The sequence below is a fragment of the Anthonomus grandis genome, chromosome 23 (assembly GCF_022605725.1).
Source record: "Anthonomus grandis grandis chromosome 23, icAntGran1.3, whole genome shotgun sequence".
NCBI lineage: Eukaryota > Metazoa > Arthropoda > Insecta > Coleoptera > Curculionidae > Anthonomus > Anthonomus grandis.
The window spans coordinates 1223276-1295364 of NC_065568.1; the positions used below are offsets into that span (position 1 = coordinate 1223276).

The 72089-nt window shown below is 30.4% G+C and overlaps 2 protein-coding genes and 3 long non-coding RNA genes across 8 annotated transcripts in view; 4 read left to right on the forward strand and 1 right to left on the reverse strand.

Moving 5' to 3' along the window:
- The first annotated feature begins 23099 nt into the window (after positions 1-23099).
- LOC126749268 (uncharacterized) lies at positions 23100-25293 on the forward strand. 2 transcript variants are annotated; one of them, XR_007664944.1, is made up of 4 exons: positions 23100-24181; positions 24342-24479; positions 24550-24683; positions 24740-25293. It is a non-coding gene; the product is annotated as an uncharacterized LOC126749268 (long non-coding RNA). The 2 variants fall into 2 exon arrangements; XR_007664943.1 differs by having other exon boundaries at positions 23115-24479.
- Positions 25294-29023: 3730 nt separating this feature from the next.
- On the forward strand, positions 29024-31754 carry LOC126749269 (uncharacterized). Its single transcript, XR_007664945.1, has 2 exons — positions 29024-31143; positions 31200-31754. It is a non-coding gene; the product is annotated as an uncharacterized LOC126749269 (long non-coding RNA).
- Positions 31755-42351: 10597 nt separating this feature from the next.
- Positions 42352-45463, forward strand: LOC126749278 (30S ribosomal protein S5-like). Its single transcript, XM_050458975.1, has 6 exons — positions 42352-42538; positions 42981-43014; positions 43123-43230; positions 44684-44730; positions 44849-44870; positions 45298-45463. The coding sequence occupies exons 1-6, from the start codon at positions 42479-42481 to the stop codon at positions 45444-45446; spliced, it is 420 nt and encodes a 139-aa protein (XP_050314932.1). The 5' UTR covers positions 42352-42478; the 3' UTR covers positions 45447-45463.
- Positions 45464-45923: 460 nt separating this feature from the next.
- On the reverse strand, positions 45924-57964 carry LOC126749270 (uncharacterized). 3 transcript variants are annotated; one of them, XM_050458967.1, is made up of 5 exons: positions 56216-57964; positions 51533-55835; positions 48016-48191; positions 47790-47892; positions 45924-46348 (listed from the first exon to the last, which is right to left on the reverse strand). In XM_050458967.1, exons 1-3 carry the CDS (start codon positions 57731-57733, stop codon positions 48022-48024), a joined length of 5991 nt encoding a protein of 1996 aa, XP_050314924.1. In that variant the 5' UTR covers positions 57734-57964; the 3' UTR covers positions 45924-46348; positions 47790-47892; positions 48016-48021. The 3 variants fall into 3 exon arrangements, with proteins under 3 accessions (XP_050314924.1, XP_050314925.1, XP_050314926.1); XM_050458968.1 differs by lacking the exon at positions 45924-46348 and adding an exon at positions 46873-47001; XM_050458969.1 differs by lacking the exons at positions 45924-46348; positions 47790-47892; positions 48016-48191 and having other exon boundaries at positions 52178-52351; positions 53128-55835.
- A 13734-nt stretch (positions 57965-71698) lies between these two features.
- Positions 71699-72089, forward strand: part of LOC126749279 (uncharacterized) — a 2780-nt gene continuing 2389 nt past the window's right edge. Inside the window, exon 1 of the long non-coding RNA XR_007664950.1 lies at positions 71699-72089. This exon is cut by the window's right edge and continues 1772 nt beyond it. This is a non-coding gene — a long non-coding RNA (uncharacterized LOC126749279).

Consider the following 72089-nt stretch of genomic DNA (forward strand, 5'->3'; position numbering starts at 1 on the left):
CTCTTTTGTCCAATCTTTTAAATGTCCAATTATTTATTTTATTAAATGCCTCTTGCCAATATTGTAGATGTTTGGACTCTTCACTTATAGCACAGCGAAGGTCTTTTCCTTCAGGAGCTCTATTTGTTCTGCCATTAAAGCTATCAAAAAGAGTGTCTACTTCTTTAACAAAGGTGGCAGTCGCAATTACTCTGCCCTCCAAAATTCCTAAAAAATAAAGAAACAATTGTTATTTTACTTGCTATAGGAATAATATACTAAATATTACCTGAACTGACAAGCGAATAAAGAAATGCTGCAACAGTGTGGCTAAATATTTGGGCTGCCACACAAACTTTCATTGCATAGCGCATCACTGGTTTAATATGGGTGGGCTTGATTTTATGCAGAGTTCTGAATATTATTGAGTTGTTAACATCAATTTCATATGCATTTTTAATATCACTAAACCTTGCTTCCATTACTGAAGCAGGTTCATTTCCAATTTTTACAGGCAACAACATATTATGTTGCCGAAATAAGAAATATGTACATTTTAATAAATGTGGTGGATCGTACATGGCATAAATTTGTCTGCCTTCATAAAAGAAAAATGGAGTTGCTATTGTAACTCCAAGATCTTTTAAACATTTGACATTGCTGACACCCATATCACAGATTGTGACCACAACATGCAGTCCAGCATACACTTTTGATGCATTTAATACATCAAAAATGCATTTTTGCAAATCAGAAGACTTGCACCCATTGTTGCTAAAGAAAAATGCAACAGGCTGTTTCCAATTCTGTGTTAAGCCTACAAGCATAAACACCAACGCTTTATTGGCAGGTTTTGCTTCAACAGAGCTTGTGGAAATATCACCAAAATCCTCGAATCCTACAATCCTATCTGTACCTTTGTCATATTGTACATTCTCTTGGATGTCTATTTCATCGAATAATAAACAACAACATCTGTCAATTCCAATAGGCAGTTTGTCTTTCAGTTGCCTAAAGATATGAGGATTGATACCTGCTTCAAATGTTACTTTTCCAAGCATGTTTAAAAGTGTTCTTTTATGGGGTAGGTATACAAATTTTCTTAGCAAACTGTAGCATCTTGGGCTTCTTTTAAATACACAAAGTGCTAAAATCTTGTCTTCCAAATTCCATCTTCTCCCTTTAGCACCTTTAACCTTGGAATTACGGATTTGGGACACCATGAAGTTTGCTGTCACTGATGACATATCTTTAAATATATTCTTAACAAGGCTACTTTCTGTAAGGTTTGAAAGTGCTTTCACGCAATGTAGCCTTTTCCTGCATAACTTTTTTAATTTTCTCAAGTGATCTTCTTTGCTATGAATGATTTTCACTAATTTAGCCTTCCTGGGAGTAGAATCTCCTTTTGAAAAATTTTCTATGTTTCGGAATAGTTTGCGGCCTGCAGGATTATTTACCTTGGTTGGCCTAGCATCTTTGCAGGTTTCATCTACATTTTCTGAAAAAAAAAATATAAAACATTGTCTCTGAACAATAAATCAACCATTATTATCAAATATTTTTCAGATTTTTAAATATAACTCAAATGTGAGAATCAAAAGTAAATTGGGTAAGAATTACCATTATAAAGCCTATTATATATGAGTAGCCTAGTATAAGTCAAAAGCAAGTCAGAATACTGATCTGTGAAAAATCACTTATTAAAGTAGTAAAATCATAGCACCCAAACCATGTTAATATATTACCAACATTAAGCTTTATTAATTCTCAGGCAAAACTCTAATATTTCTTTGTCACATTTTTTTAAAATTTAATTACTTTCAACTGTACAACCTTCTACATCACACTGCAAAACTGTGTTATATAAAAATTATCTACATGAATTCTTTAATATAGCTACCTGTACATGTCTGTTCTATCACCAAAACATGCTCTACATCAGGAGGTCTTACATGAGACTGAGAAGATGATGGCATATTTTCATAGCTAATTGGAATTGCATCCCTACAAAGCCTGTAGCTAATCAAATCCAAATATGATTTTCTCTCAAAGTGCTTACTACAGATTCTCTGATTTCTGAGGGTCTCTCCTGTAAACCTCATGCCCAATTTCTCTTGCCAAATCCTGGATCTAAAAACAATTATTATAGTATTGTTAGGTTACAAGAATTAAAAGGTATGTACAGTTGACCGCCAGCCTTCATACTTATGTCATCAATGACACCAAGCGTCAGCTTATGAAATTTGCTGGTGGCATCATTGTGATGTAAGTATGAAGGCTGGAAGAATCAACTATACATAATATGTAAATAAAATGAACTAAATAATAAAAATATCACTTATTTAGAAGAAAAAGCAAGAGAAAAGTAAGAATTATTTAAAAAAAATTTAATAACATTAAGTAGGTAATATCTCTTTTAAATAAAGAGTTAAATATGATGGATTTTAATACCCTCTGCTGAACCTAATTTTAGTTTTATTTCAGCTTTTTTGCTTCTTCTAATTATATTTTTATTGTTCTATTGTTGTCAAAAAAAAAACAAATAATTAAATGAAAATTACACTTTCAAGTTGCTATTTTTTATTATTACAGAAATTAATGTGCTTTATTAAATCCATAAATTCATATTATTGCTTAATATTTATAATATTGAAGGACACAGGAATAAAACCAAGAATGTCAATTTTTTTTTTAAATTAGTTACTTCTATTACCTACTTTTATGTTTCTTTTTATGATAACCTTACAGGTATAAGAGGGGGAATATAAGTATCCCTAATATATGTATTGAAAAAAAAAATATATGGAAATGAATAAATGTTTGTTGTTTATTTCATTAACAATGGGTTCTTTAAAAAAAAACAGTACCTATACTTAATTGGGTTTTATTATTTTAAACCCACTGGGTTTTGTCCACTACCAACCCTAATTTAGGACTGGTACTGGTAACCCCCACTGAGCAACTTAAGAAAAATTATTGAAATTTAAGGGAATTAAGTAATATTAAAAGAATCTTACCTATCCAGGTTGGCAGGAAAATAGTGCATTTTTGAGACTTCTTCCTCCCTTGGACCACATACAAGACAAGTTAACCCCATGTTTACAAGGATTATACCTAAAAATAGCACAACAAGAATACAACACTCTCACTTAATTTTAAGGGGTTACCTTTAATTGTTTATTATTAACCACAAAATGCTTAACTACTACAAACCAAAAAACAAGTCTCTTAACACAATAAACTCACAAAAAACTCTGACAAAAAAATAACGAAAATTCACAAAGAACTCACTTCAAAACACATAAACATAGAAAGACGCCATTTATTTTGATGTCCTTGGCAGTTGGCGGCGGTGTGCGGCATTGTCAGATCAAAAATTCATTACCACTCCTTCGCTTTTAATTGTACACAAAAGAAGAAGAAAGAAAATACTAAGTATTTGGTAATTATTTGAAAGTGCACACCTCTTGGCAACATTCATTTAATAATTAAACGTCGCTTGTGGCTCCATCTTCGTTTACCTTCTGTAAAGCTAAAAAAGGACGTCGGTATAGGAAAATGCAGTGGCGGCTCCTTCTTAGGGTCAATTGGTCAATGACCCCCCTTAAATAATCTCATAAAAATACCAATTTTATTATAAATATCTTTTATCTAAAACTTAATTGTGATTTATAAAATTCTCTAAGCAGTCTGCATTGGCAAAACAAATATATTATTAACGTCGCGCCTCGCGCGCATCACAAGCCCGTGGCTGGGCCGTATTTTAAATTGTCCCTATACAGTTCTTACGGCTTATGAAGAAATGCATGTAAAATAGAACAAAGAAGGCAAATTAGCATTTCGTGAGCGGGAGTGAGAGTCACCTACCTTTCAGTCCTATATCGCCAACGTAGTCGACGGCCCGACTGGATGAATGTTTTCAGTTTTGTTTTAGATAGTTACTGTTTGCCGCCCGCACGAAATAATTGCCTTAAAATCTGCTGGTTATGATGTTCCAGCAGATTTTAATTTAAATAATTATGACGGCTTGAGAAAAAGGAAAGTGGTTGACCAAAACCAAATATGAATTTAAAACAAACAACAAAGGATAGGGGTAAAGATATTCAAAAATATTTTAAAGAATCAATGTACAATTTGTGTGATTGGATTTGTGGCTGCAGTGTGAGAAATGCTACTAATTTTTTTGCTACCCGTGTTTACTGTCTTCGAATGACGCTGTATGGGCGAAAAACGGAGTAATTGACATTAAGCATTTAAAAGTGAAAATTACAAAGCTTGCTTCTTCCACTACTCATATAAATTCATCAATGAGTTACGCAAGTTTAGGACGTGTTAACACAGTCTAACAGTTGAAAACTATATACTTTGGTGTTGACATATGACAGAAACTTGATAGTGTATATCGTAAATCTGTGCATGACTTTAATGAATCGGTTTCTAAAAATAGGTATATTTTAAACAAACTAATCGGCTGTGTAAAATTTTGCGGAGTTTTCGAAATTGCATTGCGCGGTCATGACGAAAGTATCAGCTCCAATAATCCTGGAATTTTTCTGGGCCTTATCGATTTTGTTTCTGAACTGGATTTAATGTTTAAAGAACATATTGAAAAAAGTACAGTATTTAAAGGCACATCAAAAACAATTCAGAACGATATTTTAGAATCAATGTTAGCCATTGTACACTCATATAATTAAGGAGATTGGCCAGACAAATTTTGTGGCAATTCAAGTAGATGAGATCACAGACAGCTTCAATAAAACGCAGATGATTGTCATATTGCGATATGTATTAACTGATATTGTACATGAAAGATTTGAGAGAGCCACAGCACAACATTTAACTAATGTAATATTGGAAGAACTTCAATTATCAAAAATTAATCAAGCACCTGAAAAATTAATTGCCCAAAGTTACGATGGTGCATCAGTCATGAGCGGTAAACTGGGAGGAGTACAAACAAAAATTAAAGAAATATACCCAAATGCACACTTTATTCACTGCTATGCCCATCAACTTAATCTTATCCTGCAAAAAGCGGCGAGTCAACATAAACCGATAAAAATATTTTTTGTAAATTTATACGCATTTTCGGCCGATCTCCAAAACGTACGATGGTTCTGGGTAGAGTGGTTTCGATAACCTGTTTATACCCTTTTTCTTATATTTTTATTTAAAATATTTACTCTAATAAAAAGGCAAAGTTAATTTTCGGAAAACGATTTAAGCATTTAAAGTTATTTTTACCCGCTTAATAGGGTAAATATCTCGGTAAATATTATTGAGTTTTATCTAAGTCTGTATTTTTTATCTAAAATATAAATGCTAAAAGATCTTTCAAATACTTGAAAAATCAATAGTTTGATTTGTTTTTTTTTTCTATTAGAGTAAACTATACGTTTTCAAACCAAAATGACCCCCCTGAAGATTGACCCACGAGCCGCCACTGGGAAAATGCATGTGTTAAAGTGAGATAGAACAATCGGATAAATTTGTAGTCCTAGTTACGCGTCTCGATGGTTGTCTCTGATATAAGTTTATTTTTTAGCGTTTTTAGGTTAGTAATCAATAATTCACAGATTTATTAGAGGTGCAGTTGCTCTGGTGCACTGTGCAGTGACAAAGCAAGCAAGGAAAGGAAAAATTGAAAAAACTTTAGAAAAATTGGTCTCATTGCATCCTATAGTGTTCATAGTCCTATTCTACAAAATCAAAGGTAAGTTTTTATTTTCATTTAACTGCATTATAAACATAATAATTTTAAAATCCAATTATATGATAAAAATGGGGATAGGTGAAAGACATGATCCTATTTTTGGAAATTAAGATTAAATGTCTATGTGTTTATTCCTTTACATGAAGAAAATGAGTTTATATATTCACATATAACAAGAATGACAATTTCCTGACAAAATAGAAAAATTGTTTATTAACCTTGGGAGGAAACAAAATTCCCAAATTAAATATCTGAGATTTTTAACTTAAGTTAGTGATTTACTATTCTTGAAAATCCCCTTTATAGATAGAACTATTTATATATACAGAATGGATAATAACCAATATTATAAAAAAGTGACTCTAGAGGTGTTATGATTTTACAATTGAGGCTCTATTGAATGTAAATACTGAACAGTTTTTAGTTCTAAATTTTTATATATAGGATAGATTGGAATATTTTAAAAGATACAAGTTAAAAGTATATTAAAATGAGTATCCTGCCAGAGGTGTAGATTAATTTTCAAATAAGTAAAGAAAGAAAATATTCTGTATTGTATATGATTAAATGAAAAAAAGTATACATTGATAATTATCCTTTTATTTAAGTAGAGTTTTCAAAACTAGATGTATTATAATAGCAACAATTAGGTTGTACTTGCATCTAACTATGATAGTTATAGCAAATATTTGTCAACAAAAATCTTTACAATGAATTAATTTTCTAATATTGTAAAGAAATGATTAGAATTATGTAGAGATATATTTAGAATGATCACACAGTCACCACCATTGCAGTAATTTTTTTTTAAATTTTTGTTTAAGTTCTAAGTCAAAATTTTAATTTTATAGTCTTTAATGTAGTTTTGCACCTAAACAACTGAATGACTGTATATACAAATGAGAAGAATTAAGTTTACTCTTAAATTTACAATGCTGCTCAAAAAAATGTCTCAACACATTAAAAAATTTTATCATTTTTAAATGAGTATATAATAACTAAACACTATTTATTTTATAATTTTAAGTAATAAAACATAAAAATAAACAAAACTTGATAATTAAAATAACATTAAATAATGTATGATCATACATAAAAAATGTACTAGCAACTAATAGTACTAACTATATTCCCATATAAAATAATGATATTATTGCTGATGGTTAATATTACTAATGAAATATGGCTTCTAACTCATTATAATTTATGGAAAAGTTTTGCTCTAGTCTCCCAAGCAACTGATTAGCTTTTTCCAAAAAATATTAATAAACAACAAAAAATGACAACAAAATAACAAAAAAAATATTATTTATATATAAAATAAAGAGTCATGCTGATTAGGTATGTATAATTAAGCATTTAAGTTTAGCTAACATATCATAAAGTGTGTATCCATTAATAATATTCAATTTTTAATTGTAGTTAAAAACTTGAAATAAGTTCTCTTTGTTTGATTGACTAAATAAAGACTTTTTTTAAAAAATAATTATTTTTACTTTGAAACACATAAATTAAATATAATTCCTATATAAAAATTCACTTCAAAATTTCTTAAATTAATATATATGTATTTTAAAAAGTAATGCAATAAGTGTCTTTATTACTCATGTGTCTACTAATTTTATTTTTTATTGTTTTTGAATTAATACAAGTATAAATAGAAACCTCATATAAATTTTTAATAACAATCATAATATTTTTTTATCTTATTGTTAAAAAAAATATTATTACTAGGCAATACTATACTATAACATCAGCTCATACTGTGGTGCACAACATGACTGCAAGGACTGTGAACAACAAACAAAAAGCTGTGCAAATTGTATTGAGGCAAATAATAGGTTTGGACTTTCTTATGACACAAAACATACCTCATATGCTTCTGAATGCCCAACTATGATTTTTTATAGACAAAAGCTTAAGAATAAGATAGACTATGGAATGTAAAAACACAGGTTACCTTTATTTTCTATCAAGTGTTATTATTTATCTAGTTATATGTTTATTTTCTTTATAAATTAAACTTAAAAACAATTATAAATAACTTAAACAATGGCTAACAATGAGGTTATTATACTCAATGGATTGGAAAAAAGGTAATCCAATTTGATCTAATAAAAGACAGGCGCTATGACGTTAATGAATTTAAAATTCAAAAAGCACGAAATTCCTCCTTAATAAACAAAAAAAATTTGATAAACTTGACATAATTGTACTGGGTGAAACTAAGCATATTCCAGAAATAAAAAACTTTACTATCCCAGGGTTTATAACTAATTATAACAATAGTTCAAATAATATTTGTGATGGGTTAATTATATACATAAGAGATGGTATTTAATTTGAAATAGAGCATACAACTCTCCCTACTTCAAAAATAATGCTAACTAAACTCACATGTTCATAAAGCTCTATACATTATTCACTTATAGCATGCTACAGATCTCCCAACACCTCAAAAAATTTATTTCTTAATGACTTTGATCTTTATCTAAATCATTTTGGAAAAAAGAGGGCATTAGTATTATAATTGGCAACTTCAACATTGACATCTTAAATAAAACAAACTTAATAAGCACTAGATATATAAGTATGCTCCTTTACTATGGTTACAGCTCACTCATCACTCATATACTAGAGTAACACAAGATACATGTATTGATCATGTTCTTATGACAAAATGGTCCACAAAGAAACAAATTAAATTTTAATCTTTACATTTTAGAGACTTATATAACAGATCATTACCCTATTTATCTAGAGATTTTTTCCAAGCTAGACTACCCTAGTGATAATACTAAGAACCTAAAAACTCATTATACAATTTCAAGCAAAAGTTTATAGAACTTATACAAAATCAAAGCTGGCAAGAAGTATATGAAATAAAAAACTCAATCCTGGCATATCAAAACTTCATAAACATTTTTAGTTCCATAAAAAATAAATGTACAAAAATAAGATATACAACAAAAAAAAACACAAAAATTAAACCCTGGATAACTGAAGGTATTATTACATCAATTAAAAAAAGAGACCAAATGAAGAAAAAGTTATTAAGAAATAAAAATAATGACACACTGAAACTTGAATATAAAACTTATAGAAATAATTTACAGAAATTAATAACTACTACTATATATTTACATGATATTAAAAAGATTTATGAAATTCTGAGTGATGCTTCTAATGAACCTAAAGTTAAATCTAACTGAGACATTTATATAAAAGATCTAAATAATAAAGACTTTGAAAATGACACAGAGATGGCCAATTTCTGTAATGAATATTTCTCTAAAATAGGAACTAGTATGGCATGTCAAATTCCTGATACAACCACAAAGCTTAATCTAAATTATCCATCTTTCTTAAACTGCATGTCGTTAAAGCCTATAACAAAAAATGAACTAATACTTCATATTAATTAATTAAAGAAAAACTTTCGCCAGGTCCAGATGGCATAACTTCTGAAATGGTAAAGTTGTGTCATCCATATACTGTTGAACCACTTAAATATATATTTAACCTTATTTTCTCATCAGCAGAGATACTTGAAGAACTCAAAACTTTAATTATTACACCAATTTACAAAAACGGAATTAATAGTGATGTTTCTAACTATAGACCAATAAGCTTAATAAATACATTTGGAAAAATTTTTGAAATATGCTTAAAAAAAACATTATATGACTACCTAAATAAAAATAAAGTATTTAACAAAAATCAATTTGGTTTTCAAAAAAAAAACTGGTACAAATGATGCAATGTATAGTCTAATAGAAAACATAAAATATGGATTGGAACACGGAAAAAAGTGTGTTGCGGTTTGACCCTAGCACTGTGCAAATTGGAGTGCCCCAAGGCACAATGCTGGGATCCGTACCCTTTATTTTATATATAAACTCCCTTTTATCCTTGCATATAGGTGGCATCTTACGCAGATGACACAGTTCATGTATTTAAGGATGTTACTTGAAATCTTGTAAGAACGAAACTCATAAATGGCATGAGGAATGTAAAGATATGGTTAAACAAGTAAAAATTGTCCCTAAATATTTTAAAAAATGTTTATGTCGCCTTCTCTCTAACAGATGCAAATCGGCCAAATTTTAAGGAAATAGTTATTGATGAACAACAAATAATTGTTGTAAACACTTTATTATAAAAGAAGTAGAAAACACTAAACATCTAGGTATAATAATAGACAAAAAATGAAAACGGACACCACACATTCAAAACTTAACATCTAAACTCAAAAGCTTAATTCATAAATTTTTAGAAATATTACTTAGAAATATTTTTAGACTTATCAGAAATATATTGGATAAAAAAACTTTAATAATGTTGTACCAATCATTTGTGGAATCTCTAATATGCTATGGTATAGTGACCTGGGATGGATTCTACAATAATGCTCTTGAATTCTTAAAAACTGTTCAAAATTATATTATCAAAATAATCTGTAAAAAAGACTGATTGTACCCCACCTCGCTCTCATGTGATACCAAAATACTTAATATCAGATCCTTATATCTATACTCCAGTTGTGTATTCTGATATAAACTTAAAGATAAAAACTACATAAGTCACCAACATGAAACCAGACAACTAACTGAAAGACATCTTAATGTACCAGTTCGCAGATTCGATGGAAGCCAAAGATATAATTCTGTAATAAGACCAAAAATTTTCAATAAGTTGCCGCGGACAATTCGGGAGATTACAAACAAACCAAAATTTTTAGAACTTTGTAAAAGGTTTATCTATGAAAATTATGATGCCTTACTTGACCTTCTATAAATAACTAATAACGTTTTCCTTTTCTTCTGAAATTTTTAATCTTTGTGTCCTATAGTTGTTTTACCTGTGTTTTAAATGTACTACCCTCAGGTTTATGTAAGTTAGTGGTATGGGGCCCCTAGTAAATATAATTGTGTTGTATAATAATATAATTAATTTTCAGTTATACACATACAGGTGCTTGCACCTAGGTGTACTTTATTGTATTGGTACTACAAATTAATTTTGTTTACATCTATCCTGTACTAAGCATGTATTTGTTAAGTCAATAATTAAGTCATTAATCAATTTCTAAGCATGTAATGTTCAATAAATTATGAATAACAGTAATTCATACAATCAGGAAAATAAACAAACCAACTAAAAATCACAGCTGCTTATGCTTAATAACTAAAATCAAATCATAAGACATTATTGATGTTTTGTTTGTTCTTACAAGGTAAAAATTAATTGACTTTTGAATAGGACTGAAATGCATCTCTCTCATCCTAGTATTATAATATATTGGTTAAAAATGTAGTCATATTACGTTAATATTAATCACATCCGTACCTTATTAAACTATATTTGTAGGTTGGATGCTAGCTAAATGTAAAAGGAAGAGCAATAATAAAAATAAGGCTAAAAAATTGTTTTGAATATTAGCAATCTTGAAAAAAGTAAAAGATATTTAAAAAAATTTATATTTCTTGAAATTCTTGACAAACAATTTTTTGCATGTTTTTTTTTAATCATCCTAATTATAAGACCTAGATACTTCATCGTATTAATCCTGTCAATCACTACCACTTGATTCACTGCATTACAATAATTAGAATATAAATGGATATAAATTAGATTTATTTACATCTATTTTATAAGATTAAATTTAGTTTCTTAATTTTTATAAAATATATGCCAACATTTTGATAAAATGTTTGGCATTGATAAAATCTAGAACAACCTATACCACGATTGTTCTGGATGAGCACCTTTTCAATAAATATTTCATTAAAATGGTTATTTAAATTCTCATTTACCAAAATATGGCCAGAATTGTCATTAAAGCATGTTAATTTTTTAGATGCCAAAAATGAGTAAAAAGTCTGCGAAAACAAAAAGCTGCCAGGATAAAGAAAATTATTTATCGAAAAAGATGGAAAAGAGAAATGGAAAAGAAAGTGGTAACAATAATGAAAATTCAGAGATTTCTGGTAAGCCTGCACATTTGCAAGAAAAGTTGCTTAAAAATAAGACCTCAGAGGATAGTACAAGTAAGTTAAAGTCTAATGAAACTATAAAAAAGTCTAATAAGCGAAAGCTGTTGACAGTTATTGATGACAATGATGCATTGTCGTCAAAAACTGTAACTCAAAAAAAACAAAAAGTTATAGATGTAGCTAAAAAGGTGTCAGAAGAAATAAAGAATAAGGAGAAGCAGCCACCACAGATTATAACGAAGCGTCCAACGAATTTTGAATTGGCTTTAAGAGAGGGACCGACTGTTGTTTGCAGTTGTTGTTTGCGTTTATGGATTTCCTCTTCATGTAGAAAAGTAAATGTACAAATGTTAGAAATCAAATTTGGAAACCAATTCATTGCACAAATTTTCAATGATGGAGTTTTATTGTGTAACTCGTGCTCACAAAACATTTATAAAGGACAATTGCCAAAGTTTTGGTCTGGCAATCACAATATGGTTCACCGTATTCCAGCTGAGTTAAAAGGTCTAACTATTCTTGAAGAAAGAATGGTATCAGCCAGGTTACCTTTCATGCAAATTCGACAAGTAGGATATGCACGACAGTGTTACATAACTGGCCAAATAGTCAATGTCCCTATAAATATAGATACTTCGACCAAATTATTGCCTAGAAATGTAGAGGAGACACAAACTATTCAGGTTAAGCTCAAGAGAAAAATGAACTATAAAAATGATTATCTCCTGGAAACCATACGGCCCGCAGTTGTTCTAAAAGCAGCAAAATATTTGTGTCAACAACCTCTTTACATACAAGAAGGTATAAAGCAATCAGATGATTGGGAAAAAAATATTAATGACTATATACGATCTCAAGTAGAATCCTCGACACAGATCTTAAATGAAGGCTCAAAAGTGGTGGACGTGGATTCTAAAACAGTGTGTAGTGAAAATTTTGTAGAATTGTTCGATAATGCGTTTTTCGAAACAATGGTGTGCCCTTAGAATCTAAGAATGACGATAAAAATATTCAAGCAGAATCTTCAATTGAAAAAAACAACATATACAATTTGGATGAATTCTTAGATGAAGAAGAAGAGTCCTTAAAGCCTGGAGGCCAAGAAACTTTGCTTGACAAATGTAACCTAGAAAATATCTGTTTTGCCCCAGGAGAAGGTAAAACGCCAATACATTTGATGCTGTACCAGTTTAGCGATGAACTCTCATTTCCTACACTTTTCTGTGGACATGCTAAGCAATTTTTTACAAAATGCTCCTATTCTGACCAGACGAAAATACAACTCCAGCACAAAGACAGGCGAATTGCAAGGACAGACTATCTGTTGTATACATTTAAAAAACGTCAACTAATCCAATTATCCAGTGCAATTGCAACATGTCTCAGAAAAAAGAGGAATGAGGATGGAAAATATACAGCTGGACAAGTAAGGCAAGCAAATTTTCTAGACCAGCTTATTCGAAGTGACATGGGATTTCATTTTCTTAGTAAAATTGCGGGTTGACCTGCTTATTGGAAGCACGAAAATACAAAATTACTATGTATGATTCGTCAATTTGGCATCCCTACGCTATTCTTTACAGTTTCAGCAGCAGAAACAGCATGGCCCGAATTAATCAAGGTATTAGCACAAGTTGTTGATCAAAACGATATTACTCTAGAGGCGGCCGCGAGTATGCCCTACTTAGAAAAAACTCGCTTAATTAGAACAGATCCGATAACTTGTGCCAGATACTTTGATTATCGGTTCAAACTGCTATTCAAGCATATGAAAAGTCAAAATGGACCCTTTAAACAAAATCCCATCGAGCATCATTATTACCGCATAGAGTTTCAACATCGTGGGTCTCCTCATGTTCACGGGTTATTGTGGTTATCCAATGCTCCAAAATTCCTAGAAACACCAGAAAGTTTCAAAGAGTGTGCCGAATTCGCGAACAGGTATATTACTTGTAATAGTGATTTAGAAAGTGTCCGTGATATAATTCAGTTTAATACGCATCATCATTCTAAATCGTGTCAAAAAGAAGTGCGGGGACACAAAGTTTGCAGGTATGGTATCCCATACCTTCCAATGGATAAATCGGCAATTCTAACGCCAATAAAAATTGACAAAACTAAGGAAGCGGATTTACGTAAGGCCATGTCTGAAAAGTTTTTGATGATAATGCGTAGGCTTAAAGATAAACCAGATTTGTCATTCGAAAACTTTTTGACTGACCTTGGTATGTCTAAGGATGAGTATCTTAATGTTATACATCACAACATATTTAAAACCACTTTATTTTTAGAAAGGCTGCCAAAAGATGGATTTATTAACAACTTTAATGCTGAAATATTCTCCATGATGAAGAGCAACATGGACAATCAATTAGTTTTTGAGCCATATGGTTGTTGCACCTACATAGTTAATTATATCAATAAGTCTCAAAGAGGTGTGTCTGATATTTTAATGAAGACTATGGAAGAAATTAAAAAAGGTAATTTAGATGTTAAAGGCAAACGTAAATCTCTTGCAGCAGCTTTCTTAAATGCGAGCGAAGTAAGTGCCCAGGAAGCCGCCTACAGCGTGTTACAACTACCGATGCATGACACCTGTACCTTCTATGTATACATCCATACAAATCCAATCAGGGAAAGGACAAAAATTTTGAAACCATTAACAGAACTTAAAGCCATGGACAATGATGATCCCAATATTTATTGTGATGGGCTTATAGAACATTATGAGCAAAGGCCCAATGAGATGGAAAACATATGTTTGGCAGAATTTGCAGCTTACTATGACTTCTTTAAGAAACGAGCAGAAACAAAGACTAATGGTTTACCTTTAAAAGATGGAAGTGGCGTTTTAATTAAAAGGGGTCATGCTAAAATTTTTGCTTACCGTAGTTATGGACTTCAACAAGACCCTCTCAACTATTACAGAGAACAAATAATGTTATACATCCCATGGAGAAATGAAGTGGATGAAGTTGAAAATGAGAACATTGATCAACAAACCATATACAAAGATCGATACCAAGAAATTGTTACAAATCGACAAAAGTTCAATGTCTTAGATGAACAGGTAATCGATGAAGCACTGAAACTTGCCGAAGACCGATCCAATCAATTAGACGATGGTGGATTCGGTGGAGAAATCGATGATGAGTTTATGCCTTATGGACTAGACAACCCCATTTATGATCCATTTAATCACATCGTCGATAAAAAAGACGACGAAGCGCCAGTAAAACATATCGCTTTTCCAACACTTCATCAGATAAGCGATTCAGAGTATGAAGACCTCATAAGCAAACTGAACCATAAGCAATATCAGTTCCTTAATGTTATCCAAGATAGTATAATTGAAGGGGAAGTTTTCTACTGCACACTTAGTGGTCCAGCCGGTACCGGAAAAAGTCTCTTAATTACAGCAATAACTCAGTCGTTATTACGCCATTTCAATTCAATACCAGGTAATAATCCCGAAAGTTTAAAAGTGTTACTTTGTGCGCCTACAGGTAAAGCGGCATTTAATATTGGAGGTATAAACTTACATTCGGCATTATCGTTGCCCGTCAGTCAGTATGGTGAACAACTAATTCCGTTACACCATGACACTTTAAATACTATTTATTGTAACTTATGTGACCTAAAATTAATTATTATAGATAAATATTCCATGGTTGGCGCCAGATTGTTTGACCAGATTAATAGTAGATTGCAGCAAATCTTTAAATCTGACGCCATCTTTGGAAATATTTCAATAATTTTATGCGGCGATAATCGTCAATTGCCCCCAGTAAGGGATATGTATATTTTTTGCCCAGTAAAAACTAATCCATATAATGAATTATGTGGAACGTGTTTGTGGGATCATTTTAGTTATTTTGAACTTACAGAAATAATGAGGCACAGTGAAGATAAGTCTTTTGCAGTTGCCCTAAACAATATGGCGTTTGGTAAAATGACCGACGAAGATGTGCAATTAATCAAGTCTAGGGAAGTCGACAATATTGACCAAATTCCCGAAGACACCATGCATTTATTTGCCACCAATGCAGAAGTAGATGCATTCAATGAAATGAAACTTTCTACATTTCAGACCAAGCGAGCTATAAGTCAAGTCAGAGACGTCATCAAAGAAAGTTGCTCAGAACGACTAAAACATTTATTTCTGGAACATGCAAAAAAATTAAAAACAGCTGAGAGTTTTGGACTAATGTTAAATTTAATATTGCAGGTAGATGCCAAATATATGATTTCAATGAATGTGGACACCAGTGATGGAATAGTTAATGGTGCAACAGGCATCCTACGTCAAATAGAATTTGACCGAAATAAAATTCCATACAGAGTGTGGATGGAATTCTTCGATTCTAAGTCAGGCAAGGAATGCCGAAAGAGAAACGAATCCCTTAGGAAGTCTATGGGTGTGTTATACACTTGGACGCCCATACAAAGAGCTGCAAGAGCTGTTAAAATTCAAAAAGGCAGCAACATTCATGTTGAGCGACTTCAATTTCCTCTTTTAATCAGTGAAGGAATTACAATCCACAAAAGTCAAGTTGCCACCTATGAACAAGTAGCTGTTTACATCGGAAATCGAATGATGAGAACCAATACCTATGTGGCATGCAGTAGGGCTACAAAGCTTAGTGGCCTCTACATCATTGGTAAGTTTAAGCCCACTAAACCAGCGACCGAAAAGGATCCTGCTTATAAAGAACTGGTAAATATGCAAGAAAACAAGCTTTTAACATCCAAGTATAACACTCAGTACCTTAATGATTCCAATGTCAAATACATTATTGCTTACCAAAATGTGCAAAGTCTGCCAAAAAATCTCAATCTTATAAAAAATAATCCCATTTTTAAAGATGCACATTTCCTAATTTTTGTTGAAACCTGGTTATATAAAAACAAAAAAAATATAAAATTAAGTGATTTTTAAGTTTTTGCCAACCTATGTAACGATCAAACTGTAAGAAAACCGTTTGGCATCATTTGTTTCAAGAAAAAAAATATATCAGCAAAAATGAAGTCAGTGAAAAAATACACCAAAGATTTCTCTGGTATAGTTTTTCAAGCAATTACATTTTACTTGAATGACATTTACGTAATAGCAGTTTATATTCCTCCAAAATTGAGCATTGTACAAGCTAAACTATGTTTTGAAGACATTATTGATCAACAAAGTGATATACTAATCATTGGTGATTTTAATCAAGATATTATTAATCAAAATGAAAATGGTTTAAAAAATTATTTAATATCTAAAGGTTTAAGTTGCAAATTGAGTATTGGCGAATCAACTACAAAATCAAAAACTCAAATTGATTGACTTTTTAGTAATTTTAATTATTTAAGTTACAATATTTATAATACTGTCTACAGTCCTACAACCGAGAGAACCGTAACAACGGCTGAGGGGCCAGAGGCGAATTGTGTAAGAAATTCGGCTGCCTCAGTGGCGGGCGATTTTATTTTTAATTTAATAATATTATTTTTTTAATTAGAATAAATATGATAAATTCATGTAAAACAGTTAAAAATGGACTAATAATTTACACAAAGATTAAGTGAAAATAATATGAAACTTATAATAAGGTTATACAAGAAGTTCGTTTTTAAATTAAATATTTATAAAGTTTAAATCGCATATTAAGAGTCAAAAATTGTATCTAGTAAAATTATGTTTATATTAAAGGATATATCATATACAATTGTACACTATCGCCCATAAGTAGAGCAATGCCCTAAAATTAATAGTTCACCCATTACCAAAGAACTACTAGTGCATTTGGAAACTTCAATTAATTACTCAGTTGACGTATTTTGTCGATTTATTCCATAAAGTTTTATAGTGTCTTTTTGGCAGATTTGAAAAAAGGCTTCGAAAAAAACTTTTTTCTGTGTGGTTTTAGGTACAAATGACTGATTCCATTCGAAAGAGCGGTAAAAAATACAGTCCAATCGCGATAACGTCAATTAAATAAAACATACCTCCTGAAAATAATATTTGTAAGTTTGTCACGAATTTGATTTCGGATTAATAATTTTTGCTGATAAATTTAAATTTGAATTTCTATCCGAATTAAATAATTTATTGTACCACTGTGTTTCCTTTACCATTTTCAGTCATAAAAAGAGAATATTTAAGGCAGTATTTGGCCTATTCACTGACTTGTAACAATTAACATTTTAAATCAACAAATTACCAGACCGTAATAAACCCGGTTCGTGATCGACGTTTTCTAAAAAATTAAATAAAATCATATATTAAACAAAAATTAAATAAATAATAATGCAAATAAATACCTAAGGCTTGTATATAATTTTCTTTGTCGCTTTCTTCGTCGCTGTCAGAAGAATCGTCATCACTATCATCGTTACCACCAGCATTCGTAATAATAAGTTGTTAGACTTCCTCCATTATTTGATCAGTCTCCCAGAATTTATTTTCAATCTCCATGACATGTTTGCAACAGTTTGCCTAGTGTAAAGGAGTTATAGACTCAATTCCGTCCTGGACTAACTGTGCCAAATTTTTCATTGCCAAATCACCCGTTGTATTGTGAGATCGAATATAATTTTTTAGTTGCGCCCAAACCAATTCGATCGGATTTAATTCGCACATGTATGGAGGTGTGCGAAGAGCAACATGCCCATGGGTCCGAATTATTCGGTCCACAACATAGTTTTTTTCATCACTGGGGGGCTTGTTTCGTTGAATTATTTCAAATAATTCCCATTTTCGTGCAGCTGGGTCGTGTTGAATTCCTTAAAATAAAATTCCTTAAATGAATAATAATTAATTTACAAAAAAAGTCGTATATAATTTCAGCACTTATAAAAAAATATAATATTTATGGAATTTAAAAATTACCATTCTTGCTTAGCCATTCTGTCATGTCCTTTTTAATAGATGATTTGGTTGGTACTTGAACTGAGTGGTAGGGTGCATTGTCCAGTATAATTACCGAATTTTGAGGAATATTCGGCAACAATTTTTTTTCAATCACTTAGTAAAATTGGCTTTATTCATTTGGCCATGATAGTCGCCACTAGCTTGACCCGCTTTAAAAACAAGTATAGTCGCTTCGCTCCTATACTTTTGGTCCGTGGGGACCAGTTTGGAACCTCTAAGTCCTGTCAGTGATGGGCCTTAGAGGATTTCTTAAAACAAAACAAAAATTATCAGGTGTACCAACGTTTATATGCCAAGGAAAGAGATGACCAGTGGTTGGGGTATCATGCTTCAAAGAACCATAATTTGTTATATAGTCGCGTTGTGTGTCGATATACTGTCTTATATTTCAAATATCTGTCAAAATATATTAATTGTATTCTAAATTAAGCCTGAGTACCAAATTCCAACAGAATCGGACCAATAGCAAAAAAGTTACAGTAGTCACGTGACCTGGGCTGAAACTCAAATGTCAGTTATCTGTCATAATTTATTAGTTGTATCCTAAATAAACCATAAATACCAAAATTAGAGAGAAGTTTCCATAAGGGTCTATTTATTGAAATAGAACAAACGGGATTTTACGTCGATTTGTTTTAATTTTTATTTTTATTTTGAAAAGTAATAGTAATAAAATATCAAAAGAATTGACAGGAGGAGAATAAGAAATAAAAGAAACCATCAACGAATTGAATCGAAGCTACAGAAGTCGAGATATTAGTAAAAATGTGAAAGAAAATAAAAGAAAACTCGTTTTTTTCCCACGGTAGCATTTTTTTTCTTAAAATGATAACCGACAAATTATAATGTAAGCCCTAAGTTGGCAATTTCCAGTAAAAAAAAACCCACGAAAAAAAAATTTTTTTTTTGCTCCAAAATCGAAAGGGGTATAGCCATGAAAAATTGTGAAAAAATGGTTTTTATTTTTTTCTAAATAAACTATAACTCTGACAACTTTTTGTCTTAAACAAAAGTTCTAGGGAATATTGCGAGGTATCCGTGCGTTAAAACGAATCGGTTCTAGCTATTATACAATCGGAGAAAATTGGAAAAAACTATTAAACATAAATATCGAATTATCAAGAGCCCTATGGAAAAATTTCAATTTTTTATTTTTCTATCCTGTACTAAATCAGAGTATCTTTAAAAAAGATTATTACCAATTTGACTCTAAAATGAACGGAAAACCTATTTCTTTGCATTTTTCGATTTTGAAGCAAAATCCGAGCTCAAAATCAGTATTTTTTCAAAAAATGCTTCGATTTCAAATTTTCTTTTTTCTGGTTAAAAACCATTCAAAAACTAATAAAAAAGCTTTATGACAAAATTTTCCACGATTTATACGAGTGCCATAATATAAAGGGAAAAATTAGGTCCCATAAGAGTCTATGTATAGGGACTCGTTTTTTCCCACGGTAGCATTTTTTTTCTTAAAATGATAACTGACAAATTATAATGTAAGCCCTAAGTTGGCAATTTCCAGTAAAAAAACCCCAAAAAAAAAAAATATTTTTTTTGCTCCAAAATCGAAAGGGGTATAGCCATGAAAAATTGTGAAAAAATGGTTTTTATTTTTTTATAAATAAACTATAACTCTGACAACTTTTTGTCCTAAACAAAAGTTCTAGGGAATATTACGAGGTATTTAAATGTTAAAACTAATTGATTATAGCTATCACAGATTCGGAGAAAATTGTAAAAAACTATTAATCATAAATATCGAATTATCAAGAGCCCTATGGAAAAATTTCAACTTTTTATTTTTCTATCTTGTACTACTTCAGGATACCTTTCAAAAAGGTTATTATCGATTTGACTCTAAAATGAACAGAAAACCTATTTATTTGCATTTTTCGATTTTCGAACAAAATCCGGCCCAAAATGAAAATTTTTTCAAAACATGCTCCAAATTCAAAATTTCTTTTTTCTGGCTAAAGAGCATTCAAAAAGTAATGAAAAAGCTTAATGACAAAATTTTTCAAAATCTATAATAATGCTACAATATTATGAAAGAAGATAAGTTCCCTTTAAAGCCTATGTATTCGAACAGATGATTTTTTAATTTTTTTTTTAAAGGCAAATTTAAGAAATAATTTAACTAATTAAGATAAAAGCAATAGGGTAATACAAAATATTATCTACAAATATATACATATCATCTAATAGCAAATTTTAATCAAATAGGAAATTTTGATAGTCACGTGACCCTAGAACTTAATATTTTAAAATTTTGTAAGAAATCAATAATTGCATCCTAAATAAACCCCAAATTCCAAATTTGAACCCAATCGGATCAATAGCAAAAAAGTTATGGAAGTCACGTGACTTTAAAATTCAATATGTCAAATTTCTGTCAAAATGTATTACTGGCATCCTAAATAAAGCCCAAATACTAAATTTCAACCCAATCGGATCAATAGCAAAAGAATTATGAAAGTCACGTGACTTTAAAATATAATTTGTCAATTATCTGTTAAAATTTATTAATTGTGTCCTAAATAAAGCATAAATACCAAATTTGAACCCAATCGGACTCATAGCAAAAAAGTTACAATAGTCACGTGACCCGGAAGTGAAATGTCAAATATCTGTCAAAAATTAATAATTGCATCCTAAATAAACCCCAAATACCAAATTTCAATCAAATCGGACAAATAGGAAGAAAGTTAAGGTAGTCACGTGACCTTAAAACATAGTCATGTCAAATATCTGTAAAAATTTATTAATCTTATCCGAAATAGGTACTAGGTACCAAATTTCAACCAAATCGCACCAATACCAAAAAAGTTATGATACTCGACTAACCTTAAAAATCAATAATTTCAAAAAAATTTTATTTATAACCCAAAAGCAATCTTTAAGAATTATTAACATATATTAATAATAAACTAAATAGTAAAAACTCACAAAATATCTAAATTTTTATTTTAAATTAAATAGATCATTACGACTGACCCGTGTATATATTCGAATAATTTTAATAAAATAATCGGGCAAATTTCATTTCGTCTCAACCCGGTATAAAACCACTGACTTTTCAAAAAAACGGCATTTTTCGAAGACGTCAAAATGTTTGCCGAATTTTCCTGGCCGCAATACACAATTTCCCCAATTGATATGCACAGATTCGGAAAGCCCATTCATTTTCTGATTCGGTGCTTCCTTTCCCTGATCGTTTCCGGTTCATTTTCATTCATAATTTTACAAAAAACCCAACCAAGTCCCGGCCACCTGTCACGAGCAAAAAATTTGTATCCACCATGCGTCAAAGTATTGTTCCCACTAGCCATTTCATCAGAGTTTAGGTTGACACCTCCAATTACCTGCAAAAACGCAAAAAAATGGACTTTTTTCATAAAATCGCATTTTTCGGGTACTTGTACTAACGCTGGAACCCTGAAATTTTAGTATGTGTTGTAAAACAAAATTTCGGATCCTTTAGATGTTGTTTGATCTTTTCACCATGTACAGGGACGCTGCAAATGAATTAAACGCGAAAATTCGAATTGCTCAGAACCTATTAATGTTGGAAGATTGTAATTTTACATAAATAATGGGGTTATTAAAGTATTTAATGCCTGAGAATATAAATGGTCCAGGTGCCACTACGAAAAAGTTATTAAATAAAATGTGATTTTCGGGTCGGACCTTCATGGGTAAAGTTCATTATTGCTCGCCCTGTATGGTTCCCAAAAATTTCGGTTATATGCCATATAAAACGTAAAGGATGAAGTTATTTTTTGAAAAAAAAAAATTTCCCAAAATAAGTATCGTTTGGCGGAAAATCTCAAAAAACTGAAAATGCTAGAACTCGTAAAATAAATTTTTTACAAAAAAAAGCTCCAAGTATGTTAAATCTCTTATAAAATGAAGTCTTTTCGCCGAAACACTTTTTTTATAAAAATTTTTTTTTAGCCTCTGGAGAAGTTTGAATTTTTTTTTTAGTCACTTTTGTTCGCTTATAACAACTCACCCTGTATAGCGATCGGGCCCAAAAAGTATACAGACACGTAAGCCCCAAGAACCCTTATATCCTGAAAATTTCAACTCGATTGAACGCTTTAAAATTGAGATCTCGTGAGCAACTCGATTTTTACCAATTTTTTTACGAATTTTTGACTTTGAGACAGTACCGCTCCGTTTGGTGGTTCCGAAAAAAAAAATTGTTTACGGATCCATTATTCCCAATGTGTTGAGAGACCCTATGCCAAATTTCATCGTTTCGCTAGCCATACAGCCAAAGATATGAATTTTTATTTCCAAAAAAACACGATTTTTCGGGCCCGACGTGGCGTGCATAATATAGTCTGCGACTATATAACAAGTAGACGCTTCGCGTCTACTTTAGTCCGTGGGGACCAGTAGAAATTTTAAAATTTTTTGTCAGTACTACAAAAAAAAATCTCCAAAATTATCCAAGGAGTGCCCTAAACACGCAGTGGGGAAGAGACCTGCCGTATCCTCATAAGGCTCTGAGTTAAAACCTTAGCCTCGGCATGGTGCTCTACCCAACTTTTTCTTTTTTTAGTACTTGGAAAACATTAACATCTATAATAAATCCAAAAATCTCATCCATTATTCTCTAAGAGACCAACATACAAAATTGACGAAACACAAAGTCACGGTCTCACAACATGTAATTAAACGGGCTACACGTGTTTCGCTCTAGTTAGAGCATCATCAGGCCTTTAGAAGCCATCCACACACTTATGCTGTAACTGATGATGCTCTAACTAGAGCGAAACACGTGTAGCCCGTTTAATTACATGTTGTGAGACCGTGACTTTGTGTTTTTCTTTGTTTTTCGTCAATCTATAGTAAATACAGAGAGAAAAGGAAAGGTCTTATTATATATTATAATCAAAAATAAATTTCATTGAAATATTACTAACTTATTTCTGGGTATCATGCTTCAGAGAACCATGATGTGTTACAATACGCTCCGCTCTTTAATTTTAGTTTAGTAGAAAATATTCTCAAAACCTACATATATCAAAATTATGTCAGGGTTCTAAAATGAATCGGTAATAAAATCGTAAACCAGATCAACATTGGAAATAATTTAAAAAATTTGCTTTGGTCCGATTGAAAAAAGTACTATACTACCAAATAGTTACATCTATTCGGTGGCAATTAAGTTATAAAATTCTGTCTATTATTAATTTTAATATTATAAAGTGTATCGTTTAACTCTTAGCCATTATTTACAATTTAATTGTTAATTATGCCTAAAAAAACGAATTAACAACTTTGGTATTGTTTGGAAGGTAAACAGCTTAATTCCTTTATGTAAAGCCACCTTAACATGTTTTTGCATAATTCTGACTCACGTTGGTTGCTATCGGGCTTAAGCCATAAAAATCGAAGAAAAAAAGAAGAAGACGAAGAGACTTTCACTTGTCATTTCAATGTCACTTTCCGGCCCACAAGCATAAACGCCACCGGCAAAGGAAGTTCCCAAAATCCAAACAAATGTTGGAAGATATTTTTAAGTCTCCGCATCTTTCTTACTTTCCTATATGAAAATAAAATGTAAGTATCACAATTACACACATACAAGTTTTTTTTTTAATTCAGTTTCATAATTACCAATTTTTAGTGAATAATCCTGAAATTTATGAAAATACATACATTTTAAGGTTATGTCATAATGTTTTGATTGTTATATTTGATTTTGTTTTTGTTATTTTAGTGGACTACACCAACAAAGGTTATGTGTTTTGCACCAGATTGAAAGCATCATAGCGAAAAACGGACCTGTCATATCTTTAAATTTTCAAAAGAGCCCCTGGAAAAAGAAAAATGAATATCTTTGCCAAGGAATACTAAGGTATTTTTACTAAATCTTTCATTTTTTTTAATACCTAAATGAGGTAATCTATAAATTTTGTTCCTTGTAGGCAAATGGATAAAAAACCTTCAGTCCATGCATTGGTATGTAATTGTTGACAAAAATACAATGAATGGCCTCACTACTTTTCCACATGCAAAGAGGTTAACCAAGGAGAAATTAAAGAAATTGTCAAAAACCTAGGTAAGTCTATACTTCCAACTTATTTTTATTTATTTCAAAGCTTGATTTTTTTCAAGGTAAATACAGAATTGCTTAGTACAAACATATCTATACCCAGTACAAGTTCGTCCACTTCTTTGAAGCATGGTACTTCAAACAGAGACACTGTCAACAATTTTGTAGAAGGTGAGCCGGTGTCAAATTCCAGTAAGGGACATGATTTCAATTTTGCACCAACAGCAGAGCTAAAATTCATTTTGTCGCAAAAAACTGGAGGATGTGAAAGAAAAAAGTGCAGAAGTTAAAATTAAGTTTTTCATATGAGCACATAAAAAATAATCATGACAAAGTTCAGTTGTATACAGGTTTGACATGTAATAAATATTTTTGTAATCTTATTAAGTTAATTAGTTTTATATATTATTTAAATAATAATTGTATACTTCACATAGAATATGCAGAAATTATATGTACATATATAAATTTTTTTATTAAGATAAGGACAACATGTATTAAAGCATAACACATAATATAAACACACACGTAATATCTTCATTAAAAATTATGATTGTATGTTATGTAGCATTAGAGCCTAAAAACATTAAGGAGAATAAAGGTCGTTATTGGCAAATGACAATATTATTTTCTCTATTTCCTACATTTTTGGTGAAGGGAATAGGCTCTGCCCTAAAAAGCCAGGTTAAACCAAGAGCAAAAAAGTTTAGGTCTCATGAGTGTAAGTAAAGTAAACCTTTCTATTAAAAAGGCCATCCAAGATAAAAAAAAATATACTAAAAATATTAATGTTAATTCTTTAGCGACATCTAGGGTGGATATGCTGAATCAACTCATCAATTAATTCACTGTCGTACTGATGAAAGTTATGGCGTATTCACCAAAGTATGCAGATAATCGCTGAATTAAAATAATTTTATTTGCGTTTTCAAATTATGCTTAAAATTCAAAACTTCTTTTTTTACCTTAAAGGCCATGCAAAACTTAGTAGAAAAGTTTATTAAGTAAATTTTCCACGATTTATACGTGCCACAAGATAAAGGGAAAAGAGGGTCCCATTTATTAGGGTATTGGGATAAGACAACTAGGTTTTTATGTCGATTTTTTTTATTTTCCATTTTTATTTTGAAAAGCAATTGTAATAAAATATAAAAAGAATTAACAGGAAAAGAATCGGTAATAAAAGAAACTATTAACGAATTGAATCGAAGCTATAGAAGCCGAGATATTAGTAAAAATGTGGGAAAAACAAAAGAAAACTGGTTTTTTCCCACGGTACAATTTTTTTTTTTTTAAATGATTATTGACAAATTTTAAAGTAAGCCCTAAACTAACAATTTCCAGTAAAAAAACTCAATAAAAAAAAAATTTTTTTTTTGGTCGAAAATCGAAAGGGGTATACCCACGAAAAATTTCGAAAAAATGATTTTTATTTTTTTCTGAATTAACTTTGAGTCTGAGAACTTTTTGTTTCAAACAAAAGTTCTCGGGAATATTACGAGGTATCCGTATGTCAAAACGAATCGGTTCTAGCTATTATAGAATCGGAGAAACTTGAAAAAAACTGTAAAACATAAATATCGAATTATCAAGAGCCCTATGGAAAAATATCAATTTTTTATTTTTCTATCCTGCACTACTTCAGAGTACCTTTAAAAAAGGTTATTACCAATTTGACTCTAAAATGAACAGAAACCCTATTTCTTTGCAATTTTCGATTTTCGAACAAAATCCGGGGTCAAAATGACCATTTTTTCAAAATATGCTCTGAATTTAAAATTTCTTTTTTCTGGTTAAAGACCATTCAAAAACTAGTAAAAAAGCTTAATAGCAAAATTTTCCACGATTTAAAGGAGTGCCACAATATAAAGAGAAAGATTAGGTCCCATAAGAATTCATGTTTGGGGATAAGAAAACCGGGTTTTTTCGTGGATTTTTTTGATTTTTCAGTTTTATTTTTGAGAACCAATAGTAACTGGATATAAAAAGAATTGACAGGAGAAGAATAAGGAATAAAAGAAACCATAAACGAATTGAATCAAAGCTACAGAACCCGCGATACTATAGTAAAAATGTGGGAAAAACAAAAGAAAACTGGTTTTTTCCCACCGTACAATTTTTTTTCCTAAAACGATTATTGGCAAATTTTAAAGTAAGCCCTAAACTAACAATTTCCAGTAAAAAAGCCCAATAAAAAAATAATTTTTTTTTTGGTCGAAAATCGAAAGGGGTAAAAACCCACGAAAAATTTCGAAAAAATGGTTTTTATTTTTTTATAAATAAACTATAACTCTGATAACTTTTTGTATTAAATAAAAGTTCTTGGGTATATTAAGAGGTATTCGCCTGTCAAAACGAATTGGTTCTAGCTATTATAGAATCGGAGAAAATTGAAAAAAACTGTAAAACATAAATATCGAATTATCAAGAGCCCTATGGCAAAATTTTAATTTTTTATTTTCCTATCCTGTACTACTTTAGAGTACCTTTAAAAAAGATTATTACCGATTTGACTCTAAAATGAACGGAAAACCTATTTCTTTGCATCTTTCGATTTTCGAACAAAATCCGGGTCAAAATGACCATTTTTTCAAAATATGCTCCGAATTCAAAATTTCTTTTTTCTGGTTAAAGACCATTCAAAAACTAGTAAAAAAGCTTTATGACAAATTTTTCCACGATTCATACGAGTGTCACAATCTAAAGAGGAAGATCAGGTCCCATAAGAAGCAATGTATTAGGATAGGAAAAAGTGGTTTGTTTCTTGTTTTTTTTTTTAATTTTTATTTTAAAAGGCAATTATAATAAAATAAAAAAAATTTAAAGAAAAAAAAAACGAATAAAAAAATTTATCAACTTATTGAATTGAAGCTATGAAAGCCGTGATCTCAATAATATAGTAAAAAAAATATAAAAATACACCTTTTTTTGACACCGCATCAATGTCTTTTTTTTCTAAATTGATAAACTATTAATATAAATTTATTACCAATTTAGCAACCCCCACTAAAAGAACCCTAACTAAAATAAAACTATTATTACTATTATTTTTTTTCCAGATATTTATACCTTGTCCTAACCTTTATGCTGCTATTACTATTATTATAAATATTATCTTTCTTGTCAATGTCCTTAAACCTTAAAACACCCTTTATAATATGATTAATATAATTATAAGTAATATTTTCCTTATAAATGCCTTAAAACCTTAAAACCCCCCCGTATAATTCTATTTATATACTATTATTATCCTCATAAATGTTCCGTAATATCAATACCCTCTGTATATTTCAAATATATATTTCTTAATATTTATATTCATTTTATTTATCCTAGTAATTTATCAAGAAACCGCGTAAAATTGTCCCCATAATACTAATAATATTCATTAATAAAATAACTCATGACGTCACGAGACGAACACGACGCGTTTATAATTGTTGCCAGACATCCTCCATCCTTCTCTCAAACCGCTTTTCCTACTCTAACTCGTAGCGCAAACGGGCCGAATTTGCCGCCACAATACCCCGAAAACCCCGCGCTTACGTCATCTGACCATGTGCAACTCGATAGTGACGTCGTCCGTATGCCTTTACATTGGGTCAATTTGGTGCTGGACCGCCAACGTTATTGTACCATGAGCTGGCTCCCTGTGTCTCGAGGGTATGACTGGTTGATTGGAACGGCTTATTTTTGGGGGTTTTTCTTAAATAACAGCGCATTGCGGAAAAACGGTAACATTTGAAGAAAAACGGTTTTTAGTGGATTATAGCCAGATAGTGTCCGGTGATTTCAGAAAAAAAATGGTTTTCGTAGGTGTCATAGGTATGCCGGTATAAAGCGTCAAAGTTAAAAAAAGGTGTAGAGCAAAAACTACTCTACGTAGAAAGTTGTAGAGTACGTCGAAAAATAGGATTTAAAAAGTTCTTAAAACGCTAAAAGTTTGAAATTTTTAGGTGCCACCGTTAAAGAGTTATTAAGAAAAATAGAAAAAATCGGTCAAAAAAAGGCTCAAAAAGGGGTTCATATTTGTTAACACAGCTCACCCTGTATAATAGGTAGGGCCATGATTAATACCTCTATTTAATTCTAAAGGATTATGCTTTCAAACGGTGTTAATAAAAAAAATTAAAAAAATTTTTTAGAAGTAGAAAAAAATTTATTTCTCGAAAAATTCACTTTTTTTTTTTTCAAAAAAAAAAATTTTAAGTTTGAGCTCGTTTATCTCGGAAGGAGTTTCTTTTGGAAAAAAATAGTTTTAATAAAAAAGAAAGCTACATTTACGTAGAAAAGGGCTGTTTTATTCGCATTGTCGGGAACATTACCGTTTAGGCCCCATAGCCGTTTAAGTCCGCGAGGTACCGCGCAAAAAGTTCAAAATTCATTCACAGAAAAATCCGACTTCTAAAGGGTTTATCTTAAAAAGCGCCCTTTGGGAGCAGGTTTCCGTGGAGGTCTTTGATGTCAATGAGTTTCATAAAATTCGGCTCAGTCAATTTTCCCCCACCCGCCAAAGATCCTGTTTTCGCGAAAAAAGCAGTTTTTTGCCACGCCCGCCCCTTCGGGGCGGCGTGGCAAAAAAAAATTTACATCATCACGTAGCCTCAACCTTCCCACATAAAACGGTGAAAACCAGAAAAAAAAATTCGCCATAGGAGCAAAGTTATTAACGTTTATGTGACGCAGGGTCCGAAAATCCCTCAATTTAGCAGGATGCGTTCTTACAATACGCGAAGCGTATTGTAACAAGTAGACGCTTCGCGTCTACTTTAGTCCGTGGGGACCAGTAGAAATTTTAAAATTTTTTGTCAGTACTACAAAAAAAAAATCTCCAAAATTATCCAAGGAGTGCCCTAAACACGCAGTGGGGAAGAGACCTGCCGTATCCTCATAAGGCTCTGAGTTCAAACCTTAGCCTCGGCATGGTGCTCTACCCAACTTTTTCTTTTTTTAGTACTTGGAAAACATTAACGTCTATAATAAATCCAAAAATCTCATCCATTATTCTCTAAGAGACCAACATACAAAATTGACGAAACACAAAGTCACGGTCTCACAACATGTAATTAAACGGGCTACACGTGTTTCGCTCTAGTTAGAGCATCATCAGGCCTTTAGAAGCCATCCACACACTTATGCTGTAACTGATGATGCTCTAACTAGAGCGAAACACGTGTAGCCCGTTTAATTACATGTTGTGAGACCGTGACTTTGTGTTTTTCTTTGTTTTTCGTCAATCTATAGTAAATACAGAGAGAAAAGGAAAGGTCTTATTATATATTATAATCAAAAATAAATTTCATTGAAATATTACTAACTTATTTCTGGGTATCATGCTTCAGAGAACCATGATGTGTTACAATACGCTCCGCTCTTTAATTTTAGTTTAGTAGAAAATATTCTCAAAACCTACATATATCAAAATTATGTCAGGGTTCTAAAATGAATCGGTAATAAAATCGTAAACCAGATCAACATTGGAAATAATTTAAAAAATTTGCTTTGGTCCGATTGAAAAAAGTACTATACTACCAAATAGTTACATCTATTCTGTAGCAATAAAAGTTATAAAATTCTGTCTATTATTAATTTTAATATTATAAAGTGTATCGTTTAACTCTTAGCCATTATTTATAATTTAATTGTTAATTATGCCTAAAAAAACGAATTAACAACTTTGGTATTGTTTGGAAGGTAAACAGCTTAATTCCTTTATGTAAAGCCACCTTAACATGTTTTTGCATAATTCTGACTCACGTTGGTTGCTATCGGGCTTAAGCCATAAAAATCGAAGAAAAAAAGAAGAAGACGAAGAGACTTTCACTTGTCATTTCAATGTCACTTTCCGGCCCACAAGCATAAACGCCACCGGCAACGGAAGTTCCCAAAATCCAAACAAATGTTGGAAGATATTTTTAAGTCTCCGCATCTTTCTTACTTTCCTATATGAAAATAAAATGTAAGTATCACAATTACACACATACAAGTTTTTTTTTTTAATTCAGTTTCATAATTACCAATTTTTAGTGAATAATCCTGAAATTTATGAAAATACATACATTTTAAGGTTATGTCATAATGTTTTGATTGTTATATTTGATTTTGTTTTTGTTATTTTAGTGGACTACACCAACAAAGGTTATGTGTTTTGCACCAGATTGAAAGCATCATAGCGAAAAACGGACCTGTCATATCTTTAAATTTTCAAAAGAGCCCCTGGAAAAAGAAAAATGAATATCTTTGCCAAGGAATAGGTACTAAGGTATTTTTACTAAATCTTTCATTTTTTTTAATACCTAAATGAGGTAATTTATAAATTTTGTTCCTTGTAGGCAAATGGATAAAAAACCTTCAGTCCATGCATTGGTATGTAATTGTTGACAAAAATACAATGAATGGCCTCACTACTTTTCCACATGCAAAGAGGTTAACCAAGGAGAAATTAAAGAAATTGTCAAAAACCTAGGTAAGTATATACTTCCAACTTATTTTTATTTATTTCAAAGCTTGATTTTTTTCAAGGTAAATACAGAATTGCTTAGTACAAACATATCTATACCCAGTACAAGTTCGTCCACTTCTTTGAAGCATGGTACTTCAAACAGAAACACTGTCAACAATTTTGTAGAAGGTGAGCCGGTGTCAAATTCCAGTAAGGGTCATGATTTCAATTTTGCACCAACAGCAGAGCTAAAATTCATTTTGCCGCAAAAAACTGGAGGATGTGAAAGAAAAAAGTGCAGAAGTTAAAATTAAGTTTTTCATATGAGCACATAAAAAATAATCATGACAAAGTTCAGTTGTATACAGGTTTGACATGTAATAAATATTTTTGTAATCTTATTAAGTTAATTAGTTTTATATATTATTTAAATAATAATTGTATACTTCACATAGAATATGCAGAAATTATATGTACATATATAAATTTTTTTTATTAAGATAAGGACAACATGTATTAAAGCATAACACATAATATAAACACACACGTAATATCTTCATTAAAAATTATGATTGTATGTTATGTAGCATTAGAGCCTAAAAACATTAAGGAGAATAAAGGTCGTTATTGGCAAATGACAATATTATTTTCTCTATTTCCTACATTTTTGGTGAAGGGAATAGGCTCTGCCCTAAAAAGCCAGGTTAAACCAAGAGCAAAAAAGTTTAGGTCTCATGAGTGTAAGTAAAGTAAACCTTTCTATTAAAAAGGCCATCCAAGATAAAAAAAAATATACTAAAAATATTAATGTTAATTCTTTAGCGACATCTAGGGTGGATATGCTGAATCAACTCATCAATTAATTCACTGTCGTACTGATGAAAGTTATGGCGTATTCACCAAAGTATGCAGATAATCGCTGATTTCAAAATAATTTTATTTGCGTTTTCAAATTATGCTTAAAATTCAAAACTTCTTTTTTTACCTTAAAGGCCATGCAAAACTTAGTAGAAAAGTTTATTAAGTAAATTTTCCACGATTTATACGTGCCACAAGATAAAGGGAAAAGAGGGTCCCATTTATTAGGGTATTGGGATAAGACAACTAGGTTTTTATGTCGATTTTTTTTATTTTCCATTTTTATTTTGAAAAGCAATTGTAATAAAATCTAAAAAGAATTAACAGGAAAAGAATCGGTAATAAAAGAAACTATTAACGAATTGAATCGAAGCTATAGAAGCCGAGATATTAGTAAAAATGTGGGAAAAACAAAAGAAAACTGGTTTTTTCCCACGGTACAATTTTTTTTTTTTTTAAATGATTATTGACAAATTTTAAAGTAAGCCCTAAACTAACAATTTCCAGTAAAAAAACTCAATAAAAAAATAATTTTTTTTTTGGTCGAAAATCGAAAGGGGTATACCCACGAAAAATTTCGAAAAAATGATTTTTATTTTTTTCTGAATTAACTGTGAGTCTGAGAACTTTTTGTTTCAAACAAAAGTTCTCGGGAATATAACGAGGTATCCGTATGTCAAAACGAATCGGTTCTAGCTATTATAGAATCGGAGAAAATTGCAAAAAACTGTAAAACATAAATATCGAATTATCAAGAGCCCTATGGAAAAATATCAATTTTTTATTTTTCTATCCTGCACTACTTCAGAGTACCTTTAAAAAAGGTTATTACCAATTTGACTTTAAAATGAACAGAAACCCTATTTCTTTGCAATTTTCGATTTTCGAACAAAATCCGGGGTCAAAATGACCATTTTTTCAAAATATGCTCTGAATTTAAAATTTCTTTTTTCTGGTTGAAGACCATTCAAAAACTAGTAAAAAAGCTTAATAGCAAAATTTTCCACGATTTAAAGGAGTGCCACAATATAAAGAGAAAGATTAGGTCCCATAAGAATTCATGTTTGGGGATAAGAAAACCGGGTTTTTTCGTGGATTTTTTTGATTTTTCAGTTTTATTTTTGAGAGCCAATAGTAATAAAGTATTAAAAGAATTGACAGGAGAAGAATAAGAAATAAAAGAAACCATAAACGAATTGAATCGAAGCTATAGAAGCCGAGATATAAGTAAAAATGTGGGAAAAACAAAAGAAAACTTCCTTTTTCCCACCGTACAATTTTTTTTTCCTAAAATGATTAATGGCAAATTTTAAAGTAAACCGTAAACTAACAATTTCCAGTAAAAAAACTCAATAAAAAAAAAATTTTTTTTTTGGTCGAAAATCGAAAGGGGTATGATTTTTATTTTTTTCTGAATTAACTGTGAGTCTGAGAACTTTTTGTTTCAAACAAAAGTTCTCGGGAATATTACGAGATATCCGTATGTCAAAACGAATCGGTTCTAGCTATCATAGAATCGGAGAAAATTGAAAAAAACTGTAAAACATAAATATCGAATTATCAAGAGCCCTATGGCAAAATTTTAATTTTTTATTTTCCTATCCTGTACTACTTTAGAGTACCTTTAAAAAAGATTATTACCGATTTGACTCTAAAATGAACGGAAAACCTATTTCTTTGCATTTTTCGATTTTCGAACAAAATCCGGGTCAAAATGAGCATTTTTTCAAAATATGCTCTAAATTCAAAATTTCTTTTTTCTGCTTAAAGACGACTTAAAAAGTAGTAAAAAAGCTTTATGACAAATTTTTCCACGATTCATACGAGTGCCACAATATAAATAGAAAGATTAGGTCCCATAAGAATTGATGTTTGGGGATAAGAAAACCGGCTTTTTCCGTGGATTTTTGCCATTTTTCAGTTTTATTTTTGAAAGCCAATACTAATTAAATATGAAAGGAGTAGACAGATGAAGAAAAAGGAGTAAAAAAAACCATCAGTGAATTGAATCGAAGCTATAGAAACCGAGATATTAATAAAAAGGTAGAAAAAACAAAAGAAAACTCGTTTTTTCCCATGATACCATTTTTTTTTCCTAAAATAATTATTGGCAAATTTTAAAATAAGCCCTAAACTAATAATTTCCAGTAAAAAAACTCAATAAAAAAATAATTTTTTTTTTGGTCAAAAATCGAAAGGGGTATACCCACGAAAAATTTCGAAAAAATGATTTTTATTTTTTTCTAAATTAACTGTAACTCTGACAACTTTTTGTTTCAAATAAAAGTTCACAGGAATTTTATGAGGTATCCGCATGTCAAAATAAATCGGTTCTAGCTATTATATAATCGGAGAAAATTGAAAAAAACTGTAAAACATAAATATCGAAATATCAAGAGCCCTATGAAAAAATGTCAATTTTTTATTTTTCTATCCTACACTACTTCAGAGTACCTTTAAAAAATTTTATTACCAATTTGACTCTAAAATGAACAGAAACCCTATTTCTTTGCAATTTTCGATTTTCGAACCAAATCCGGGGTCAAAATGACAATTTTTTCAAAATATGCTCCGAATTCAAAAATTCTTTTTTCTAGTTAATGTCCATTCAAAAACTAGTGAAAAAGCTTTATGACAAAATTTTCCACGATTTATACGAGTGTCACAATATAAAGAGAAACATTAGGTCCCATAAGAATTCATGTTTGGGGATAAGAAAACCGGGTTTTTTCGTGGATTTTTTTGATTTTTCAGTTTTATTTTTGAAAGCCAATAGTAATAAAATATCAAAAGAATTGACAGGAGAAGAATAAGAAATAAAAGAAACCATAAACGAATTGAATCGAAGCTATAGAAGCCGAGATATAAGTAAAAATGTGGGAAAAATAAAAGAAAACTTCCTTTTTCCCACCGTACAATTTTTTTTTCCTAAAATGATTATTGGCAAATTTTCAAGTAGGCCCTAAACTAATAATTTCCAGTAAAAAAACTCAATAAAAAAAAAAAATTTTTTTGTTCGAAAATCGAAAGGGGTATACCCACGAAAATTTTCGAAAAAATTATTTTTATTTTTTTCTGAATTAACTGTGAGTCTGAGAACTTTTTGTTTCAAACAAAAGTTCTCGGGAATATTACGAGGTATCCGCATGTCAAAACGAATCGGTTCTAGCTATCATAGAATCGGAGAAAATTGAAAAAAACTGTAAAACATAAATATCGAATTATCAAGAGCCCTATGGAAAAATATCAATTTTTTATTTTTCTATCCTGCACTACTTCAGAGTACCTTTAAAAAAGGTTATTACCAATTTGACTCTAAAATGAACAGAAACCCTATTTCTTTGCAATTTTCGATTTTCGAACAAAATCCGGGGTCAAAATGACAATTTTTTCAAAATATGCTCCGAATTCAAAATTTCTTTCTTCTGCTTAAAGACCATTCAATAACTAGTAAAAAAGCTTTATGACAAATTTTTCCACGATTCATACGAGTGTCACAATCTAAAGAGAAAGATCAGGTCCCATAAGAAGCAATGTATTAGGATAAGAAAAAGTGGTTTGTTTCTTGTTTTTTTTTTTTAATGTTTATTTTAAAAGGCAATTATAATAAAATAAAAAAAAATTAAAGAAAAGAAAACGAATAAAAAATTTATCAACTTATTGAATTGAAGCTATAAAAGCCGTGATATCAGTAATATAGTAAAATAATACAAAAAATACACCTTTTTTTGACACCGCATCAATGTCTTTTTTTTCTAAATTGATAAACTATTTATATAAATTTATTACCAATTTAGCAACCCCCACTAAAAGAACCCTAACTAAAATAAAACTATTATTACTATTATTTTTTTTCCAGATATTTATACCTTGTCTTAACCTTTATGCTGCTATTACTATTATTATAAATATTATCTTTCTTGTAAATGTCCTTAAATCTTAAAACACCCTTTATAATACGATTACTATAATTATAAATAATATTTTCCTTATGAAAGCACTAAAACCCTAAAATATGCTGACGATTAATATTACTTTTATTATATATAATATTCTCCTTATTAATGCACTTAAACTTTAAAACACCCTGTAGATTAATATTACTATAATTATAAATATTATTTTCCTTATAAATGCCTTAAAACCTTAAAACCCCCGGTATATTCCGATTACTATTAAGACAAATAATATTTTCCTTATTTATGCCCTCTACCTTAAAACCCCCGGTATAATTCTATTTCCATACTATTATTATCCTCATAAATGTTCCGTAATATCAATACCCTCTGTATATTTCAAATATATATTTATTAATATTTATATTCATTTTATTTATCCCAGTAATTTATCAAGAAACCGCGTAAAATTGTCCCCATAATACTAATAATATTCATTAATAAAATAACTCATGACGTCACGAGACGAACACGACGCGTTTATAATTGTTGCCAGACATCCTCCATCCTTCTCTCAAACCGCTTTTCCTACTCTAACTCGTAGCGCAAACGGGCCGAATTTGCCGCCACAATACCCCGAAAACCCCGCGCTTACGTCATCTGGCCATGTGCGACTCGATAGTGACGTCGTCCGTATGCCTTTACATTGGGTCAATTTGGTGCTGGACCGCCAACGTTATTGTACCATGAGCTGGCTCCCTGTGTCTCGAGGGTATGACTGGTTGATTGGAACGGCTTATTTTTGGGGGTTTTTCTTAAATAACAGCTCGTTGCGGAAAAACGGTAACATTTGAAGAAAAACGGTTTTTAGTGGATTATAGCCAGATAGTGTCCGGTGATTTCAGAAAAAAAATGGTTTCCGTAGGTGTCATAGGTATGCCGGTATAAAGCGTCAAAGTTAAAAAAAGGTGTAGAGCAAAAACTGCTCTACGTAGAAGACTGTAGACTATGTCGAAAAATAGGATTTAAAAAGTTCTTAAAATGCTGAAAGTTTGAAATTTGTAGGTGCCGCCAATAAAGAGTTATTAAGAAAAGTAGAAAAAAACGGTCAAAAAAAGGCTCAAAAAGGGGTTTATATTTGTTAACACAGCTCACCCCGTATAATACGTAGCACCATGAATAATACCTCTATTTAATCCTAAAGGATTAAGCTTTCAAACGGTGAAAACAAAAAAAATTAAAAAAATTTTTTAGAAGTAGAAAAAAATTTATTTCTCGAAAAATTCACTTTTTTTTTTTTCGAAAAAAAAAAATTTAAGTTTGAGCTCGTTTATCTCGGAAGGAGTTTCTTTTGGAAAAAAATAGTTAAGATAAAAAAGAAAGCTACATTTACGTAGAAAAGGGCTGTTTTATTCGCATTATCGGAAACATTACCGTTTAGGCCCCACGGCCGTTTAAGTCCGCGAGGTACCGCGCAAAAAGTTCAAAATTCATTCACAGAAAAATCCGACTTCTAAAGGGTTTATCTTAAAAAGCGCCCTTTAGGAGCTGCTTTATATAAAGGCCTTTAACGTCAATGAGTTTCAGAAAAATCGGCCCGGTCAGTTTTCCACAACGACTTAATCAAATTTTTTTCGTCAAAAAACCGTTTTTTGCCACGCCCACCCCTTCGGGGTGGGCGTGGCGAAAAATTTTTTTCACCGTTATATACTCTCATCCTTCCTACATATAACGGTAAAAACCCGAAAGAAAAATTCGCCATAGAAAAAAAGTTATTAGCGTTTTTGTGTCGAAAGTCGGAACCTCCGCCAATTTTTGTCGGTGCGTTCTTACAATACGCGAAGCGTATTGTAACAAGTAGACGCTTCGCGTCTACTTTAATCCGTGGGGACCAGTAGAAATTTTGAAAATTTTTGTCAGTACTACAAAAAAAAATCTCCACAATTATCCAAGGAGTGCCCTAAACACGCAGTGGGGAAGAGATCTGCTGTATCCTCATAAGGCTCTGAGTTCAACCTTAGTCTCGGCATGGTGCTCTACCCAACTTTTTCTTTTTTTAGTACTTCGAAAAAATTAACATCTATAGTAAATCCAAAAATCTCATCCATTATTCTCTAAGAGACCAATATACAAAATTGACGAAACACAAAGTCACGGCCTCACAACATGTAATTAAATGGGCTACACGTGTTTCGCTCTAGTTAGAGCATCATCAGGCCTTTAGAAGCCATCCACACACTTATGCTGTAACTGATGATGCTCTAACTAGAGCGAAACACGTGTACCCCGTTTAATTACATGTTGTGAGACCGTGACTTTGGGTTTTTCTTTGTTTTTCATCAATCTATAGTAAATACAGAGAGAAAAGGGAAGGTCTTATTATATATTATAATCAGAATTAAATATCATTGAAATATTACTTACTTATTTCTGGGTATCATGCTTCAGAGAACCATGATGTGTTACAATACGCTTCGTTCTCAAGAACTCTTAGTATTCATATTACTTACAATTCTCAATTGTACAAATTAATCAAACATATAAGTTAAGTAGTAAAAGACAATTATTCAAAAGCAGCTATACAAATGAAGTAATCGATGATTTTATAGTGGAAGGAAAACACGTATTTTTATACCGCGTTAATGTTTGTTTTTATATATTTTAAATACTAATGAACTGGGTTTACATTCATATTATTCTTAACAACCCCTACTGAAAACAACTTCATATATTAAAATTACCACTAGTATAAGTGTTATTTTTTTTACAAATAATTTCAAAACACCCTGTATATCACGATGATTATTATTGTACATATTATTTTTTTTACATATGCTCTTAAAACTTATTTGTTTTTAGGAAAGTTCATTTTACAATACCATTTGGTTCAATAGCAAAAAAGTTACAATAGCCTCTGTATTATTATATTGATGATATAAATCAAACCTTTTAACCACTAACCTTTAGTATTCAAAATTTCAGTAAATCATTCATATACAACAATCTGCATTTTAATATTACTATTAGATAATATTAATAATTATTTATCGAAGAAAAAAAAAATTGACAACGTCGGCACCCTTTGGCATGAATTATCCTAATTGCTTTAAGGTGAATTTACACATGTATGCGTTTAGTGGCGCCAACGGTCGCGTCAGTTCTATTTGCATGCCAGTAATAAAGGTTCATACTACTGCTAAAACAGAAATATTTGTCATGACAGTTTCATTTTCATGTAGTACGTAATATGTCAGTCGAACTTCGCGAAGCCTGCAAAACAGTCGCTAAATTTTCAGGAGAAAAAAAATCTCTACCAAACGAAAAGACCGTGTGTAAATTGAAGCAAGTATTGGCTGTCGACTTATATCCTGCAAACTACAAAAATTATCTTCGAATGAAAAAACAACATTTTGTAATTTTTCTAGATTGTGTGAAGTCACGTATTATGAAAATGGACACTCACCTGAGAAACGCGTTAACACCATAATTGAAATTGGAAGTCATATTAAAATATCTTACAACAGGAGATTCTTTCACTTCATTGCAATATACATTACAAGTAGATCCGACTCTTCTTGCTGCAGACTGGAACGAAAATTTCTGTCGTGAGTATTTTTGTTATTATACGAAAGGTTTGAATTTCGGCATAGTGTTATATTCATGACTGGCAGAGGCGGAAGGTGGTTGTAGTTGCTGAGCATTACATCAAATGCTCCCAAATCCAACCCAACCCAACCGTATAAGATAAGAGTGTATGTACGCTATCGATTTCAAAGCGACTGTTTCCAGTAGCTTATTCAACGAACAAACCACCGACCTCCCAAAACAATCAAACTCATTGTCCTCTTTTGTATTAGGCTTTACATGTAATTTTTGAACAATTTCCTGTAGCCCTTGTAAAGTCTACTTAGTGCCACTTGGCAATTTAGTAGGTTTAAAGTTAATATTTGAAGCACTGGATTTTTGGCTGCAAACGGAAGACCATCTGATGGACGAGTATTTTCAAAAAGCAGTTTCTTCCACTTCCAAAATGGAACAATAGTAGAAGGTTTATGGAGAGAAGAAGTACAAAGTGGCTCACTCAGAGATTTAAGATCAACTGCAGATAGTCAGTCGTAACCATTCGAGAAATGCTGCGCAGCTCAGAAATAAATAATCTGATTGGTTTATGGGTGATGGGTCTGTCCCTTGGTAAATGGAAATGATAAATAATTAATAATTTAATATTTTGGCTCCTGTTAAAACCGTGAAAATAAAAAGATCCTGGTTAACCGACAATATAGTATTAATGATAAAGTTAAAAAAAATGCATACAGTAGCTGCAAAAAATCTGAAAATGCCTCTCATTGCGATTATTATAAACAGTTGCGCAATTTAACGAATATAGGGTTAACAATTAACAACGAAGAGAAGAAACTAATGGAAATTAATACCTTTTTTTTGTAATTTTCTTTTTTATATATTAACATTTTTATAAAAACAATAAAAAAACTGTTTTGTTTCCGAATTATTTGCTTTTAAAACAATCACTGTAAATGAAGTAAAGGAACACTTATTGGCCATTGAGTCTCTTGCAGTGGTACCAGATTTAATTAATATCCAGATGATAAAAATGTGGTCTCCGAAAGTTTTGCCTTTTATTTGTCATATAATTAATTCATGCATTCTTGAAAATATCTTTCCCACTGCTTGAACAATTGCCAAAGTAAAACCGTTACAAAAAAAAGGAAAGTTGCAGTTGCAGTTGATTATAATGATTTACGCCCAGTCAGTATATTATCATGTTTATCAAAAATTTTAAAGAGGGTAATGAATAAATAAATTAGACAACATATAAACAAATTTAATCTTCTGCCAGAACATCAGTCAGGTTTCAGGACTGGGTATAGCTGCGCAGCATCTTTAGTAAATATAACCGATGATTTATGTAGGGAAACTGATAAAGCCAATACCACCGAACTAATCCTTTTAGACTACTTAAAGGCGTTTGACACTATTAATTATGAGATACTGCTGTCCATTTGACATTTTGTTGGATTTTCAGAGGAAGCAATAGCTTTTACAGAAAGTTTTTTAAATGAGAGGAGCCAATATGTTAAAACGTCTGTGGGGCAGTCGGAGCAAGGTGCAATTAAAAACGGGGTACCACAAGACTCAATTTTGGGACCGCTTTGGTTTTCTATTTATACGTGTAATATTGCTTTATGCATTGATCATGAAAAAGTTCATCAATATGCCGATGATAAGCAAATGTTATACTTTTTTAAACCAAAAGAATGGGAACTTGCTGAAAAATGTATCGAAGAGGACCTAAAAAATCTTGTTAAATATTCAGAAAAACACAATTTGCAAATTAACCCAAATAAATCTGTGTTATTATTTTTTAGAAAGAACAAAAATCATGTAAAAAATCAGATGCAAATAATTATGCAGAGGAATCAGTTAACCAGTTCAAACTGAGCACGTAATTTAGGTCTTCTGATGGATACTGATCTTCGTTTTGGAGAGCATGTTAATTTGAATATTAAGAAAGCGTATGGTTCCCTAAGGTTGCTCTACTCACATCGGCACTTGCTCCTCGTGCAGCAGAAAATGCAACTCACATGCAATTATTATCACCAAAACACTGCTTTACCTTTTAAATAAAATTAGATATAGGACAGATGTGCCAGATGAACATAAATGTAAGGTTTAGAAATTTAATAACTCCACCAGAACATACCACCGCAATATTTAAAAGGAGTTTTTCTTATAACGTCTTTTGCTTATACAATAGACTCTCGCCTCATCTTAAAAGCCTTACTGTTAACCGGTTTAAAAAACATCTAAAGATGCAGCTTTTTTTTTGTTGTTTGTTTTAATTTTGTTCTTATTATTTGTATCTTTGAACCAGTAAAATAAAAAATGTAATTAATTACTTAAAAGGCACTACTTTTCAACTATTACAATTTGTTAGTGTATACTATTGATATACATGTAATTATGTTCTATTGTTGTCGTTTTTTTGTGGTTGGTTTTTTTAAATGTCTCTAGTTTTGAATTATTTATTCTTCCTTACACATCTTACATGGATGTATTAATACCTATTTCAAGTATTCATAGGATGTAGAATATATTCAGGTACTGAACCCGAACTTTTATAAATTGTCTTCCAGTTTCTTTCTTTTTATGTTATTCTAATTTAACTAAGTTTATTATTTATTATTGTAACTCTTAATATTAAATTAATGCAAATAAATTTTATTATTATTATAATCAATAAAATGTAATAAATAAAATAATTTGAACTCGCAAAGTTTCCGATTTCGTTCTGATTCGTTTCTCGACAATCTTAACTTTTATAAGAAATACTATCTATATACATCCTATAAGCACGTAAGAAGTATACAAACTTTCTTGGACAAATCGATGTACACACGTGCAAATTTAATTTACTGGCGCACGAATTTTTACTGGTGCAATTAAAACTCACATGTGAATTCACCATTATGTACAGGCACTAACATGTTATTTCGCCGGTCAGGTCAGGTGATCAATATCGATAAATAACATTATCAATAACGTGATCAATAACAATCTCCTCATTGGTTGGTTTGATTTTGGAGATGAAGTGGATGTGGAAACAGTTTCTGTTCAGTTCGGTTGAAATGGCGGAACAAAGCGCAGTAAGTATTAATTTTTGATTTTATTTGCGAAAAACGCATTTTGAAATTTTTTGCTTAAATCTTCAAAACTAGCGAAGTTCTTTGCTGTTAAAAGCATTTTGGGACACCTGGTGTATATTAAGCAAGAATGTTTTAATGTCCGCTTAGTTCTGATTTTAAGTAAAAGCGGATACAAATGCAGATATTTTTGTGTTACCACAACAATAATGAGTAATAGTTTAGGATCAATGAGAAGAACTGTTCAAATTATTTATTTTTTGATGCTTATCTTCGTTGCTACCTATTAGAGTTAAAGCAGCGCGGTTTTTACGCTACTTTTTCATAAAATATAATTAATAGTGACAGAGATGATGGCAGGAAAATTTGACACTCTGTACAATATTTTGACTAGGCTGGCATTATTATTTTAATTTTTATTAAATTTGTCACATTTTTTTTATAGATTGTCAATGAGCCTGAGGGTATTGCAGTTGATGGTGAGTAATTCAAATTAAATCAGTGTTTTTTGTTATTTTAAAAATTTAAGCAATATCGCATAATAGGTTTAACATTTTTTGATATCTTTTCTTTCTTGGTTATTATAGACCCTCCATCGGGGACCGCCACCCCTGAAGCGACCGCCGCCCCTTCGGCGACCGTCGCCACCACTACCGCCGCCACCACTGCCGCCCCTTCAGTGGCCACCCCTGATAGTAAGTAATTTAATCCGATTTTTTTAATTGTGATTTTATCAATATAAGCAAAATTGTCATTTGGTTTACCCATTTTACCCAGAAAAAGAAAGTGGTAACAGGTCAACTAATATTTATATAATTTTTTAATCTTTATAGAAATTATTTTTAACAATTTTTTGTTTCATATTTTATAGATATTGAAGATAACCATGTCTATTTAGGCTGAAATTTAATTTTATAGTCAGACATAATGATAACTTTTAAGGAAGAAATGCTAGAGCCATAACTTTTAAAAAAGTTTCGCATATAGATTAATATGATATGACAGTCATAATAAATTCATTTTGTCATATTCTTGAATTTGCCAGAAATTACTCTAGCTTTTGAATGTTACATGACATATATATGTTTTTTCAGAAGAACATTCTTCATATTTTAAAAGTCAATAATTAATTTTTTTTTTGTATACAACAGGGTTTAAATAGTAGATAGAGTATACCAATATCCTTTAAAAAAAGTCCTTTTCAAATGTCATTATAACATATAGGTCAAATGTATTTAACATTGTATAGAATTTTTTATGACAAAATTAGTATAATAATTATGTTAACTTACACAATATACTTGTTATGATTACAAGCTTAAATATGTATAAGTATGATATGTCTTGTGATTGTGAAGAAAACAACATTACAAACTCTTTCAGGTCTTGATAACCAAATTATTACAAACTTTAAGGGGTAATTTAAAGGTTTGCCTATGTACAGGTAATGGATATAATACTTTTCAGTTATGGCGATATCTATGTTTCAATAATTTTTCTTGTTTCAAGACATGTATTTTTTTATGATAATTTTTTAAAAAAAAAGTACGTTTAAAACCCTTCAAAATTACAACCATATATCATTCATCAAGTTCTTAACAATAATCTAAGCAATATAAATTACATCTAGAATAATGTAACTGACAGTTTATAGAGATTCCACAAGACCATTTTTTCCAAAACCCTATACTTTGGAAAATCCAGACATACACAACATTTATGGCATATTTATATTAGTTCGAAACCACAAATGTAACAATAAAAAAAAATTTATTCTGTAAAAATTGAAAAACAGAGAATTCATATTTTATAAACATGTTTAACTTTTTAAATTGTCAACTTGTCTAAATAAGAGACTTTATAATCGAACTATAATGATAATTTTCAAGAAAGATGTTTTATGAATTTCTAATTTGAAAAAGTAAAACTTGCAATTATGACTATGATTTGATTAACTTATTTTATTGGTTTTATCATTTCTTTAATTTTTTTTCCAAAATTACATCAATTTTTGAATTTTAAATGGGATTTTTAATTTTTTTGAAATGATATCTTAAGTTATGAAAAAGAAGTGTGCCGGATAATTAATTACCTTAATATAATAACTAAAAAGGATAATGCTTACATTTGGTACTTTTTTTTTTTCAGTACTTAGAATGTTGGAAGCCCTGCAAGGGCAGGTCAACGCCTTAGTGGTAAGCAGCCCTTTTTATTTTAATTCTTATTTTAATATTTAATTTCTTTTTAAATATCACATTTTTAATTGAACGTCACTAGTTTTGTTATAAATAATTAAAAAAAAAATTCTTTCAGAACCGGCCGACAGCAAGCAATGGTAAGTTTTATATATTTTAAACTAAAACGGTTTTAATTTATAGAGTGAAATAAAATAATGAAAAGATCTTATATATTTTTCACTATATCCTGTTATCTGAGTTTTGAAAACATAAAGTGTCCAATTTTAATTAAAGTATATTGATTATAGTGGCCAAATACCATATGGATTGTAATTTAAATTACTTAATTTTACATAAACTTAAATTACAAAATTATAATATAAAATAGCAAAGTGTTAAGTTTTAATAATTAATAGTCTAATATGTGATTTCTGAAGCGCCTTCTTTAATAATATTTACAATTAAAAAAAAAACTAAGTTGAGCTTATCACTCACTATTTGTTATATGATCGTAGAATTCTTGGACACCCTGTATAAATTATTAAAATAGAAATGAAAATTTAATGAAATATTTTCTATTTTTAGACAGGAGACCTGCAGGGCACCTCATTGCCAGGGGGGCGGATCATGGCCGCGGTGGTCGCCGTGGACGAGGTGGACACCGCGGCCGTGGACGAGGTGGACACCGCGGCCGTGGACGAGGTGGCGGGTCCAATAATTTTTTTTATTTTTAATAAATAATTAAAAAGATTGATACAAGTTTTATTTATAAAATTCACCTCTATTTGTTGCATATAAATTACATAAACTAATGTTAACATTTGGATATCAATCACAATTAAAGATTTTTTTGTTTAATATAAAAGATTACTACAATACGTTTTAAAATACATTCGAGTTCACCAAAACAGTAGCTAATATTTAACGTGCGACAAATAAAACAATTAATGTTTCCTATACATTTTTACCTAAATATATCTAAGTTGTATACAATATTTCCAAATATATTTGAGGTACTGAAAATTCAGAGGCTTTGGAGTAAAAAGCTTACACTGTCATTATAATTTCGATATAATGAAAATATATGATAACAAAATTATAATTTTAACATAGAATGCACTGAATTTAGTTTCTTGATTATGTATTCATAAAAAATTCCATGTTATCAACTTTTAATTTTCATTGAAGTTGGATCTTATTGCCACATAAACATAAGTTATTTATTTTTACTAATTTTTTTTTGTATGCATTATCTGAAGAGAAAACATGGAACACTTTTAAGTAATCCCTAAATGAAGGTATCGTTCAAATCATTTATAAATGTGATTTTTTTTATTAAATGTATCATTTGCATAAGTTGCCAAGAGAAAAACTATAAAAATTAAAGAAATCCTATTTTCACCGATTTTTTAGTATCCGATAAAAATATTTGTTTGTTAAGGAACATTTATTGTCGGATATAAAGAAAGCCTTTCTATAATTAAAATAATTGAATTTGTCCCTACGTAAAATCCACATTTTAACTGTCCCAATACAATTATAATTCCTTCTCTCTTGTAACGCGAATATAGAAGTAACTTCTCTTCAATCATTTCCCGTTGTTGAGGTTTGGCCCATTTGCAGCGACATTAATATCCTAAAAATTAATGTGAATTTACCAAAAAATATTACTTGAAATAAATGCGTATCAAAGAAAAGTTTATTAATTTTTTAATTTAAAAAAAATTAGTATGAATCTGATTGGTAAAAATAGAATGCCACAATTATCATATAATATGGGCAATCATTCTTATATAATATATTATAGTCGTGAAAGGTAACACTGTCATTCTTGGGGTGTTCTATAGAAGTGGGTTCTTGTTCTGCAGGGCGGTGCAGAAGCCTTGATTACATAAGATATTACGATATGTTACTTTCAGATATTTTATAACAGTAAGTAAGGTAATTTTGATAAATTTTAATTACAAAATGATCTCACCGTTTACACCCCATTAAAATTTAATTTCTAGACATGTATTTACTCCTTTCGTAAGGTTCATGACTTCTTTTTACCATAATCACATTTATGTACTTGTATTAATAAGACTATTGAAAGCATTTTCTTCGAATTAAAATAGTTAATAATATAAAAAAAGTTATATAATCATTATAGCTAACTTACTAAAACGTTAATGTAGCTAACACAATATTGAAATTATTTGTATTTCTCGTAGACTTTGCTTAGAAGCATTAGTTGGGACTGGAGAGCCTCTGGTTTAAGATGCATGGTTGTTCTCCAATTTGAAGGGCCTGTAATAAGAATATTTCTGTGTTAATTTGAATAATTTCCTCTAAAGTAATGTATGTATATACAAAAGTGTAACGAGATAAATTTTCTCTCTATATTTGTGATAATACTAAGAAAAAGTCTCAAAAAACGTACTTTTTTTTAATTATATTTTTGACATGGAAACATAAATGATTTGTATTTTGGTATATTAAGAAGGTAATTAAAATACCAATTTTATATGTAACACGAAAACCTCTTTGTAATGAAAATTAAAAGTATTAGTTTAGCAGAGCGCTTTCGCCATCCAGTCATCACCAATGCTAACTGAAAATAGGGATGATGATCTTCGATTAGAAATTAAAAATTATGAATAAGATTTAAAAAGTTATTTTAAAAGACCAACAAACTTTCTGGAGAAAAAGAGTTTTATAGAATAATTACTTCACAATAACATATGGAAAATCACAACCGTTTAAAGACATACAATGATTAAAAATTAAAAACCGGGCGAGACTTTCCACTCAAGTACAATAAAGAAAGTCATGGTAGAGTCTCATCACGAAAAACCGACTAACTTTGCAAAGAAAAAGTTAATTGATATTAGAAATTTATAGCTCAATAACCGAGAAACTATTAAGTGAAAAGTTTAAATGTATGTTATGTTAAACAAATTTGTGAATAGGGAAAAAGGTCTATGCGCTTCTAATAGTGCATCAGTTGATGAAGCTGCGAAACGAAAATGTAACTTAAGTGTTCTATAAAAAATAACATTAAGACAATTTATTAAAAATTATTACAACAAACTTACCAAATATTGTGCAACAAAAAAGAAATATCTGCTTTGCTGAAATCTTTGAACGTATCTATTCCTCAGTAAGGGATGTCATTTCTGTGTCTTGCATTTTAATGACCTGTAAAGAAATGTTTTTAATATACAAGATTTTCTTTAAAATAATATAAACAAATAAATAAAAGAAAAAATTTTGGATCATAAAATTCATTTAAAGAAATGTCAAGTAAATATAATTACTCACCAATAATTAAATCTCGAGCAATCCAAAACTCCAGGAAGATGTAATTTTTCCCTCAATCTGTAGTCTTCTGGTCAAAGTTTGGTGTATGGACTTGTCATTGTCAAGCCCTTTGAACGTGTTTCCTTTAAATTGAAATCTGGTTACTATCACCTGGTTGGCCGCGATTAAAATGGTGCCTATAAGAAAATATGATTAAAAAAAACATATTGGCATCTGATGAGCAACATATTGTTTCGTCCTCATTATGGACTCATCAGTATTGCATATCCAAAAAATAATTAATTTTTCGGAAGCAATAGACAATTGTTGCTGCGGGGTCAGCGAGCCAACATTTGCCAAAACATATTTTTATGTGTGAAAATAAAAATATGTTTTATGGTCCAATTATATTATCTTTTTATAGATACATATTAGAATATATTATTATTATTACAAGTATTTATTTACCAAAAAGAGAATCATTAAATATCCTCATTAATATACATATCAATATGTTGTTCCTTTTCTAAAACCTGCCATAATATTACAAAGCTGGTCATGCTGGAAAAAAGTGCTTCTAAATAAATATGCACATAATTGATTTAATAGTTTGACACAATAAAATTGGCATGATTCAGTAAATTTCGTACTGTTTGCGCTTTTAGTACTTTCTTAAGCTTTTTTTAGCTATTTTAGTACTTATGTATCAGCGTTTATGTAGTACTCTAATTCTCTAAATGCCAATTATTGTAATCGTTTTGTTATTTGTTGACCATTATATGTATAATATTATTGTGGTTTTTTTAGTAGTTACTTAAAAGGATTAAAGCATGTAACAGTAAAACATATGTTACAATTTTTTTTATCAGGTATGTTCCTTTTCTTTTCCTTGCACCTTAGTTATTACAATTTATATCTTTGATAATATAAAATTAAACATATTGCAAAGATGTAATTATTGATATTCAATAAACATTTTTTTTAAAGCCAAGTAAAAAACTTTTAGTTCCGTATAGAACTAGTAATGCTAAACAAAAATCTTTAATAAGGTTAACCAACCCAACGAAAAAATATTAGTATTTGTACCTGATTGGATTAATATTTTAGCACAATATTACTTGGGCATTTCTTAGCTGCTTGTAATGTTTTTGGGCTTTTTGGTACTTTAGCATTTTTAGCTGATTTAGTACTTTTATTTAAGCCTTTTATTTATATAAGTTGCTATTAATGTCAAGTAGTACTGTAGCTAAAGCTATAAGACAATTATAGTTAATTATCAAGTTAAAAATAGTTAGCCATGTACTTGAATACTATTACCATTTTAGGTATTTAAATAGGATTAAAAAAATGTTTAATTATAAGAAGCAAGACTAATTTAACTTTATACATTTATGACACAATAATATTTAAAATTATAATAATATTGACCAACTAATAAAAAAAGTTGCCTTGAAGATACCTGATTGGATTAATGATTTAGCACAACACAACTTTAATTTTTTTTAGCTACTTGTAGTTTTATTGGGCTTTTTGGTACTTTAGCATTTTTAGCTGTTTTAGTACTTTTATTTAAGCTTTTTTATTTACTTAAGTTGCTATTCATATCAAGTGGTGCTGTAGCTAAAACTATAAGACAATCATAGTTTATTATAGAAACAAATTATAATGATTTTAAAAATATTTGTTGGTCACAATATGAATTATAAATAATACTATCATAAATAATCTGTTATTTTTGTTGTTGGAAAATAAGTAAAGAACTCTTAACAAATAGAAACATTTGGAGATATTAATGCAATTTAAATCATATTACAAAAACCAAAATGGTATATTATTTGTTGCAATATAATAAATGTTTTATTAGACTTTACTTGAAATTCTAAGTTACTGAAGTTTAAAATTGCAAAACATATTTTTTTACAGGTATGTTTCTTAAATTGTTTTTCTTTGCCCCTTAGATAATATAATTTGTATCCTTGATCATATAATAATAAATATATTGCAAAATTGTGAATATTTGCATACAACAAATTTGTTTCAAAGCTAAGTGAACAACTTTTAGTACCGTATAGAACTAATAACGCTAAACAAAAATCTTTATTAACGTTCACCAATCCAACGAAAAAACATTGGTATTTGTACCTGATTAGATTAATATTTTAGCACAACATTACTTCGACATTTCTTAGCTACTTGTAGTGTTTTTGGGCTTTTTGGTACTTTAGCAATTTTAGCTGTTTTAGTACTTTTATTTAAGCCTTTTATTTACTTAAGTTGCTATTAATGTCAAGTAACACTGTAGCTAAATCTATAAGACAATCATAGTTAATTATCAAGTTAAAAATACTTAGCCATGTACTTGAATACTATTACCATTTTAGGTATTTAAATAGGATTAAAAAAATGTTCGATTATAAGAAGCAAGACTAATACCTTATACATTTATGAGACAATATTTAAAATTATAATAATATTGACCAACTAATAAAAAAAAGTTGCATTAAAGATACCTGATTGGATTAATGATTTAGCACAACACAACTTTAATTTTTTTAGCTACTTGTAGTTTTATTGGGCTTTTTGGTACTTTAGCTTTTTTAGCTGTTTTAGTACTTTTATTTAAGCCTTTTTATTTACTTAAGTCGCCATTAATGTCAAGTGGTGCTGTAGCTAAAGCTATAAGACAATCATAGTGTATTATAGAAACAAATAATGATTTTAAAAATATTTGTTGGTCACAATATTAATTATCAATAATATTATCATTAATAACCTGTTATTTTTGTTCTTGGAAAATAAGTAAAACAATCTTAACAAATAGAAACATTTGAACATATTAATGCAATTTCAATCATATTACAAATACCAAAATGGTTTATTATTTCTTGCAACATAATAAATGTCTTGTATCAAGACTTTACTTGAAATTACTGAAGTTTAAAAAATAAAAACTGTTAAGAGAGTATAACTTCAAATTGAGATATCAATATTTTGCAATATATAAATATTAACTATATAATCAAAAAATATATGGACCAAAGAATTTATTTAATTTTTTATTTTTCTATACATTCTAGGTAATAAATAAATTTAATATTTATTTTGTTCGTTTTCTCATATTATTTAGAAGTTTTACCAATAGCTTTCTTATTTTCTGCACATATAGTTATTTTTATTTAAACGTCTTTTATTTTAAAATAAGGCAATTTATTTCTAGAATATCTATCTGAAATTCCATATCTATAATATGTTTTATATTTTTTACTTTAAACAATAAATCAGTGATAATAAATTGATAAATACAGTATAGAAAAAATTCTATTCAAAGTATCTATTATTTTATCATAAACATTGTCTATTAAAAATTATGAAATGCTTGTATATAATCTTGTTTAATTCTTTTAATGTAAAAGAAGCAAAAAATGAAAATATGTAAATTAAAAAAATATAAGCGTTTGTTAATTATCTTAGTTTGTAATTAATTCTAATATCATCAAATAGACATCTTTTAATGTGTCATCAAAATTAGATACTTTACCTATATTATTATCATCACAGTTCCACCATTGATTATTAATGTTGACCACAGATGTATAATGGCCAGAAGTAATCTCTTGACCATGATGCTTGATAACACACTTCACCTTAAATCTGAAATTATCTAAAACTACATTTTGATTATTAAAATTTGAGAAGGTGGTATTTATTTTAACTGAACGACCATTTCTAATTTGAGACCTTTGAAGTTGTAAAACTAAATATTTAGAAACAAAGGTAAGTTTAGAAAATGTTGTTAAGTTATTACTACAATTTTGACATATTAATTCACTTTGTCTAGGAATAAACATCAATTCAAAATTTATATTATTTCCACAGTTTTCCGGAAAATATGCTATATATATACTGACCATATCGTTGATTCCATATTCATTAATGTTGCAGTTTTCACAATGTTTTACATCCAGATGGGCTCGAGCATTAATGTGGATTTGAACATCGTCTACGTCCAATTTTCTCAATAATTTTCTACAGAATTCTTCAGCGTCTTGTTGCTCTTGCCGTAGGAATATGCCTCCTAGTAATTGTCTCACTGCCATTGCAGAATTTGTTCTCTTTAGCATAATGTCATGAATCCTAGAGTTAATGTTGGTGTTTCGCTTTGAAATTGAATCACGAATTTCTGGTAAACATAAAAGTGACTGTAAAACACTATTAGCATAACACGAAACATTATCTCTATTCATCAATGAAGGTGGTGTGCTATAAACATGAGGGATACTCTCATCATCAGAACTTAAAATAATGTCATCATCATTATTAATACTTTCTTCATCTTCCTGTAAGGATGCTTGGGTTGCTAAATATTGATTATTATTATTAGTATTCTTAACATTAAAGTGTAATTTTTGAGATACTTTTTTAGACTCATTAACAGTTTTTGGTAATGTTGGAATAAAATCTTTATCATAAATACTAACCACTATGGCTTTATGATGACTATAAACGGTATTATATATAAAATGTTGTAAATTTTTAAAGTTACTGAAAAGCCAATCAATTTGAGTATTAGATTTTGTAGTAGATTCATCTACACTAAGTTTAGATGTTAAACCTTTGAAATTCAAAGTCATTTTAAGGCCATTTTGTGTCTCATTTATTATGTCTTGATTAAAATCACCAATAATTAATATCCGTCCTTGCTGACCAAAAATAATGTCACTTAAACAACGTTGGGCTTGTAAAATCGTTAATTTTGGAGGATTGTATACTACCATAACAAAAATATCATTTAAAAGAAATGTTACAGCTTGAAAAACTATTCCAGAGAAATTTTTAGTGTACTTATTTATTGAACTTATTTTTGCAGTTAAATCTTTTTTCTTATAACAAATTATGCCAAAAGGTTTGCTTACATTTTCATTACTGAATAAATTTGCAAAACATTCAAAACCATTTATTTCTATATTAGTAGTATTGTTTTTGTGTAACCAAGTCTCAACAAAAAATAACAAATGTGCATCTTTAAAGATCGGATTGTTTTTTATAAATTTGAGATTTTTTGATAAGCTTTGTACATTTTGATAAGCAATGACGTTTTTAACATGAACATCTTTGACAAATTGGTTCTCATACCTGGATATTAGGAGCTTATTAGTCTGCAAATTTTTGAGTTCCTTGAAAGCAACATCTTTGTCGGTTGGTGGTCTTGGAGCCTTGAATTGTCCAATGATGTACAATCCACTTAGTTTGGTAACTCGGCTGCAGGCAACATACACACTGCTTCTGGACATTTGCTTTCTTATGTGAACAACCACTTGTTCATAGGTAGCACCTTGACTCTTATGGATGGTGATTCCCTCACTGATGAGAAGTGGAAACTGTAGCCTTTCGACGTGGACGTTACTCCCTTTTTGGATTTTGATCGCTCTTGCAGTTTTTAGTATTGGTGTCCAAGTGGTCGGTATGTTGTGGGCTTCCATGTGGGCTTTATGTTTGTTTCGACAATCTATACCAGTCTTTGTATCGAAAAATTCTATCCATACTCTATTTGGAATCTGATTGTGATCATATTCAATTTTTCGAAGGGCACCTGTTGCACCATTGACTAAACCGTCCTTGGTATCTATGTTGAGAGAGATCATATATTTTGCATTTAATTGTAGAGTTACAGTCAACATTAAGCCAAAACTCTCAGATTTTTTTAAACCTTTCGCATATTCCAAAAATAATGTTTTTAGTTTTTCAGAGCAACTACCTTTAACTACATCTTTGGCTTCACTCACCGACCGCTCTGTGTTATACGTAGACAATTTTTCGTTATTGTATGCATCCACATCACTATTGTAGCTGAATAAATGGATGGTGTCTTCTGGGATTTGGAAGTCAGTAGGAACCTCTCTCGACTTAATTAACTTCACATCGTCGTCAGTCATCGCACCACATGCCATATTATTTAAGGCGATGGCAAATGATTTATCGTTACTTTGTCTCATAATCTCGGTTAATTCAAAGTACTTAAAAAGGTCCCATAAATAAGTGCCACAGATTTCCTTGTAGGCATTCCTCTTTGATGGCAAAAATAAAAAGGAATCTCCTACTGGTGGTAGTTGACGACTGTCGCCACACATGACAATGGGAATGTTTCCAAATGCTTCATCAGATTTGAAGATTTGCTGCAATCTGCTGTTTACATGTCCAAACATTTTGGCACCAACCATGGAATACTCGTCAATTATGATTAGTTTAAGTTCACATAAGGCAGAATAGATTGTGTTGACTGTTTCATGGCTTAAGGGAATCAAGTCATCATCGTATTGATTAACTGGTAAGGACAGAGCAGAATGTAGAGTTATTCCGCCAATGTTAAATGCTGCTTTGCCTGTTGGTGCAGCAAGTAAAACTTTGATACTTTCAGGTTTATTTCCAGGAATTGAATTGTAATGTCTTAATAATGTTTGAGTTATGGCTGTTATTAGGTGACTTTTTCCTGTACCAGCTGGTCCACTAAGTACGCAATAAAATGATTGTTTTTCAAGTAACTGGTCTTGTACAATATTTAGGAACTCATATTGTTTCTGGTTTAATTTGCTTATAAGTTCCACATACTCTGAGTCTGGAATTTGATGAGGAGTAGGAAAGGCCATATGTTTAACAGGTGCTTCATTTTGGTTTCCATCAATGCCATCAAATGGATTATAATCAGGATTATCTATGGCATATGCCATGTACTCATTGTCGATATTGCCCTCAAAGCCATTATTAATGAGGTTATCTGTTCTATCTTGGGCACATTGCAATGCCTCATCTAATATTTTCTCATCTAAAACATTAAATTTCCGTCTATTTTCGACTATTTCAGCATATCGGTCAACATATTTCATTTGCTGATCAACATGTTCAACTTCATCTACTTCATTTCTCCATGGAACATATAACATGATCTGTTCTCTGTAATAGTTTATAGGGTCTTGTTGTAGTCCATAACGTCGATAGGATATGATTTTAGGATGACTTCTTTTATTTAAGATTCCGCTTCCATCTTTCAATGGAAATATGGTTGCTTTTTTTGATTGTTCTTCCTTCTTGGAGAATTGATAATAGGCGGCCAATTCTGCCAAGCAAATATTTTCAAGTTTGTCTGGTCTCTGTTCATAATGTTCAATCAAGCCATCACAATAGATATTGGTGTCCTCAGCAGACATTTCTTTTAGTTCTGCTAAGGATTTTAATAGCTTTGTTCTTTCCTTTATTGGGTTAGTAGGAATGTAAATATATCCACTGGACGTTTCATGCAGGGGAATCTGAAGCACACAATAGGCCGCTTCTTGAGCACTCACTTCACTAGCATTTAAAAAAACTGACGCCATTGCCTTTAATTTACCTTTGATGTCGAGGTTGCCTTTTTTAACCGCTTCCATTGTTCTCATGAGTAAATCTGACACACCTCTTTGGGATTTATTTATATAGTTGACTATATAGCTACAACAACCGTAAGGTTCATAGACTAGCTGGATATCCATATTACTTCTCATCATAGTAAATATTTCTTCATTGAAGTTGTTGATGAAACAATCTTTAGGTCTTCTCTTTAGGAACATTGTTGTCTTAAATATGTTGTGTTGAATTATTGTTAGATATTCTTCTTTTGACATACAGAGATCTGCTAAAAATCCTTCGAAGGACAAATCAGGTTTATTTTGTAATTTTGTTTTTATTAACAACAATTTTTCGGACATGGTTTTTCTTAGCTCCTTATTGGTATCTATTTTCTTGTCCAGTTTAATAGGCATCAATATGGTGGTTTCATCCATAGGAAGATAGGGGATACCATATCTGCAGACCTGAAATAAAATAAAATATTTATTATTCTGAAGATATTGTATTCTTAAAGATATCTTTTTACTTAGGTGTATGACAAGCCAGCCAAGTATTTTAATAATTTAATTAATTAGAGTGTAATATATATAAAATATAATAATTAGCCTTACTTTATTTTGAAATAACTGGAATCTTTGAATATCAGCCTTTTTACATGAGATTAATAATGACAAACAGTAATTCAAATGTGTATATATACTAGTATTATAGAAAATAAAAGAAGAGAATCAATAAAAAAAAACAAAGATTTACTGCTATTATTCTTAAAATAACTATTTTTTTTTACACTTTTTTATTAACATTTATCAAAATCTTATTAATCCATTAAGATATCTTTACTAACCTCATATCCCTTTATATCTTTCTTGCAAGACTTTGAATGATGATGAGTGTTGAATTGGATTATTTCATTGACACTCTCTAGATCTCCCTGGCAAGTGATGAACTTGTCGGCAAACTTGCAGCATTCTTTGAAACTTTCAGCGGTTTCATCAAATTTGGGGGCATCTGCTAACCATAGTAATCCATGGATATGGGGTGAGCCACGATGTTGAAATTCTACTCGATAGTAAAAATGCACTATTGGGTGTTGTTTAAATGGTCCACTATCACTCTTCATGTGTTTAAATAGCAACTTAAATCTATGGTCAAAATATCGAGCACACGTTATAGGGTCGGTCCTGATTAAACGGGTCTTATCCAAATAAGAGAGGGTATTAGCTTCTTCAAGTGAAATTTCTTTACCATCAACAACCTTGGCTAATATTACAATTAATTCAGGCCATGCTGTTTCAGCTGCAGAAATGGTTATGAATAATGTTGGAATTCCAAACTGTCGAATCATACACATTAGTTTTGTTTTCTCTTGTTTCCAGTATGCCGGAGAACCTTTTATTTTATTAAGAAAATGATAGCCATCATCATTTTTTACAAGTTGCTCGATGAAATCGGGTTGTATGACTTGTCCAGCTGTATATTTTCCACTTTCATTTTTCTTCTTCCTAAGGCATGTATACACAGCTTTTGTTAATAAAATTATTTGGCTCTTTTTAAATGTGTATAGAAGATAATCTGTCCTTGCAAATCTCCTGTCTTTGTGTTGAAGTTGTATTTTAATTTCATCTGAGTAGCTGTATTTAATAAAGAATTGTTTCATTTTTCCACAATATAGACTTGGAAAGGAGAGTTCATCACTGTACTTGTCCTGCATTAAATGGATTGGAGTTTTTCCTTCCCCAGGGGCGAAACAGATGTTTTCTAGATTATTCTTGTCTAATAAAGTTTCTTGGCCACCAGGATTCAATGGTTCTTCATCCTCATCTTCTAGAAATTCATCCAACTGATAGATATTGGCCTCTTTTTTACTACACCTTACAGCAATATTTGATTTTTCGACTTCCATTGTTTCACAATTATTTAGTTTATCCACCGCAATATTATTTATATGTTTTGTTGTACTACACTTGAATGATTCAAGATCAATCTGCCTAATTAATGCATCTATTAATATATCATCATCGTCATTATGATTTTGTTGTGAGCTAATGTAGTTTTCTATGTCTTTCTGCCAATTGTCAGACACTTGAATACCTTCTTGGACATACAGGGGTTGTTGACATAAATATTTAGCTGCTTTAATTACAACTGCAGGTCTAATGGTTTCAAGCAAATAAGCATTTTTGAAATTAAGTTTTTTCTTTAGCTGAACTTGAATTGTCTGTGTGTCATCTAAATTTCTTGGAAGGATTCTAGTAGTGGTATCTACATTAACTGGTACATTAACAATTTGACCAGTTATATAGCACTGTCTTGCATAGCCAACTTCCCTAATTTGCATAAATGGTATTCTGGCTGAGACCATTCTTTCTTCTAAGGTTGTTAAATCTTTTAATTCTTCTGGAACAGGATAAACCACATTGTAATTTCCAGACCAATATAGAGGGTAATGTCCTTTATAAATATTTTTTAAACAGGAAACACAAAATTGATCACCATCATTATATATTTTATTTACAAATTCATTCCCATACTTTAATTCCAAATTGTGACGATTTGATTTTTTGCATGATAAAGGGAACCACAGTCGCAAGCAGCAACTACATACTACAGTTGGCCCCTCTCTTATAGCTAACTCGAATTTTGTTGGTAGTCTCGTTATTACAACACTGCTTAAAGCATTTATATTTAGTTGTCTCTGGTCTAACTGCATTCGAGTTTGTTTATCTTCATTAACATTGGAAATTTCACTTATGACTGTTGGCTTCTTCTTTTTCGTCAATGGGCCAGCTTCTGACACTTGTTTTCTTTTAAAGATCCCATTGGTGTTTTTTCTGCCTGTTTCTACTGCCACAATAGTTTTCTTTTTACCAGTTTCATTGATGACACTAGTTTTTTCAGGTTCTACTGTCTTCTGTTCAACTCCTGTTCCTGTCATTTGCTTTTTCTTAAGACGCTTAGCTCTTGCAGTTTTGGCAGACTGTTTTTTTACACGCATCTGAAACAAAAGAAAAGAATATTAGCCTGTGCTTTTTAAGAAGCTAAATAAAAGTAAACCCAAAAACAAACACTAAATATTAATTAAATAAATTAAATAAATAATAAAAATTAAATTATAGAAAACTACAAAGGTGCATTCAGGTGCATACTTCAATCAGCTATCCCTAATTAATATTATGTGACTATTTGGTTGCAAAACAGTTACATATGTTGGCTCTGCAGAGGTTTTTTCTCTGATTTCTCTATGCAACAAATTTTTTATCTTATCAATGTGATCTCTTACTCCTAATGGAAAAACATAAGAAAGTAGATGCCATTTATACTGACTTTTCTAAAGCATTCAATCAGGTTGATGATGAAGTTTTGTTTGAGAAGTTGTTGTTTGTAGGTTTATATTCAATTGGTTAATTGCTTTAAAAGTTAATTTGAGGGGCGTATTCAGAGACTGACGATAGGCAGCTGCCTCTCTAACCTAAATATAGCTACCATACATCTCCTTTGCTTTTCAATGTTTTTGTCAATGACATTTTGACTTGATTCAAAAACAACAAATGTTAGAGTTGGTCTAAATATCAATAAATGTTATTATATCAGCTTCACTGGCAAATTGAAATGAATTGATACCAACTATAAATTAAATAAAAAAGAAAGAAAATGTGTTTCAAGTTTAACCAAATAACTACTAGTATTGTAAATTCTAGGATTAGGAAGCTTTTAGCACAAGTTTGTAAACTTAGTAAATAAAGTATATTTTGACTTTGACTTTGTTCTACATTATGTAAGACAAAATCATGTGTACAAGCATCCTAAAAAATAAAAAATTACAAATTCATAGAAGAACCAATACATATTTTTAAACCATAAAATGAAAAAAACAACAAAGAGGCTTAAAAATAAGTTAAGCTGCTGCCAAAAACAGCTGTTAAAAGAAGTAAATTAAACAAAATATAAAAATGATGTTAGAAAAGGTCAAAAAATATCAATAAAAAATTATATATAATAAAAGTGATTTTAACTTGCTTTTAAACTTTTTAATATCTATTTTTTTGTCTACTAGGTAGAGGAACGATTGTAATTTTTTGAACTAAGTTATATGAGCGAGTTTCTGGTAAGGGATGATATAGGGATTAGTAGGGGAAAATCATTTACCTGACAAGTCATATGACCAGTGTTAGAGGAAGGTTTATGAATAAGAGTACCTAGTTCCAAGACAAAAAGAGAAAATAGAATTAAAATTTTTTGAGGTATGAAAAGAAGTTTTGAAGAATCTCTTAACCCAGCAGAACATAATACACAACACAACACAAACATACATGCACAATAAAGATATCTAATAATTTTTTTTAATCACAAAAATAATGTTCACTAACCCCTCGCTTAAGCCACAAAAAGATATGTCATAATGAAGATGAGACTAAATAAAAGAAAACTAGACCAAATTTGCAACTAGTCTTCCCAGCTCATGTCTTGCGATTTTTGAATCGAAGGCGATCATCAATCGTAATACCAAGGAACTTGCAGTTTTCTTTGTTTTGCAAGAGGGACTCTTCACTAAACATGATGCCCTGGACGTTATGCTTAAAGTAATATTTTTAGTATATGTAAATAATTAGGCTTATTATTTATATTATAATTAGGCTATATTATTATATTATTAACACCAAAAATAAGACTTGTCCTAACACTGAACCTTGAGGTACTTCAGACTCAAGGGATCTAAAATCAGACAAACACACAGATAGTATAATTCACCGAGTATGATTTGGTAGATAGGATTTCAGCCATTGCAATGTCACACCCCTCAAACCATATTTATTGAGCTAAGATAACAGTATTCCAAAAATCACAAAACACTGCCACCAACGACTCTCCAGAATTCAAGGATGCATAGACACTCTCCAAAAAGCTAAAAAAAACAGCATCATGAGTCTCTTTATCAGTTTGAAATCCTAATTAATTCGCAGATAAATTAGTGAAATAAACTATTATTTCGTAAAACATTCTCACAAAATTCTGCTTTCTGCAGGTTTTCAACTATCTTGGAGAGGGTACATAAAATAGATATTGGACGGAAATTACAAGGCTCAGTCAAATCCATTATGAAGAGGGACAACCACTGTTTTTTTTAAACATGAAGGAAAGATGCCATTATACCAGGAACTGTTTATGGCAGAAACTAAGGCATTCAATGCTGATTCAAGCAAATGTAATAACTTTGATAATATTCCATTAGCTCCAGATGATTTATGATTTTTTAAGCTTTTAAAAGGACTGACTTTTGCTAAATATAATATTAGAGATCAATATTACTACTTACATCTTTGAGCAAAAAATGAGATATATTACAATAAAAATCATTTAAAATATTTGGTCTCATCTCTGGTCTAGATTTTTTTTTTATGAGAATTCCTAAAATCATTAATAATTCACCAATACTCTCTCTGCTTATTTGATCACACATTTAAACGGTCAATATAATAATTAGCCTTTTTGTAATTGTCTTTCTGTATAGACCATGGTATTTCTGATAACAAAAAGGAATATATTTATTAGTTGTATATTTGCACAATTTAGTCATAAAACAGAGACTTTTAGAGAAAAAATTCTAAGGTCTGCTATAACCTATGGTTTTATATTTCTCATTTTAAACCTTTTTTGGAGAAAACAATGATTTATCTTGTCACATAGCACATCAAAAAATAAGGTAAATGCATCAGAAGCTATTTCAATTGCATTACAATTTATCAAGGCTGTAGCAGAAAAAAAAATTGAAATTCGCTCTGCTGAAAATTCCCACATAATGAAAAACAATCCAATCTTACATGGAATCTTAGCAAGAATTACTTCATGGCCAGAAATACTAGAAAAGAGTACTGCACATCATTTAAATTTGTACACAAATAATTAATAGTAGTTGCAGATGGGGATGGTATATGTGTGGGAGAAAAAACATGCAATTTTAAGTCGTAAGACTCCAATATATTTAAAAGAGAAGTACGATTTGGCAAGGTTATGTCAGTGAAGTTAATATTAAAGTCACTATTAAGATAATAGAGAGTCAAGTTTGCCCAGAAATATACCAATATCTCCAGTGGGTGGTCTGTAAACACAAGAAACATACAAATTAATATGTGTTCAAAAACCAAGAGAGAATTCAGAAACTTTCCCCAACAGAAAATTCTCAAACTTATCAAATTTACAGAAAAGAGTTTGTTTAACTAAAATAGCAGTTCCACCATGTATAAAGTGTTGACGATAAAAAATTGATATAAGAACATAATTAAATATTAAAAAACATTTATTGGGCTTCAGCCAGTGCTCAGTTAATAATACAATATCAGGAAAATCACATGAATCAAGTAATAGATGAAACTCATCCATCTTATTTTTTAGAGACTGTATGTTTAAAACAAAACTGCTAAATGGTTATTTCATATAATATTAATTTAGGTAACAGTGGACTCTGTAACCAACTTCAACTTCAAACTCATTTATTTTAGGAAAAAATATATACAAATTCCACCCACAAAAAAAAGTTTAGGTCGATTTTGGAGAATTGCGGTCAATAAATTTAGATATTTGCTGTTCCTTCAATGCACAAATGTTAAAATAGCAAGTATGTTTTTCAAACTTCCTACACCTTTATGGACTCTATCATCTTCCTGTTCAGCTTAGTAAAATCATTAACATCTTTTTGTAACAAATTAATTTACATCTTATAGGCTGCAGACTCATTTTCTAATGTTTTTATTGTCACAATCCAGTTTTTGTTTAAGGTATTTCACTCATTAATTTGTGTATCAAAGTTAAGTTTTTCCTTTTTCCATACTTCCAATAGCATTACTAACTCACTTTCTTAAATATTTATTGCATATATCATAAACATACATATGTGTACATACAACAGGTGTTATTTGCAGGGTGTGTTCTTCCATAACACCAGATTACAACAAACAAAACAAAATAATTTATAACACATCTATTATATTATATATCAAGTATCAAAAACATAGCATACAATAAATAGGAAAGATTGAGAAAAATAAACAATTTAAAACTGACTCTGCAGGTTACCATAAACCTAAAGTTATGGCAAGTTACCTTATACCTATAAACATATTTGAGTCTACATAAAAATATATTAATTAAATTAAAAATATTACATTATAAGCATTTTACAATATTCAGTTCTAAATACAAATCCACTAGAGCTAGTTAATAATACAAAAAAGTCAGAATTAAAAAAGCTTGCTGCTCTTTATGTAAAACAGTTTTACTGTAACTCAAAATTAAGAGAACTATTAAAAATGAAGCCTTGCCTGCTTAACATCAGAAAAAACAACATTGTTAATATGTAGACTGACACTATTAAATATGTCCCTTTTATAAAAGACCTTGGTGTCACTTGGTGATGAGAGGTTGGCATTTGTGGAGCATATTAACAATGTGGGTGTGAGAGCTACCTAGTCGCTGGGTCAAAACCCAGAATAACAAATAAATTATTAGAAATTGTAATCCTCCCTCAGATGAGGCAACCAGACCCATTTATTGTTCCCTGGTCAGATCAGTCTTCGAATACTGTTATGTGGTATGGTCCCCATATCACCAAATTTTGATTGAAACACTCTTAAAAGGGTTCAACATACATTTTTGAGTCATTGTGCTTATGGGTCTCATATCTCCATCAACCATGGCAACAGTTTTACTGACAGTCATCTGGCTCTGATGCCACTTCATATGGAGGTCTATGGTAAATGGTTCATCTTGAAACTTGTACATGATTAGATAACATTTAATGTTCCATATCATGGGCTTAGACATCATGTCACTTTCAGTGTTTTTTTTTCATAAAATATTGTATGGAATTCATAGCCCTATTGACCATTATATAAGTATTTAAATAAGCATCCTCATATTGACATTTATAATTTCACTGAAAATCAGGTGAAAAGATCTCAAGAAAGTTTCAAACAATGTTTTTAGTTTAGGAATATAAAAATGTTATATAACAGCAATTGATGCCTTTAAGGATTAAAGATCTGAATATAATAATGTTTTCTTTCTTAATTGTTGTCTTAGGAATATCATGTAAAAGTTGAATTTGTGAAGTGTAAGAATAACAGTACAGTAAATTTCACTATTATTAAAGAGTTGAATATTATTTTATTACAACAATGGGTTGTTCTAATAAAATAATATTCAATAGGGGTTTTACAATGGCAATGTATACTTTTATTTTTCCATATGCAGTTTCTGATTATTGCTGTGGTTATCTTCATTAATTTACATACCAATCTTTTTATGTAAGTCAAAATAATGTGGAAAACATAGCTTTGGAAGGTATTTTTGAATATAGCAAATAATCAATGTTAAGTTAACTGAATCTACATAGGTATATAACCATTGTTATGTCTATAAGGTTCTAACAGCAAATACAGTTGGATATTGTAACTGTAATTATGACTAAAAACAAATTTATTGACTACAGGCTATAATAATGTACTTACTTTTGCAATATGGCAGAATTGAAATAATAAATAAAACAAAACAAAAAGTCTTTTTTGAGTTTATAAATGTCTCACTACTATATTGTTCACCACAACTATAAGTCTATAAGTCACTACTATACTGTTCACCACTAATATAAGTCACTACTATACTGTTCAAATCACTAATCACTAACACTAAATCGAAAATACTCTTAAGATCCTGTAAATGTACGTATTTGCCGGAAAGTTTGGAAAATTGCAAAAAAATGGCTGCAAATAACCAAACCACCAACTCGAACGGTACAACAATAACATAATTTGACACAAAGAGAACTAATGTCAGGGTTGCCACAATTATTTTTATAAAAGAACTAGATTCCAGAATAAAAAGTCTCAGAATGTACTAGATTTGACAAATAAGCTAAAAAATAGTTTAAACGGGTGAGGGGAAAGGGGGGGGTGTAAGTAAAATAAAATATAAAAACAATGAACAGCTTTGCTAGTGGTATTTTTTCAACAAAATTAAAGAATAAACAATTTGCCTCAAGTACTCACACATTAATGGTGTGCATCCCTGCAGCTGTTTCATTTTTACTATACTGTATTGTGGGTTGCAGTGATTTTATTAACATATAATATGTTGTATACCGAATGCGTCTTCCGAAGTCCGAGAAGTCCGTCTCTTTTGTTCCGATTGGAAATAAAGGATAGACTTATGGCACATCTCTTTTTCCCCATTTGTTGTCTTATCGATCGATGAGTTCCACACAGTATATTCGTATTATATATGTATGTGTGTAATATTGTAAAAATAAGAATATAATTTTAAAAAACGTACTACATTTTGATCAGTACGTACTAGACCACTAGATTGAAAAGTACTAGATCTAGTACAAATGTACTAGGTGTGGTAACACTGACTAAAGACATGAATCAACACTGACTTAATAGAGTGAGAGAGAGGTCCGAGAAAGAGTAGAAATCATGAAATTGAAGTGAAAAAAACCACAGAATAGCCGCAAATAGAAAGATGAAAGGTGCGTGTTATTCACGTGTTCGGCGTTTTGCTAAGTTTTAAGCGCCATCTAGTGGATGACCGGAGCCGGGGCAATTTGAGGTTATTCTGACCGAAAAACAGTGTTGCCAGTTATGAAATTGAAATTAAAATTTGCCACCAAAGCACGAATAGCAAAGGATATTTGATTAAAATTGAGATAAACCCATGTTGGTATTGTAATTATCAAAAAAGAAATAGAAATAGTATATTATTTAATTTTTTTAATTAAATGCGCCATATCTGGCAACGCTGGGAATCAAGCCACAAACCGCTGCATTGACAATTGAAAGTCCCAATTGAAATTGATGATCCCCGCCGCAATTGCAGCACTAGGCCGGCGTTGCTCTGTCTTTAGTGCACTCGGTGTATAGGTGCACCCCTTTACAGTTATGGCAACGCGGCTTTGCACTGCAATTACTCATTGCATGATCGTATTCCTGGCATCTGTGGCATTGTCCGATTTGCCTTATATTTTCAATAGTGAAGGTTTTTAAACGCTCAACACGAACTTTAATATTTAATAGCGTGTCAACTTTATAAATATCTTCTTGATCTTTTGGAACCAAGAACCTGATAAGGTCCGTTGGCCTCTTTCTAAACCATGCCATTTCCTGTGGGTCGAACCCCGTCAGGTTTAGTCACAGTCTCTCTTTTTGAAATTTTAATATTATTGATTTTATTTTCCATAATCATTTTATATTTTAATGCCCAGTTGGATGTGTCCCTAATAACTTTTTGGGGACTTTTGAGGTACTGGGATTTGCGCTTCTCTCCTTCCCCACCAGGGAGACACTATTTAACGGCATGAACAGTGTATTTTTCTCATTAGTTACACTGTTTTTGTTGTTACTATTTTTAAGATGTTTTCCATTGCTCTCAGCCTCTTAGCTGCAATAATTAAAAAAAAGCCCTAACCTGACAATTTCCTGTAAAAAAAACCCAAGAAAAAAAATTTTTTTTTTTTTGGTCGAAAATCGAGATTTTCCAAAATTGATAAAATGACACAAAATAAAAAGAAAACATTAGGACCCGTAAGAATCTATGTATTGAGATAGGACAAATTTTTGATTTTTCAGTTTTATTTTTGTGAGCCAATTAAATTAAAGTATCAAAAGAAATGAGAAGAGGTGAATAAGAAATATTAGAGAATTAAAGCTATAGAAACCGAGATATTAGTAAAAATGTGGAAAAAAAAAAGAAATTTTCTTTTTCCATGGTACTATTTTTTTTTTCCAAAATGATTATTGGCAAATTTTAAGGTAAGCCCTAAAGAAGCAATTTCCAGTAAAAAGATTTAATAAAAACATTTTTTTTTGGTCGAAAATCCCACGAGAAATTTCGAAAAAATGATTTTTATTTTTTTCTAAATTAAAGTCTGAGAACTTTTTGCTTCCAACAAAAGTTCTTAGGAATATTTCGAGGTATCCGTATGTCAAAATGAATCGGTTCTAGCTATCATAGAATCGGAGAAAATTGAAAAAAACTATAAAACATAAATATCAAATTATCATGAGCCCTATGGCAAAATTTCAATTTTTTATTTTTCTATCCTGTACTACTTCAGAGTGCCTTTAAGAAAGATTATTACCGATTTGACTCTAAAACAAACGGAAAACCTATTTCTTTGCATTTTTCGATTTTCGAACAAAATCCGGGTTAAAATGAGCATTTTTCCAAAATATGCTCCGAATTCAAAATTTCTTTTTTCTACTTTAAGACGACTTAAAAAGTAGTAAAAAAGCTTTATGACAAATTTTTCCACGATTTATACCAGTGCCACAATCTAAATAGAAAGATTAGGTCCCAACAAAATTCATGTTTGGGGATAAGAAAACCGAGTTTTCCGTGGATTTTTTTAATTTTTCAGTTTTATTTTTGAAAGCCAATACTAATAAAATATGAAAGGAACGGACAGAAGAAGAAAAAGGAGTAAAAAAAACCATCAATAAATTGAGTCGAAGCTATAGAAACCGAGATATTAATAAAAAGGTGGAAAAAACAAAAGAAAACTGTTTTTTTTCCCACCGTACCATTTTTTTTTCCTAAAATGATTATTGGCAAATTTCAAAGTAAGCCCTAAACTAACAATTTCCAATAAAAAAACCCAATAAAAAAAAAAAAATTTTTTTGTTCGAAAATCGAAAGGGGTATACTCACGAAAATTTTCGTAAAAATGATTTTTATTTTTTTCTAGATTAACTGTAACTCTGACAACTTTTTGTTTTAAATAAAAGTTCTCAGGAATATTACGAGGTATCCGTATGTCAAAACGAATCGATTCTAGCTATCATAGAATCGGAGAAAATTGAAAAAAACTGTAAAACATAAATATCGAATTATCAAGAGCCCTATGGAAAAATATCAATTTTTTATTTTTCTATCCTGCACTACTTCAGAGTACCTTTAAAAAAGGTTATTACCAATTTGACTCTAAAATGAACAGAAACCCTATTTCTTTGCAATTTTCGATTTTCGAACAAAATCCGGGGTCAAAATGACCATTTTTTCAAAATATGCTTCGAATTCAAAATTTCTTTTTTCTGGTTAAAGACCATTCAAAAACTAGTAAAAAAGCTTTATGACAAATTTTTCCACGATTCATACGAGTGCCACAATATAAATAGAAAGATTAGGTCCCATAAGAATTCATGTTTGGGGATAAGAAAACCGGGTTTTTTCGTGGATTTTTTTGATTTTTCAGTTTTATTTTTAAAAGCCAATAGTAATAAAATATCAAAAGAATTGACAGGAGAAGAATAAGAAATAAAAGAAACCATAAACGAATTGAATCGAAGCTATAGAAGCCGAGATATAAGTAAAAATGTGGGAAAAAATAAAAGAAAACTTCCTTTTTTCCACCGTACAATTTTTTTTTCCTAAAATGATTATTGGCAAATTTTCAAGTAGGCCCTAAACTAACAATTTCCAGTAAAAAAACCCATTAAAAAAATAATTTTTTTTTTGGTCGAAAATCGAAAGGGGTATACTCACGAAAATTTTCGTAAAAATGATTTTTATTTTTTTCTAAATTAACTGTAACTCTGACAACTTTTTGTTTTAAATAAAAGTTCTCAGGAATATTACGAGGTATCCGTATGTCAAAACGAATCGATTCTAGCTATCATAGAATCGGAGAAAATTGAAAAAAACTGTAAAACATAAATATCGAATTATCAAGAGCCCTATGGAAAAATATCAATTTTTTATTTTTCTATCCTGCACTACTTCAGAGTACCTTTAAAAAAGGTTATTACCAATTTGACTCTAAAATGAACAGAAACCCTATTTCTTCGCAATTTTCGATTTTCGAACAAAATCCGGGGTCAAAATGACCATTTTTTCAAAATATGCTCCGAATTCAAAATTTCCTTTTTCTGGTTAAAGACCATTCAAAAACTAGTAAAAAAGCTTTATGACAAATTTTTCCACGATTCATACGAGTGCCACAATATAAATAGAAAGATTAGGTCCCATAAGAATTCATGTTTGGGGATAAGAAAACCGGGTTTTTTCGTGGATTTTTTTGATTTTTCAGTTTTATTTTTGAAAGCCAATAGTAATAAAATATCAAAAGAATTGACAGGAGAAGAATAAGAAATAAAAGAAACCATAAACGAATTGAATCGAAGCTATAGAAGCCGAGATATAAGTAAAAATGTGGGAAAAATAAAAGAAAACTTCCTTTTTCCCACCGTACAATTTTTTTTTCCTAAAATGATTATTGGCAAATTTTCAAGTAGGCCCTAAACTAACAATTTCCAGTAAAAAAACCCATTAAAAAAATAATTTTTTTTTTGGTCGAAAATCGAAAGGGGTATACTCACGAAAATTTTCGTAAAAATGATTTTTATTTTTTTTTAGATTAACTGTAACTCTGACAACTTTTTTGTTTTAAATAAAAGTTCTCAGGAATATTACGAGGTATCCGTATGTCAAAACGAATCGATTCTAGCTATCATAGAATCGGAGAAAATTGAAAAAAACTGTAAAACATAAATATCGAATTATCAAGAGCCCTATGGAAAAATATCAATTTTTTATTTTTCTATCCTGCACTACTTCAGAGTACCTTTAAAAAAGGTTATTACCAATTTGACTCTAAAATGAACAGAAACCCTATTTCTTCGCAATTTTCGATTTTCGAACAAAATCCGGGGTCAAAATGACCATTTTTTCAAAATATGCTCCGAATTCAAAATTTCCTTTTTCTGGTTAAAGACCATTCAAAAACTAGTAAAAAAGCTTTATGACAAATTTTTCCACGATTCATACGAGTGCCACAATATAAATAGAAAGATTAGGTCCCATAAGAATTCATGTTTGGGGATAAGAAAACCGGGTTTTTTCGTGGATTTTTTTGATTTTTCAGTTTTATTTTTGAAAGCCAATAGTAATAAAATATCAAAAGAATTGACAGGAGAAGAATAAGAAATAAAAGAAACCATAAACGAATTGAATCGAAGCTATAGAAGCCGAGATATAAGTAAAAATGTGGGAAAAATAAAAGAAAACTTCCTTTTTCCCACCGTACAATTTTTTTTTCCTAAAATGATTATTGGCAAATTTTCAAGTAGGCCCTAAACTAACAATTTCCAGTAAAAAAACCCATTAAAAAAATAATTTTTTTTTTGGTCGAAAATCGAAAGGGGTATACTCACGAAAATTTTCGTAAAAATGATTTTTATTTTTTTCTAGATTAACTGTAACTCTGACAACTTTTTGTTTTAAATAAAAGTTCTCAGGAATATTACGAGGTATCCGTATGTCAAAACGAATCGATTCTAGCTATCATAGAATCGGAGAAAATTGAAAAAAACTGTAAAACATAAATATCGAATTATCAAGAGCCCTATGGAAAAATATCAATTTTTTATTTTTCTATCCTGCACTACTTCAGAGTACCTTTAAAAAAGGTTATTACCAATTTGACTCTAAAATGAACAGAAACCCTATTTCTTTGCAATTTTCGATTTTCGAACAAAATCCGGGGTCAAAATGACCATTTTTTCAAAATATGCTTCGAATTCAAAATTTCTTTTTTCTGGTTAAAGACCATTCAAAAACTAGTAAAAAAGCTTTATGATAAATTTTTCCACGATTCATACGAGTGCCACAATATAAATAGAAAGATTAGGTCCCATAAGAAGCAATGTATTAGGATAAGAAAAAGTGGTTTGTTCCTTGTTTTTTTTTTAATTTTTATTTTAAAAGGCAATTATAATAAAATAAAAAAAATTTAAAGAAAAGAAAACGAATAAAAAATTTATCAACTTATTGAATTGAAGCTATAAAAGCCGTGATATCAGTAATATAGTAAAATAATACAAAAAATACACCTTTTTTTGACAAAGCATCAATGTCTTTTTTTTCTAAATTGATAAACTATTTATATAAATTTATTACCAATTTAGCAACCCCCACTAAAAGAACCCTAACTAAAATAAAACTATTATTACTATTATTTTTTTTCCAGATATTTATACCTTGTCTTAACCTTTATGCTGCTATTACTATTATTATAAATATTATCTTTCTTGTAAATGTCCTTAAACCTTAAAACACCCTTTATAATACGATTACTATAAATATAAATAATATTTTCCTTATGAAAGCACTAAAACCCTAAAATATGCTGACGATTAATATTACTATTATTATAAATATTATTTTCCTTATAAATGCCTTAAAACCTTAAAACCCCCCGTATAATTCTATTTATATATTATTATTATCCTCATAAATGTTCCATAATATCAATACCCTCTGTATATTTCAAATATATATTTATTAATATTTATATTCGTTTTATTTATCCTAGTAATTTATCAAGAAACCGCGTAAAATTGTCCCCATAATACTAATAATATTCATTAATAAAATAACTCATGACGTCACGAGACGAACACGACGCGTTTATAATTGTTGCCAGACATCCTCCATCCTTCTCTCAAACCGCTTTTCCTACTCTAACTCGTAGCGCAAACGGGCCGAATTTGCCGCCACAATACCCCGAAAACCCCGCGCTTACGTCATCTGGCCATGTGCGACTCGATAGTGACGTCGTCCGTATGCCTTTACATTGGGTCAATTTGGTGCTGGACCGCCAACGTTATTGTACCATGAGCTGGCTCCCTGTGTCTCGAGGGTATGACTGGTTGATTGGAACGGCTTATTTTTGGGGGTTTTTCTTAAATAACAGCTCGTTGCGGAAAAACGGTAACATTTGAAGAAAAACGGTTTTTAGTGGATTATAGCCAGATAGTGTCCGGTGATTTCAGAAAAAAAATGGTTTCCGTAGGTGTCATAGGTATGCCGGTATAAAGCGTCAAAGTTAAAAAAAGGTGTAGAGCAAAAACTGCTCTACGTAGAAGACTGTAGACTATGTCGAAAAATAGGATTTAAAAAGTTCTTAAAATGCTGAAAGTTTGAAATTTGTAGGTGCCGCCAATAAAGAGTTATTAAGAAAAGTAGAAAAAAACGGTCAAAAAAAGGCTCAAAAAGGGGTTTATATTTGTTAACACAGCTCACCCCGTATAATACGTAGCACCATGAATAATACCTCTATTTAATCCTAAAGGATTAAGCTTTCAAACGGTGAAAACAAAAAAAATTAAAAAAATTTTTTAGAAGTAGAAAAAAATTTATTTCTCGAAAAATTCACTTTTTTTTTTTTCGAAAAAAAAAAATTTAAGTTTGAGCTCGTTTATCTCGGAAGGAGTTTCTTTTGGAAAAAAATAGTTGAGATAAAAAAGAAAGCTACATTTACGTAGAAAAGGGCTGTTTTATTCGCATTATCGGAAACATTACCGTTTAGGCCCCACGGCCGTTTAAGTCCGCGAGGTACCGCGCAAAAAGTTCAAAATTCATTCACAGAAAAATCCGACTTCTAAAGGGTTTATCTTAAAAAGCGCCCTTTAGGAGCTGCTTTATATAAAGGCCTTTAACGTCAATGAGTTTCAGAAAAATCGGCCCGGTCAGTTTTCCACAACGACTTAATCAAATTTTTTTCGTCAAAAAACCGTTTTTTGCCACGCCCACCCCTTCGGGGTGGGCGTGGCGAAAAATTTTTTTCACCGTTATATACTCTCATCCTTCCTACATATAACGGTAAAAACCCGAAAGAAAAATTCGCCATAGAAAAAAAGTTATTAGCGTTTTTGTGTCGAAAGTCGGAA

Bases quoted from the DNA above. Each gene is read 5' to 3' on its own strand.
- LOC126749270 (XM_050458967.1), bottom strand. From the start codon at position 57,733: ATGGTCTCAGCCAGAATACCATTTATGCAAATTAGGGAAGTTGGCTAT. The intron at 55,836-56,215 runs GTTAGTAAAGAT...ATTTTATTTCAG, and splicing joins AAGATATAAAGGGATATGAG to GTCTGCAGATATGGTATCCC. The intron at 48,192-51,532 runs GTAAAGTATCTA...ATTTTCTTATAG, and splicing joins CTGTGATGATAATAATATAG to GCACCATTTTAATCGCGGCC.
- LOC126749278 (XM_050458975.1), top strand. From the start codon at position 42,479: ATGAAGTGGATGTGGAAACAGTTTCTGTTCAGTTCGGTTGAAATGGCG. The intron at 43,231-44,683 runs GTAAGTAATTTA...TTTTTTTTTCAG, and splicing joins TTCAGTGGCCACCCCTGATA to TACTTAGAATGTTGGAAGCC. The intron at 44,871-45,297 runs GTAAGTTTTATA...TTCTATTTTTAG, and splicing joins CCGGCCGACAGCAAGCAATG to ACAGGAGACCTGCAGGGCAC.